Raw genomic sequence first — 72,089 nt, 5'->3', positions numbered from 1 at the left:
ACAATCGTGTAAAACCAGAATTTAAAATGTTTTTGAGGGCGTTCTCCTCAGCAAATGTTATAATATGGCTTTAATATCTCAAATAAGTGCACGACTGGCGATTATGTTTTATATTTCCCGCATTAATGATTGCGTCTACGCCAAATACTATACTTCTTTGTATACGTTGATTGTACAATGATTGGTTGCATGTCAATGACATTTATATGGTCGAGTCCAACCAAAAGTGTCCACGGGGCAAAAATAAAAGTCCGAAATAAAAATGTCTCCACAATTTTTTCCCTTTGCCCATTGATTGATGACATATTGGCCTTATAGGAACCAAAAGTGCCATTACTAATCTTGAAAAATAAATCCAGGACGAGTGATAGTAAATGTGATATCAAAACGCAATGTTACCTACGAATACCACTAGGATGCTTTCACTATCGCAATACTAATCAACCTAAAACATATGGAATATTCCCATTAACGCTTTTTTCGTGTAATGTAGACCACAGGGTGTCAGGAAAATGCTAGCTCAACCAGAAAATATTTGTTTTTATTTTTATAACGCGATCAATATGATTTTTGTCAATTTATGCTAGTTTATTTTTGAAAATGAAGTTTAGGTCAGTTTCTGTATTTTATTTATCAAATGAGTATGAATCAATTTACACATTGTATAAGAACGAGTAGGATATATGTTTTCAAGAATATTAGGAATTATACGCGTACACCTAACGCTTTATACAATGAAAAGGTGAAGAAACCCGGGTATTCGTAGGTAACATGAGCGATTTAACAATATCTATATTGAGTTTAGAGGTTTAAATTTTGCTATTATGGTAATGGATTAATAAAATGGTAGTTTTTAAATCTCTTTCAGATGGTACATCCAAAAGAATAAATGCTATTACCTTAGATCAAAAATTTTGATGCTTTTAGCAATATTTTTAAAACTTCATTTTGATATACAAGTAGTTAATCAGCAATTTTACATAATAAATAATTGTTGAATGACTCCGTATATGGGTAATAATAGTGTCCTGGGGTACCGCTTAAAGTTTTTGACAATTAATTTCCATTGGTAGGGATACTTCATTACACATGTCATGTTTTATGCTGTATTCGTAAGTAACATTTCAGTATTTGTAGGTAAGAATTAGACTTTTGGTGGATATCGCAATCAAAACTTCATTTTATAAAGCACTTTGAATGTATTATTTTCTTTATGTGCGTTTATTGATACTTCAGACCCTATCATGTATTAATAATGTCGGTTCACAGCGGTTGAAAGAGGATTGAAGTAAGAAACAAAGGCACTAAAGTGACTTTAATTTGATTAATTGCACACAAATCGCTTAAAACCGTTATTGCAGACTTGTGAAGTCCATCTTGGAGTCAGTTACGTCTTGTGGCCTTTTGTTTGAGGGCAACTACAATAGCTTTATACCAGGGTCCATCACTGTGTTGTCTAGATCATGAGACAATGAGAACAGTCGTTTTTCCATGGTATTCGTAGGTAACCTTAGCGAAAACGTCAACAGTTACCTTCGAATAAATGAATTTGGACACAAATTACTCAGAAACCAGAAGGTCGGTAAACATTTAAAATGAAGCGCACATGACAGTTGACAAATCTAAGTATTTATCCCCTTCTAATCTGCTTTGAATCTGATTTTTCTTTCAAATGAGCAGACCGTCGTCTATTTCAGTACATATTTTTCAACAATTAAGCCGTATTCAGTTTTGCATGGTGGGCATGTATGTGAATTCGCAACTTTCATTGACATATGATTTGATAGCAAACATACAGGCCTTCGTTATGTACCAATATGGGCACTGGCATGAATGGCGGTGTTTCACAATACTGTCATGATGTCAAATTGTATTCGTAGGTAACATTCGGTTACCGAAATTTACCTACGAATACTTGCTTTTATCGTTGACATCTCAGAAATATTTAAACGCAGGCTATTGAAACTTGGTAGAAATAAAGAGTGTATTACCCTTCACCTATTGCTTAACTATTGTTTACTATTCTCTCAATTTGTGGAAATGACACAGCTTTTAACATGTATTCGGAGGTAATGCATATTTTTTACCAAACCTACCTTTGTGCCATTTAGAATTTCTGGCAGCTAAACACAATAATAAAGATGTTCGAATGCAATGCATTTCAGTATTGGACATATCAAAGCTTGTATCAATTGCGCATTTATTAGTGATTTCCATTTTTAAAGATATATCTAGTGCTGTGAAAAATTGTATTCGTAGGTAATGTAAAAAAATACCACTCAAAAAATTATCCCAAAAATTTCATAATTATGTACAAATATGTGAAAAATTGAACAGGCAATCTTTGAATACACACCTTTAGGAAATCAATTTAGATTCAATCCAATGACTTCTTTTCATAACTGATTTAGATGTTTTTAAAAACACCTTAAGAAATATTTTGAAAAAATGGGTAAAAATAGCATGTTTTGGGGTCCCTGTGTCTAAATTTTTTCACAGAAGGGGTCTTATTATATATGGCGCGAAGCGTATGATCAAGGCGAATAAACACAATATAAAAACGAATGCCAATTGACTAATACTTTTAAGTTATGGCCCTGAACATGCCGTGTACACTTTTGGTTGGATTCGACCATATATCTGTTTTGGTGAGTATGGCTTCTGGTAGAGACCCTTTGTGCATCTTCTGTGCTTTTTCTATGTCGTAGGATCTTTTCCCACAGGCATGTGACAATATGGCGTAACGCCAGAGGTTGATATATTTCTTTAAACCGGAGAAGTGTGTAGTGGGTGGCCGAGCTTTCTAAGGCGGTAATTGTAGCGCTGATGCTCTGATCGTCGCTGGTTCGAAACCTTGTTGTTTTTGTCATCTTTTACTTATACTCTTTTTCTTTTCCAACGTATAGAAACTGATTTATATTTCTTTTTGTATTTATTTATTTATTTATTTATTTATTTATTTATTTATTTATTTATTTATTTATTTATTTATTTATTTAATACCATATTATTTATTTATTTATTTAATACCATATTATTTATTTATTTATTTATTTAATTTTTTAATTAATTAATTTATTTATTTAATGACGTTTTGGGGGCTCGAGCAAACTGACACATTTATTTATCTGTTTATTTATTTATTTGTTTGTTTTATTTACCGGTACCGTACCGGACTTCTATTTGAATGTCATCGTACATTAGTTGCTTTTATTCCATTAATCGCCGACCCAGTGCCTGGCATGCGAGGGATCTCGGGTTCGAATCCCACCCAGAGCAAACAACTTCTTTCTTTCTTTTCTCTCTTTATTCCTTCCTTCTTTCCCTTCCCGTCGCCAAAAACACATGTGGCCCATACACGTTCAATCTTATTGATCAATATCAAAGACCTTAGATACAAGAGTGGATACAAAATCTACCATTGAACACGCATAATGCGGCCCATACACAATCAAAATATTGATCAATATTGGGGACCCTAGATGCAGGACTGGATACAAAATAATATTTCTCTTCGATATTATTGAAGAGATCTAATCTAGTTTGATTTTATTGACGGTTGGACAATAAATTCACTATTATTGTTCGTGATGTGTAAAGCAGGAACTGAGAAAGTAAAGAGAGACGAGGAGACAACGAAGAAGTTGATTGATATTACTTAAAGCCATATTATAACATTGGCTGAGGAAGACGCCCTCACTGAATTTTTTAAATTCCTTTTTTTACACGATTAAATTGTACTTTATTAAACCAATATACCCTGCAAAAATCAAGACTCTAGGTGCTGTAGTTTTGTCAAACTCCGAGATTTTGAATAAAACGCCGGAACCGGCGCTTTATTATTACGATGGAATTATTAGTCGAACGCATACACGATGTTCATAACACACAGTACGTTCACGGCGTGCGGGACGGTGATATACACAACAAAGGGTCGTACCACAACAGGACCGAAGGAGTGGTACGTATTGGCGACATGTACGCTGGTAGTAAATTCCAATTTTCTTTGCTTTGCCGTAGTTCGGCTCAAAAATAAAAGGGGATATATCTGACAGTAAAAGCTAACAGTTTATGGCAAAGAAATGCTAATCTATTTTGTTTGAAAATGTTATAATATGGCTTTAAATGAAACGACGGATCAATATTGATAAGTTAGGGGTTGGTAAAATTGTTCCTAATAAAAGGGTGGTGATGCACTTGCAAATTGCATTCATTTTACGAACCGCGAACGATGAGTGACCGCTAGTATCTGTAAATACGGACCGAACCAGGTCAATACCCCATTGCCATGTTCTGACCTTGTAAAGAGTGACAAATTAGTGAAATCATGACTTTTGACTTCTTTCTCCATAGAAAGTATTTCACACATGTGGTGTTTAAATCCAAATTTGCAACTCTTGAATTTTGGAGTAATATTTTCTTGGTAATAGTACTGAGAGTAGACATACCAAATTATTATTTATCGAGCTACCTCAAGATTTAAGAAAGATACGGCAGTTTTGGCACAGTATGAACGCATTTTTTAGTGTCCTGTACCGTGCTAAGTTGAGCGCTGGAGAGTCGGAGAGGTAAATGAGAAGGTATTTTCAATATGCGTGCTTCACAACTTGCGGTTCCAGGATCGATTCCCAGCTGTGCTTTTTTTCTCAAGACTGGAAAAATGCTGCTATAAGTTTATTTGGCGCGCGACCTTTTCTGTTGGCTGTGTCTGTTACAGACACCCTCCCTCTGGAATCCAAACTACGGTCGTTCTCTTTACAGCCCTTAACCCATTTTTTACAATTTCATAGTATACATTCAATGTAAAGTATAACTAGGGCGGTTCTCGCAACATAGCTGGACAATGAGGCTTGTCGGCAATATCGCGGTATCACATAAGTTTCAGACTCGAAAAATACATTTATTAGGGGTTGCTTGTAAGGAGAAAATATTTTGGGAGGCGCTTGTTGGGGCTTTTATTAGGGCAAAATCTGCTCATTTGCACCTTTAAACCAATATTTCATCATCAATTTTTCCCCAATAGGATTCTGGTAGAGTAATTGACAACTGTGAATAACAGTATAAATCTATTTTGACTTCATGCCAGGTCTATTGTGATATATTATGTGCAAGAGCAAAAGGTGAGTGAGTAAGTAAGTGAGATACACCCTTGTACATACAGTACATAATATATAGACTGGACCATCATCCAGCAAAAAACGAAAAACTAGTAAGTATGTGATATTATGAGAAAATTTCAAATATACATGAAGTGATCCCGATTTATTCGCTATGAATACCTTCAAGAATTTGCCCACGCATCCTGGGCATTATTGGGTGACACAAATGCATTGGAATGGCTGAAGAAACACTATTAACAAACACGGTGATATGCTGAATACACACGAGATATGTGTGTTATATAAAGGAATGCTATTGATCACTTGGACTCGTTTAATTATCTCCAATTAGTTCATGCTAGAGTTCAATTAAGACTAAATGAAAATGACCCAATTAAGATGCCGTGCAATTTCCCCCACTTCCATCTTTTCATTGATTGGTGGTGTTGGAGTAAATCGACGCGGTGATGCAGTTATTACAACATCTCAATGTCCTCTCAGTTCATATAGCTAGTTTCTTGTATACTGTCTATGTTCTGTATCGTATAGTTCACAGTTTTATCATTTAAGCTTAAATATACGATTTTGATAATATTTTAATTTGGTTATTCTTTACCAAATATTATAAAATATTATTAGTAACAACTGTCAGGAAAGTTTCCTGGTCATTTTAAGCCAAACTAATGAGATAAAATGAAAGAAAACTCGTTTACTTCTTAGTCGCTTATTATAACCGTGGTGTTCTAGTATTGGGGATTTAAAGTTATGACTTTTATTCAAAAGAGCTAGGAGGTTACATGGGTGGGGAGAGGGGAGCCCAAGAAAGAGGTATGGGTTGTGCTTTCCGGGGAAAATAAACTAATTCATAATCAAATCGTCTCCATTATCATGCATCGTTTATGTTTCATACAAACAAACAAACAAACAAAAGTTCTAATGACGCTTATACTTCCAGCACCCATGCTGTGTTGTCCTAAAAATACAATGAATTTGACTGAATCCAAGTAGGTGTTAGTTGGGACATTTTGTAAACATTAAAAATATGCCAAAAATCTGTTTTGAAAAGAATTGACCAAACTCGTTTCAAAAGATTTATTAATATGATTATGGCTTTAACTAAGTTAACATATATACACTCCAAGATTCCTATTGGAGCCGCCTGCAAAGGTACACCGTCGGCAAGGTACTTAGCTGCTGTGCAGTACCAGGGAAGTACCAGTGTAGCACCAGTGCAATACCACTGCTGATGTGTCTTGTGCAGAAGCAGCATCAGGGACTGACTTTTGAGGAGAGCGAGAGCAATCACTCTCTACTGCTCTCCTTAAATCTGATATTGGAGAGTGAATTTAAGCTCTCCTTAATTGACCATTCTCTCTTACATTCTATTGTAAATGATCTAATCAGCTCTCCTTGAAGGCTCCAGAAGAGCTATTTAATGCTCTCCTGCATATTTCAAAAGACAGTCCCTGCAGCATTGGTACGCTGTGTGTACCAGTCAGGTACCTTGGCGACGTGTGGTTATCAAGAACCACGACACAGAGGATTGATTGAGTTTGCCACCCAGAAGTTATTGCCCATGACCTATTGAAAACTCCTATATAGTGCCAACTTTTTATATCTCAATGTCACTTGCTTCCAAAATATGAGACTTGGCTCCCTAAGTATTTCATCTGGATGGCCAGCTCCATTGTTGTTGCCCACGCAGTTGAAAAGATCTTAAGTGCTATGTGCATGCCTGTACCGATACCGCTAGTTGCTCCAAGTTCAAGCTATACAATAAAATATTGTGCACAAAACAATATGACTATGGCCCTGTGCTTAATTTCAAACCCAGACATTGTCATAGCTCTCCAAACAAAATAGTGTTCTATTGTAATAATATGTTATTCTATTTAAAATCAGCACCCTCTTGGATTTCCAATCAAGTTATCTCGAATTCTGGTCTTTTAAAGAGACCAGGATTTTTTGCAATGAAAGAAATGCCAATATTACGACCGAACTTCTGAAACTTTTACTTTAAAAAACTAAATGAAATTTCGTGTTTCGGGAGAGTGGAGTATATTCATTTTATTTGACACCGCTAAGGAGGGAGGATTGGCGACAAATGGAATAGTCTATCTGGTTTATCACCCCATGATCACGCCTGGGGTGGGTGGAGTTGTGTCCTATTTTGAACACAAAATTCGGTTATTATTGTTATACACTACGACCAGTCAACATGGCAATGATTGTGCTCTTTTTGGCCCTATTGGGTCTTACCAATGGCCTGAATATCAACATCGGAAGGCGATGCGACAAAATCAATCCCAAAGTCGATCTGTCCGATACCTTTAGCGAGAATATCGCCCATGCTATTCACTCTATGACAGTGCAAGGATTGCGACTGTTTAATCCCAAAGTGACGGAGAAGAATAGTGTACCAACCGTGAACCATAATATGTCTGCACCAGACTTGGTGGTTCCTTATGCACCTGATGAGCCCATTGGTAAGTACGTCGAATAGTATAAACTGGGTCGAGCAATTTCCACATTTTGGAAATCTGAAAATATTTTTGGTCTTGTGAAATGTTGGTTTTATTTGCATGCAGTTGACTTGTCTATCCTACCTGAACTTTGACAGCAACAATCATACTTTCATTTAGAAAGTCGCACTGTACATGCACTGTAAGCTACTGTAATAGGGGTTTAGAGCAACTTTTCAAAAATCACACTAATGTGGCTGTCTACTGAGACGTACAGGCATTGTTATGTAAAAATCCAAAGCAATCGCTATGCTGCTACCCCGGGGATCCCACATGTGAATGCAAGTATTCCAAATGAAGCCGCAATCTGTGCCCCTCGCGGGCTTGGCAAGCGCGAGCCCAGACGGAAGAGTTAAACCGAGCGCAAAGCGGAAGGGTCGGTTGAAGTGACGAAGCTTCGAAGGTGTGAAGATTCAAAATTAGAGTCTTTCGATGAGAGATTTGACGCCACATACACATAGTGCAATTATGTCCTCGGAAAATTCACCGTGACCTTTCCATCCATAAACCCGCTTAGTGAAGATTAAACCCGAGATATGCAGTACTAAACCCATTTAGTAATCGATTGTCCAACGCAAATTTATTACCACGTGATAATATTAAACCAATGAGCGATCGAATTGTCCGCTACGGTCGACTAATCCAATCGATATTGACGCTATTGACATGTACGGGCGGAGCTCCACTGACTGAGTTTTGGGGTATTTTTCACTGGTTTGCTGTCATTTACTCATCAAGGCAGTCCACAGTTATTATAAGGACTATGTTAATGATTTAAAGATTGACATGTAGAGAATAAACCATACTTGATTGACAGAAAGTACTAAGTTTGTACCTATTACGGTTTCGTGACACCCCTCTTGTAAATGTGATATAGATGGTATATTTCTTTCTCATACAAATGTATGGTCCCCCGTTATTAAAGCTTGTACCGTGTTGAAAATTCAGATATGTTGAAAAGAATAAGTAATTGAAACATAGAGAAAGTACAAAAATCATAGCTTTTATACTTTTTCATATATGACGCTAACTAGTTCATCTCCTATATCTACAACACAGCGCTACCAGTAGGGTTCAATTTCCTATTTGTGAGTGCTCCTGTGTTGTGTGCATACATGTAGTTAACAATAACTGCATGATGAGATCAATGGATGAGAAGCCCTAAAAATGGAGATCATAATTCAGTGAGACCTGCACTTTTGTTGAAATACGAAATTTGTCGCATGATTGAATGAAAATGTAGAATGAGTTTAAATGGATAAAACCATGTTAAAGAAAAAAGGGATCATTTGGTGAGAACCAAAATCTACCCCATCAAACTAAAAGTCCTAAAAATTACATTACTTTTGGTAAACATTTCTAATTTTATGCAAACTCCAAAGATCCTGTGCCGTCACTAAACTTCCAACCTATACTGTCTTATATCTTGCATTATTTTCATCATTCCAGGTGATGACTTCAATACCGATGCGATGAACATGATCGACCATATCCTGAGTCACATCGGCAAGGAAAACGATGCGTTGGGAGCATATTGGTCGCCAATTGGGAGAGTGGCACATGCCTTCCATATGTGGGATCTGTGGTACAGAGTCCATGAAGAATTTGAATGTACGATTAGAGACAACCCGCCTAAGCAGGTAAGTGTGATGAAACAACAATATATGTGCATCATCAGCAACATCACCACATAAGTCCATTGTCTTTTTGGTTCCTGTGTATATATACTGCGCCAATAAAGTATCCTTACACTTGGAAAAATAATCACAATTTCAAAACTGAACAATATTGGGGTAATTTTTTTAATAGATGCACTATCTAATCCTGCACATTATGACACCACAATGAATCCAATGTGACCTCCAGAAGTAAAGTTACAAGCAATTGAATAGACGAAAGTCCCGTTTTAAAAGTGACAAACTGGTCTATACAAAAAGATTCCAACAACCGCAATAAAGAGACAACACAGTTTCTTCAATGAAGCGTTATTTAAAGCAGTTTTTATTTCAGTTTTTACTTCTCTGTACTTTTCATAACTTTCATTTTATTTGTCAGTTCTTTTGTTTCAGTTTTCTGTTCCTTTTGTTTTAAATTAAAGCCAAACGCATAAATTAGCCATCTACCACTCTTAAACCAGATGTCTAGTCTGTGGAGTTTTGAATAGGCCAGTTTGTCACTTTTAAAACTGGACCTTCGTCTAATCAAATGCTTGTAACTTTGCTTCTTGAAGTCACATTGGATTCAATGTAGTGTCATAATATGCAAGATTAATAGTGCATCTATTAAGGAAACAACTTTACCTCAATATTGTTCAGTTTGGAAATTGTGATTATTTTTCCAAGTGTAAGGATACTTTATTGGCGCAGTATATATATCTTTAAAGGGCATATCTATTGCAAAAACAAGTTTAACTCCATTCGAAGAGAATAATTATTGACACTCGTTGCAATTTGTTTATTCGTATTTCTCCTGAAAAAAAAAGACAAATTGTGTTGGTAAAATGCTGGCTCGTACCCCCCCCCCGTTCGAAGCGAAATTGATTTCCAATGCAGCAGACTGATGACGTACAATATATGAAAAGTAGTCTCCTCCGCAGCCAGTGTGGTTACGCGTAACCAAACTGGCTGTGTAGGACCCTATAATGTTCACGAGCAGTACATACACATTAGCTCTCGGAGAGCTCTTTTGATGTTCATTGGTGTATGTAATGCGCGACCTTGTATACGAGAAATTGGGAAGGAACAACAAAAGGTTAGTTCCCGGGCCATATAAATTGGTTATTTGCATAATAAATACAATATTGATATGTCATGCTCAAATTCTAAGCTACTACGGTGAAATTGATCAAAACTATTTTTGTTATTTTTTAGTCCAAGTATTACTCATCAAGTTGATATACATATGATTATTGTAATATCACAATCTACTAATTAAAATAAAGGAGCGGCCTGATTTTATCCGTATGTGTAAAAACCATTAAATTTGTAATACTTGATTCAGAGTTTTTTTCTGATAACAAAAGCAGTATACGTTCTGTCCATTGAGAGTGTTGACAGTCCATTCTCTCAAAGCTGGCAATATTCATATCATGACATCACTGTAGTTTCTAGGTCAAATCTGTCTCGTTCGAAGGAACTCGCCGCTTACAGTTGGATTTTGCGGAATATCAATTTTAAACGACTTATTTTCTCAAAAAAGGAGTAATTTTCATTGTCCTCATAATATTAGCTTGCCAATGATATGATGTTGTCCGAGCAATATATATGCCCTTTAAGATCTGTAGTGCAGTGTTTGTGAGAAAAAGGGCGGGTTGTGAGAAAATTTAGGCAAGTCCCTACCCATTTGCATGATTGGAACTTAAAAATCCACCAGGCAGGTAAATAAAGCACTTGAGATCTGTTTAACCAGAGAATATGTAAAGAAAGGAGATAGATCCAGCTATCCTCAAACAAAATATGTGTGTTGCCGCTCATTCAAAAGCAATCACGCTATTTAGGTTTAACAATAAAATACAACAAAAGGGTTCGAACCCATGACGGGTGTGATACACAAGTTGCTGCTTACTAGTTTTAGGGAAAGGTCAGTGTCTGTATACCATCAATACTATGATACTATACTATGTGTACCATCAATACTATGATGGATTTTGTACCATCAATACTATGATGGATTTGTATCATCAATACTATGATGGATTTGTACCATCAATACTATGATGGTAAATCAATACTATGATGATTTTGTATCATCAATACTATGATGGATTTGTACCATCAATACTATGATGGTAAATCCAACTGCATCAATACTATGTGTACCATCAATACTATGCATCAATACTATGCATACCATGCATACCATGCATACTATGATGATTTTGTATCATCAATACTATGATGGATTTGTACCATCAATACTATGATGGTAAATCCAACTGCATCAATACTATGTGTACCATCAATACTATGCATCAATACTATGTGTACCATCAATACTATGCATACCATGCATGCAGATCCTAACATCCAGTTTATTTCAAATAAAATATAACCGAAGTTCCATGGCAAATAATATTTTTGCACGCTTGGTTACGCTTTCAACCTCTACGATTTATGATACAGCCTTTTTTCAATTATCAAAATATCTTTATTAGGTTTGCAGGAAATGACAGGAAAATACATAAAACAATAAAATATAGATGATCAAAAATCATCCCTTTTCTAACAAAATCCTAAAACACTCTCCTAAATAATTAATATATGTTCCAAAATGGGCGGATTTTTTTTGGAATCTTTACAAAACTACATTTCTTTTTTATAGTATCCACGTGTGGCATCCCTTCTGAGCAACATCAGGTACTTAACACACACGTGTCATACTTTCAAGGGATTCTCTATAGAAACATTGGATATGGTTTCAATTCTGGAGTGAAAATTAATCAACCGTAGTCGGCAACCCACATCACATCAAAGGCTACTTTCAAGTAGATGTGTAACAACTTGAGAATAAAGGACTATGAATAGGTGCGACAGGATTGCCTACGGGATTATCTCAAGGATATAATTCCGTTCTCCCTCCTTCTTTTTCAACTTTCCTGGTTTAACCATGGAGGTATATAAATAAATGGAGAATGATCCAGCCAAGCCTCTTTTGTACTACGTTGGTTATGACCAATTATTGTTGAATAGGCAATTTCAGGTTTATATTGATTATGCTAAGCTGATTACATTGTGAAGTCTGTTTCACTGGCCATTGATTTCAATGGGGTAAAATGAAGTTTATACTTATTGGAAAGTGCTCATGTTTCATAAAATTTTGATATCAAAATCTCATTTTCGCCAAAAATTGAGTGCTTAAATTCTGAGACTAGTATGCCTAGGTTTAGGTATACTAGTCTCAGTTAAATTGCATCAAGAAATCAGTCTTTTTGAAAAAAGAAACACCTTATCTGTTGTCATCTTGTGACTTCCTACATTTTGGTCATGAAAAATTGAATTAGGCCTATGCCTTTTTTTCCCCAAAAAGTTATGACCCCCCGTATATTTGGACCCCTCCTCCAAAGAAAATGATAGCCCCTAATAATATTAATATAATCATTTAGGCCTAAATACTGATAATTATTTATTATAAAATGAGAAGTTTAATGATGATGATTTAGGCGGCCTATACGATTTCATGACAATACAGAATTAAAAGTTTAAAAACAATAACATGACATATCCGTCATGGCATTCAATCAATTTGACCCGAAGCTTCAACTAAAATCACGGTTATCATACACTAAACTATGAGAAACTGTTTAAACAAAGTATGTAGGGCCTATACATTCCGTATATCAATTTCTCTCTAGAAAAGATTGTCTCGTCATCACTTTTGCTTGAATTCCGAAGTACTTCCGGTAAATTTTGCTCGCTCGTAACTCAAATGGCCCAAATTGGCCCAACATAATTTTTTCACAATCGGAAGGTTAAAACGTTTTGCTTTCATTTGCACTATATTTGAACTCCCTCAGACCCCCTTAAAAGCTTAATATATGAACATGAAAACTAAGTATATTTGTCAAGTTACGGCACAACTAGTGTAGAAAACAGTTTCATAACTTGAGAACAGAACATCCGAATTTCTTCGGGTTTTCGCACGATCATACATTGAAACTATAAGCTATCAAAACTGGTGACTTTGAACATCTGATTGACTAGCTGACGTCATAATACAGTCTCTTTTACAAGGCTTCCGGTACGGGTCAATGTAGGGTCAATTCCTATGAGGAAATTTTGGGAGTGATAATCAATGAACCATGGTAGAGGCTCATAACCATCGTGGAGATCAATAGCTTGGCTGAAGTGGCTGGTCAATTCAAGTTTGGTGACTCATTGAATAGAGGTAACGGGATAATCTCCACTTAGGAGATTAGAATTCTGGCGATCATTCTCCATTTATTTATATACCTCCATGGTTTAACTGTGTGGGGAAGAACAATGGCGTTGTCCACATAGATGAAAAGAATTTCACTTGCTATTTACCTCCTTGAATCCACCTGAACATTGCCGAAAACCACCGGAAAACCGCCACTATACTCGGACATGTTTGGGTGCCTCTCCTCATGCACATAACACATGTTCCATGCGCGTATTTGGGGGGGGGGGCCTTTGGGGGCGTAAAAGCAGGGGGTGGCCAAAACGAAGGGGCGGCGGAAGAAGAAGGGGCGGCAAACGAAGGGGCGGCGGAAAAAGAAGGGGCGGCAAAAAGAATTAGTAAAGAAAAAAGGGCGGAAAAATTTGAAAAAACCAAGTATAAACATTTTTTTTTTTTTTTGCTCTTCACTTTTTGAAAAAAAAATGGTCAACCTTTTTGGGCTGTTGAGGAAGGGGCGACAAAATTGAATTTACTTCAGCCCCCGGGGTTGGGGCGGCCACGGTACGCCACTGATGTCACCCTATTCAAGCTATTCATGTTATTTGGCTGTTCCATTTAAAATTCACACTACCTCTGTGGAATATTTAGCTAAACTCTTCTATAGTGGAATTATGAGTTTCAAATAGAATTTACTATATCTTCCATTTGAAATACTCCAGTTAGTGCAGTATATAGGAAAAGTCATAATGCAGTATGGGTTACAAAATGATTAACTCAGATCAATTACATTTGAAAAACATACTCCCCTTTGAAATATATTTTCAAAATCTTCCACAGGGTGTGGAATTTAACTGAAATAGCCCATTACACCATAGGGACGACGATGGCACAGTTAATAAGGGAGTATTTCGTGATCTATACTCTTTTTATGACATTTTTCAGTAGATATTTACGAAAAAAGGTTTACTTCCAAAATTTTAGTTGATTGTGCGTTTGCGAGTTATTCATGATTATAAGTGTTCTGGTGTACACAGTCGTAATTCAAATTTCACGATATTTTTGCCAGGAAAGTTGAAAAAGAAGGAGGAAGAACGGAATTATATCCTTGAGATAATCCCGTAGGTTATCCTGTCGCACCTATTCATAGTCCTTTATTCTCAAGTAGTTACACATCTACTTGAAAGTAGCCTTTGATGTGATGTGCCTTGCCGACTACGGTTGATCAATTTTCACTCCAGAATTGAAACCATATCCAATGTTTCTATAGATAATTCCTTGAAAGTATGACACGTGTGTGTTAAGAACCTGATGTTGCTCTGCAGGGATACCGCACGTGGATACTATAAGAAAGAAATGTAGTTTTGTAAAGATTCCAAAAAAATCCGCCCATTTTGGAATATATATTAATTATTTAGGAGAGTGTTTTAGGATTTTGTTAGAAACGGGATGATTTTTGATCATCTATATTTTATTGTTTTAATGTATTTTCCTGTCATTTCCTGCAAACCTAATAAAGATATTTTGATAATTGAAAATAGTCTGTATCATAAATCGTAGAGGTTGAAAGCGTAACCAAGCGTGCAAAATTATTATTTGCCATGGAACTTCGGTCATATTTTATTTGAAATAAACTGGATGTTAGGATCTGCATGCATGGTATGCATGGTATTGATGGTATACAGACACTGACCTTTCCCTAAAACTAGTAAGCAGCAACTTGTGTATCACACCCGTCATGGGTTCGAACCCTTTTGTTGTATTTTATTGTTAAACCTAAATAGCGTGATTGCTTTTGAATGAGCGGCAACACACATATTTTGTTTGAGGATAGCTGGATCTATCTCCTTCTTTTACATCTTCTCTGATTTTTGCTAAACGAATTAATCTGCAAGAAGTTTTTTGTACATAAACATTATGTAGCCAGGGGTTTCCAGTGATATAAAAATCTCAACTTTTTTGGAGAAAAGTAGGGGGGATGATGCTGTTGATCACGAAATGCCCTTTTAACAATGCAGCTAATAACGCCAATAAATACGCCGTAAAAGTGACGTCATAATCGGATTAACTACCATAGCAATAGATGAATACAATTTTTGAATAGACCGCCCGGCACTACAAACAGATTGCACTAATCACCTGTGTATGTCAGCAAACATAGATTGAATACAATACCGCTCTTTTCAAAGATACTTATTTAACAGGTACGAGTGATCAGGCTTTCTTTGACATCTATGGTTCAATGCATCGGTACCGCGTGAACATTGTAGTGCAGGGCGGCATAGTCAAAATTGTATTCATCTGTTGCTATGGTAGTTAATCCGATTAACTACGTCGCTTCTACTGCGTATACAGGGTGAAAACATGATGTTGACGACGACAGACAAAAACCTAGAAAGAAAGTACACAAAAGTTTTATTTTTCATTTCGTTACCATTTCTTTTAGGATGTGTGTGACTGCTTGATGGACACCGAACATAACGGAATCCGCGCTGCCGTCCAGTGGGTCGGCGAGCACTATAAATCGGGTAGTCCTGTCGCCATTCCCAAGCTGACGGATGCTGATTCCTGGCAGGTCTGGAAAGATCGTGTGTTGAACTATTTTCATGAGTTTGACAACAACGCAGCACATGACGCAGCACTCTACCTGTACTGCGCAACAAAAGACTTCTAAAATAAGTCTTACTGTTGAATTATACTTCAATCGCTACCAAAAAGCGAGATAGTTCTGGACCATGGCCCCAATTGCGTGTCACATACGGATTGTCAAATAAAATAATTAATTTTCGCCATGGATCTTTTTTTTAATAGACCCTATTCGCTACTTGCACGGTTCCGCCATTATGCACTATGTGCGGGAGAGCCTCGAACTGGCAGCATACATGAAAGGAAGAATTATGTAACCTTACACAGAACGTTATGACTAGTTCAATTCCCATTCATGTATGCTGCCAGTTCGAGGCTCTCCCCACATAGTGCATAATGGCGGAACCGTGCAAGTAGCGAATAGCTACACAGAGTGTGTTTTACTAGTGTATTTTATAGATTAGGTAAAATAAACGTTCACAAAAAATTTAAAGTTTAGAAAATTAAATCAAAGTTTATCATTACAGCTACCACGTTTAAAATACTTTAATATTGATGTTGGATTTTAGAAAATGAGCATTTCAAATGAGTATAAGTATGCTATTTCTTCTTAAATTTATAAAATAGAAACACAACTACAAACACAACTACACAAACTACGATACGAGGTTTCTATTGCAAAATCAGCTATCTTCGACTATATTTCTAAATACGTATTTATAAATACGCACGTTACCCATGGGCACGACATACCAAGACCAGCAACAAGTGTGACCAAATCACCATACCATTGAAAAAAAAATTTAGATAAATATCATCAAATTTTTTAATTTGAAAATGAGCATTCAAATGAGTATAAGTATTCAGAACCCCCCATGTGTAATACTTAAAAGTATTAATTGAATAGCAAAATTATTACACATGGGGCTGAATTTGTAATGTTATCAAAACAAATTTTTTAAAGTATTCTCCGACGGAAAAAAATATTTATCGACGGAAACGATTACAATATAATCACAAAGTTGAACAAAATAGACAATTTTTTCTGCACAGTAATCTCGTGTTGTTTACCGCCTTCGCATTCAAATGTACAGGAAGACCACCAGCTATGTAGAAGGTCACTTCGAGACTTACTGTCTACAAGCAGTTATGGCAGCGCAGCGGTGGCCACGTGCGTACTTATGCGTATTTGTAAATGTAGTCGAAGCATTCTGACTATATTAATTGAAAAGATGCAAGAAAAGTGATACCATTATTATTACAAACTTTACAAGATAACAAATGTCATTCATTTTTATCCACCATCACCATAGAATGTTATTTAGTTTGTTTTTATTAATTTCAGTTATGTGTTAACTATATTCAATTTACGGAAACTATGAATTGGTGCAGGGTATAAGCTATTTAGTTATCGTTGAATAAGTTCATCAGGTTTGTTGGTTAAATAAAATAACTGACATTATGCTTGACAAAACCAAGTGAAATTTTAACTCACTACAATATTTCGTCCTACGCATCGGAGGACTTCATCAGGTATGACTGATCTGGTCATCTGATCCACTTGAGACTGGTTTCCGGTGTTGTTTAACCTCTTTTCCAGTCTTTAAAAGTGGGTCGTAAACGTGGCTTAGGAAGTACTTTTTTTTCCATTTCATCAAGAATTACAGCATGTACTCGTTGCAGTTTCGTTGTCGATTTCAATGTTCTAAGTTCCTCTTTTATCTCTTTGATATCTCGTCGACTCTCATCCAGTTTAGTCATAATTTCTTGTTTCATTTGGGAAATTAGCTGCTTCAATTCAGAGTTACTTAGATCCGAATTTCCCCCATGGTCACTGTGTAGGTATATTACAATGTACAGTACGTGATTACACTTCAATACGCTGGCGAAGTTACGTAATAAATCGGATTAACTACCATAGCAATAGGTGAAAACAATTTCGAATATATCGCGCTGCACTACAAGCAGGTTGAACTCATCACCTGATGATGTCTGCAATCTTAGATTGAATACAATACCGGTCTTTTCAAAGATACTAATCTTACAGGTGGGAGTTTCAGCATGACATGGTTCAATGCAGAGGTACCGCGTGAAAGTACCAGTGCAGCGCGGTATATTCAAAAATTGTTTTCACCTATTGCTATGATAGTTAATCCGATTATTACATAACTTCGCCAGCGTATAGAGTCAATGACGAATGATGAAACGAACGATGCTGTCGATCGATTTCCTTTGTCCTATATACTACTACACACTGTACAGAAAGTGGCGGTCGGATGAATTTTCTAGCTCAAAATCACGGTTTTTATGGAAAAATATAGCCACATCACAAGGCTCAGATAGATCTGTAAATATTTATCATCAGTTTATGAGTAAAGAAATGCTGCAAAGTATGTTAAAATCCATCCATTTATATACAAACGGATCCATATAGATTATCCGTTGCAAACCTGCCCGTGAAGAAGAACCGTTTGTTTACAAACGCCTGAAACACTCGAGCCAAACCAATAGTTCACAAACACTTAAAAAAAAATCAAATGGTTCAGCCATTTGTATACAGACGGGTCCACCGTTTGCTGCTTGATATTTAAAAATAGATTATCCGTTTCAAAACTGCATCCATGAAAAAGAACCGTTTGTTTTCAAACACCTGAAAACCCCCAACCAATAGTTCACAAACACTTTTTTCAAATCAATTGGTTCAGCCATTTGTATACAAACGGATCCATAGTTTTGCTGCTTGATATTAAAGGAGTATTTCGTGATCCTAGCATCCTCTTTTTATGACATTTTTCAGTACATATCCACGAAAAAAGCCTATTCCCAAAATTTCAGTTGATTCCGATTTTGCGTTTGCGAGTTATGCATGATTATGTGTATTACACTGCTCCATAGACAATGCGTTGTAATTTCGTTCAGGTGCACCAGAACGAAATTCAAATTTCACGATATCTTTGCAAAACGAATTAATTTGCAAGAAATATTTTGTACATAAACATTATGTAGCCAGAGGTTTCCAGTGATATAAAAATCTCAACTTTTTTTGAGAAAAGTGGGGGGATGAGGCTGTGGATCACGAAATGCCCCTTTAAATAGATTATCCGTTGCAAACCTGCATCCGTGAAGAAGAACCGTTTGTTTACAAACACCTCAAACACTTGAGGCCATTTGTATACAAACGGGTCAACCGTTGCAAAATTTGCAGTGTAGATGTCTATTTAAGACAGATCATCACCATATGATAATTAAGGTCAGGGGTTACGGGGGTTAGGGTTAGGGTATAAGGGTTAGTAACCCCTGACCCCAATTAGCATATGGTGATGGTTTGTCATCTACCCTAATCATTCATAACCATATAAATAGAATCCGAACGTGAACCCCCCAAAACTATAACTTGACAGCATAACTCTAAGCCTAACATTTACACTAACCGTGACCTAACCATTATCGTATAATACTAATAATAGGTAGCCAATGCTTTTTTCAGTGATACCAACAATTTTCTTTAATATGTAGCCAATGCTATCTTCAGTAGATAGCGAAGATTTCTTTAATAAATAGCCAATGCTATCTTCAGTAGATAACAAAAGCTTTCTTTAATAGGTAGCCAATGCTATCTTCAGTAGATAGCAAAATCTCTCCTTAATACAGTGTGTCCCAAAAAAACAGAACTTCGTTGGGCCCAATTTTCCTCCTCAGGAAAGTTGATCCAATATATTTTGGTATATAAAGAAATCTTTATTCGTTAGCTTTAATAAACTGAAAAAAATATTTCAATTGGCCCACAACTTTGGAAGATATGCTCTTTTAAAGAAATGTACCCGTTTTTCACTCTGTCCAGGGAGGAGGTTTGGCTACTTCAAAGTTAGAAAAGGTGTACACGTACCATGCATGAATATCAAGCATTCCTCAATGAAACTTTATAAAATAACAACTTTATTTAGGGATTGGGCTACCTTGTATCCCAAAAGAGGATTGACTTCCTTTGCTATCTACTGAAGATAGCATTGGCTATGAAAGAAAGCTTCGCTAGCTACTGAAGATAACATTGGCTACCTAGTATTAAAGAAAGCTTGGCTATCTACTGAAGATAGCATTGGATACCTATTAAAGAAGGCTTTTGCTATCTACTGAAGATAGCATTGGATACCTATTAAAGAAGGCTTTTGCTATCTACTGAAGATATCATTGGATATCTATTAAAGACAGCTTCGCTATCTACTAAAGATAGTATTGGCTACCTAGCATTACAGAAACCGTTTACTATCTACTGAAGATAGCATTCGCTACCTATTAAAGAAAGCCGATACTATCTACTGAAGATAGCATTCGCTACCTATTAAAGAAAGATTTTGCTATCTACTGAAGATAGCATTGGCTACCTATTATCTCTCATATTTTATGCCGGTTCGTACTAGGATATACACCTTAAACTTCGCGATTAGGAAATATTTAAAAGACAAATATTTTGGCATCATATCGTGTAGATATTGCTTATCTCGATCTCTCTCTCCCTCCCTCTCCCTCTCGATCTCTCTCTTGACTTGCTTGACATAATACTTGTAATATAGAATTTGACTAGAATACCAATATCAAGTATCTGTATTTTCTTCAATATTTTCATTAAATAGTTAAATAAAATAAAATAAATAAAAGTTCTCTCATCCAAGTGCATAGTGATGAAATAAGTTTAATAAGATAACCTAATTGCGACGTAATTTAATAACAAGAATGATAGACCATGGATAACTTAATTTGTCACTGAACTACTTAAAATGCAAAGCATGGCTGATTCTACAAGGACATCTCTATATAGCGATCATGATACTCCACAGAAATGTTTCCGTTTTTTTGCTATATTATCTAAGAAAATAAGTCGGCATAAAGTACATTCACTTAGGGTAATACCGTCGAGGAGGGAGAGAAAGAGATGGGGATGTTATAAGAATATTTCATATCACTGGGATCTTCTCATCGATCATGACACAGTTCTTTAACCCCAATATGTGTGAACACTCATAAAGTGACCTTTAAATATTTGGGTATGAAAATTCATACTCCGCAACTTGAGGTCAAATTTGAGAGCTGTTGTTGTTAAATAAGTGTGAATGAACTCTGTCATGGATGTGAGGCTGTTATGGCTAATGGTGTATCCGGAGGGCATGGATAAAGTCTATGTTCCTGACTCATAGCAAATACTTCTACACAACTTATCGTTATTCCGCTAACCTTTAATCCAATCTTGAAGACAACAGGGACAGAGCAAAATGGATGCCGCATCGTTGCCTTAGCGAATGGCAAAACATACTGGGTGCTTTTAAAAGAGAATAGTGTAAGACCATGATATTTTATATATTAGTTTAGTGTGAAAAGCGTTGATGTTATACTGTTAGACCTATAGAGAGTAAACAGTTAGTGTGTTGTTTCGTTCTTTGCTAAACTGAATGAACAGCCCTCTTCCCCAGTTAAAGTGGCATAATTGTGATTTTACTCCTTCGTTGTTAAACTAAACATATCTCTAGACTAAAACAAGCAAATTGAACAGAACAAACGGCATTTCAAAACTAAGACTGCGCCCTTGACGTTGATGTTACAAGCATCATGTCACAACAGTATTTTCTAAGTACCAAAGAGGGCGCTTTTACTTGCACAATTTTTTGAGATAGTTCGATAATCTTGCCTAAAAGCAATGAAGGAAAATAAAAAAGAATAGTACTTCATACACGCTTTTGCATTGCCAAATACGTATGTATGCGTTTAACCTCGGGTTCTATTATTAAGCGAGAATATTGGACTCTTGACATTTTATATTATTAATATAATGTGCAAAGAGTAGATGATACGCTTGGAGCAAATGGAGCTACCCATTCCAGTTCCCTGACTGATTACATGTGTCTGGTCAAGCTGATTTTGTTATGCATCCATGACCATGCGTGCAATGTTGTCATACAACTAATACTACTTGAATAATCTAATGGATGGCCATAGTTATCAACCTGAAAAATCTAATAAAATCATTCACTTTTTATTATTTCATTCCCAAATTGAGTATGGTTTTGTATCATAAATACCTTAGGGATAGATTCCACCACATGTTAAACGCGGTTCGTTGCCAGAAAGCGGCGACTTTCTTCAGTAACACGGTCACGATTACTAACATTTGAATAAAGCAATAGATTATATTGCGTGTTTTTAGTAGCATCACGGCTTAGCGCATATGTAATGCTATAAGGCTTGCGGCATCTCTCTGACAGGGTATTGAAGCCACTAATGACACTTTTCTTTAATATGCATTTGATCACTCACGGATTAGGTAAAGAATTAAGGTCGCATGAATCTTTATGGATCTGTAAGATACTCCACCTTCCCTTCCAGAAAAGATAATATACGGTAGTACATCTTTTGCCGACTAGACGAAGGATGGATACGGTAATAGCATTGGACCCCGCATTGGACACAGGAAGTTATTGGTTAAGGTGAGTAAGGTGTGTGTAATAAAAGGTGTTATAGCAAAATGGTTGCAAAAGATTGCAAAATGGTATAGTATAGGTAACTGGACATCATTTATCAAGTTAGATTGTGCTCTCTTCGACTACAATTGATGTATCATACTTGAGGCAGTCAGATACACTTATTAATGTGACAAGTTCCATTCCAGTGAACGGGGTTTGCAGTTCTTGAGATATCTAACACACGCACCCCCACCCCCACACATCTGTATAGCTTGTGAGAGCCCTGCAAGAAACTTCATATCCATAACGTACATGCACTTTTAAAACACACGCAGAGGTAGTATACATAACATTGTTTTTCCTGGTCCAAGTGCACCATTGATGAACACACTTAAACCTCACAATGAACTTGTTTGTTGAAATTTCCATATTGATTAGCCAGCCTGAAGGACGCCTCCAAAAATATATCATAGTTCGACAATCTAGCCTAAATAAAACATTCACGATATAATGGAGGAAAGTCGAAAAGAATGGTACTTCATACACGCTTTTGCATTGCCAAATACGTATGTATGCGTTTAACCTCAGGTTCTATTATTAAGCGAGAATATTGGACTCTTGACATTTTATATTATTAATATAATGTGCAAAGAGTAGTTGATACGCTTGGAGCAAAGTGAGCTCCCATTCCAGTTCCCTGACTGATTACACGTGTCTGGTCAAGCTGATTTTGTTATGCATCCATGACCATGCGTGCAATGTTGTCATACAGCTAATACTACTTGAATAATCTAATGGATGGCCATAGTTATCAACCTGAAAAATCTAATAAAATCATTCACTATTTATGATTTCATCCCCAAATTGAGTATGGTTTTGTATAATAAATACCTTAGGGATAGATTCCACCACATGTTAAACGCAGTTCGTTGCCACAAAGCGGTGACTTTCTTCAGTCACGACACGGTCACGATTAATACCATTTGAATAAAGCAATAGATTACATTGCGTGTTTTTAGTAGCATCACGGCTTAGCGCATATGTAATGCTATAAGGCTTGCGGCATCTCTCTGACAGGGTATTGAAGCCACTAATGACACTTTTCTCTAATATGCATTTGATCACTCACGGATTAGGTAAAGAATTAAGGTCGCATGAATCTTTATGGATTTGTAAGATACTTCCCCCTTCCAGAAAGGATAATATACGGTAGTACATCCTTTTGCCGACTAGCCGAAGGATGGCTACGGTAATAGCATTGGACGCAGGAAGTTATTGATTAAGGTGGGTAAGGTGTGTGTAATAAAAGGTGTTATAGCAAAATGGTTGCAAAAGATTGCAAAATGGTATAGTATGGGTAACTGACATCATTTATCAAGTTAGATTGTGCTCTCTTCGACTACAATTGATGTATCATACTTGAGGCAGTCAGATACACTTATTAATGTGACAAGTTCGATTCCAGTGAACTATGGGTTTGCAGTTCTTGAGATATCTAACACACGCACCCCCACCCCTACACATGTATAGCTTGTGAGAGCCCTGCAAGAAACTTCATATCCATAACGTACATGCACTTAACACACGCAGAGGTAGTATACATAACATTGTTTTTCCTGGTCCAAGTGCACCATTGATGAACACACTTAAACCTCACAATGTACTTGTTTGTTGAAATTTCCATATTGATTAGCCAGCCTGAAGGACGCCTTCAAAATTATATCATAGTTCGACAATCTAGCCTAAATAAAGCATTCACTATAATGAAGGAAAGTCGAAAAGAATGGTACTTCATACACGCTTTTGCAGTGACAAATACGTATGTATGCATTTAACCTCAGGTTCTGTTATTAAGCGAGAATATTGGACTCTTGACATTTTATATTATTAATATAATGTGCAAAGAGTAGATGATACGCTTGGAGCAAAGGGAGCAACCCATTCCAGTTCCCTGACTGATTACACGTGTCTGGTGGTCAAGCTGATTTCGTTATGCATCCATGACCATGCGTGCAATGTTGTCATACAGCTAATACTACTTGAATAATCTAATGGATGGCCATAGTTATCAACCTGAAAAATCTAATAAAATCATTCATTATTTATTATTTCATTCCCAAATTGAGTATGGTTTTGTATCATAAATACCTTAGGGATAAATTCCACCACATGTTAAACGCAGTTCGTTGCCACAAAGCGGTGACTTTCTTCAGTCACGACACGGTCACGATTAATACCATTTGAATAAAGCAAGAGATTACATTGTGTGTTTTTAGTAGCATCACGGCTTAGCGCATATGTAATGCTATAAGGCTTGCGGCATCTCTCTGACAGGGTATATTGAAGCCACTAATGACACTTTTTTCTAATATGCATTTGATCACTCACGGATTAGGCAAAGAATTAAGGTCGCATGAATCTTTATGGATTTGTAAGATACTTCCCCTCCCTTCCAGAAAAGATATAGTACATCTTTTGCCGATAGAAGAAGGATAGCTACGGTATTAAATAGCATTGGACGCAGGAAGTTATTGATTAAGGTGGGTAAGGTGTGTGTAATAAAAGATGTTATAGCAAAATGGTTGCAAAAAGATTGCAAAATGGTATAGTATGGCTAACCATAACTGACATCATTTATGTCAAGTTAGATTATGCTCCCTTCGATTATAGTGCATCATACTTGAGGCAGTCAGATACACTTATTAATGTGACAAGTTCCATTCCAGTGAACTATGGGTTTGCAGTTCTTAAGATATCTAACACACGCACCCCCACCCCACCCCCACACATCTGTATAGCTTGTGAGAGCCCTGCAAGAAACTTCATATCCATAACGTACATGCACTTAACACACGCAGAGGTAGTATACATAACGTTGTTCTTCCTGGTCCAAGTGCACCATTGATGAACGCACTTAAACCACACAATGAACTAGTTTGTTGAAATTTCCATATTGATTAGCTAGCCTGAAGGACACCTCCAAAATTATATCATAGTTCGACAATCTAGCCTAAATAAAGTATTCACGATATAATGAAGGATAGTCGAAAGAATGGTACTTCATACACACTTTTGCATTGCCAAATACGTATGTATGCGTTTAACCTCAGGTTCTACTATAAAGCGAGAATATTGGACTCTTGACATTTTATATTATTAATATAATGTGCAAAGAGTAGTTGATACGCTTGGAGCAAAGTGAGCTCCCATTCCAGTTCCCTGACTGATTACACGTGTCTGGTCAAGCTGATTTCGTTATGCATCCATGACCATGCGAGCAATGTTGTCATACAGCTAATACTACTTGAATAATCTAATGGATGGCCATAGTTATCAACCTGAAAAATCTAATAAAATCATTCATTATTTATTATTTCATTCCCAAATTGAGTATGGTTTTGTATCATAAATACCTTAGGGATAAATTCCACCACATGTTAAACGCGGTTCGTTGCCACAAAGCGGTGACTTTCTTCAGTCACGACACGGTCACGATTAATACCATTTGAATAAAGCAAGATATTATATTGCGTGTTTTTAGTAGCATCACAGCTTAGCGCATATGTAATGCTATAAGGCTTGCGGCATCTCTCTGACAGGGTATATTGAAGCCACTAATGACACTTTTCTCTAATATGCATTTGATCACTCACGGATTAGGTAAAGAATTAAGGTCGCATGAATCTTTATGGATTTGTAAGATACTTCCCCTCCCTTCCAGAAAAGATAATATATTACATCTTTGCCGATAGAAGAAGGATAGCCATGGTCATAGCATTGGACGCAGGAAGTTATTGATTAAGGTGGGTAAGGTGTGTGTAATAAAAGGTGTTATAGCAAAATGGTTGCAAAAGATTGCAAAATGGTATAGTATAGACCACTTGACATCATTTATGTCAAGTTAGCTTGTGCTCCTTTCGACTATTATAGTGCATCATACTTGAGGCAGTCAGATACACTTATTGATGTAACAAGCCCCATTTTTTTTATGTCGAGCATATCTAGGCATTAACAGCTGAAATCTAGGAGATAACGCTGACGAAACTTCGGCCAGACACAAGTGACCTGGTGAACGAAGGGAGTCACCGTAGATAGCGGGTCGGGGAATTTTTACAGGACAGTCAAGTGTAGCCAACAATCGGGCTTATCACCCTGATCGGAACCGATTGTAACGAGGTCTTTTTGTCATGGGTCATCTGCCCCGCCATTGCCAGATGAGCCACGGGGAGAGCGGATTTTTTTGGTTCTGCGGGGAATTGAACCCGGGACCTCTTGCACCAAAGGCCTTAACCAGTGTGCCACGCTGCTCCCATTCCAGTGAATTACGGGTTTACAGTTCTTGAGATATCTAACACACGCACCCCCACCCCCACCCACACATCCATATAGCTTGTGAGAGCCCTGCAAGAAACTTCATATCCATAACGTACATCTACGCACTTAAAACACACATGGGTATACATAACGTTGTTTTTCCCGGTCCAAGTGCACCATTGATGAACACACTTAAACCTCACAATGAACTTGTTTGTTGAAATTTCCATATTGATTAGCTAGCTTGAAGGACACCTCCAAAATTATATCATAGTTCCACAATCTAGCCTAAATAAAGCATTCACGATATAATGGAGGAAAGTCGAAAAGAATGGTACTTCATACACGCTTTTGCATTGCCAAATACGTATGTATGCGTTTAACCTCAGGTTCTATTATTAAGCGAGAATATTGGACTCTTGACATTTTATATTATTAATATAATGTGCAAAGAGTAGATGATACGCTTGGAGCAAAGTGAGCTCCCATTCCAGTTCCCTGACTGATTACACGTGTCTGGTCAAGCTGATTTTGTTATGCATCCATGACCATGCGTGCAATGTTGTCATACAGCTAATACTACTTGAATAATCTAATGAATGACCATAGTTATCAACCTGAAAAATCTAATAAAATCATTCACTTTTTATGATTTCATTCCCAAATTGAGTATGGTTTTGTATCATAAATACCTTAGGGATAAATTCCACCACATGTTAAACGCAGTTCGTTGCCACAAAGCGGTGACTTTCTTCAGTCACGACACGGTCACGATTAATACCATTTGAATAAAGCAAGAGATTACATTGTGTGTTTTTAGTAGCATCACAGCTTAGCGCATATGTAATGCTATAAGGCTTGCGGCATCTCTCTGACAGGGTATTGAAGCCACTAATGACACTTTTCTCTAATATGCATTTGATCACTCATGGATTAGGCAAAGAATTAAGGTCGCATGAATCTTTATGGATTTGTAAGATACTCCCATCCCTTCCAGAAAAGATAATATATTACATCTTTGCCGATAGAAGAAGGATAGCCATGGTCATAGCATTGGACGCAGGAAGTTATTGATTAAGGTGGGTAAGGTGTGTGTAATAAAAGGTGTTATAGCAAAATGGTTGCAAAAGATTGCAAAATGGTATAGTATGGGTAACTGACATCATTTATCAAGTTAGATTGTGCTCTCTTCGACTACAATTGATGTATCATACTTGAGGCAGTCAGATACACTTATTAATGTGACAAGTTTGATTCCAGTGAACTATGGGTTTGCAGTTCTTGAGATATCTAACACACGCACCCCCACCCCTACACATCTGTATAGCTTGTGAGAGCCCTGCAAGAAACTTCATATCCATAACGTACATGCACTTAACACACGCAGAGGTAGTATACATAACATTGTTTTTCCTGGTCCAAGTGCACCATTGATGAACACACTTAATCCTCACAATGAACTTGTTCAAATTTCCATATTGATTAGCCAGCCTGAAGGACACCTCCAAAATTATATCATAGTTCGACAATCTAGCCTAAATAAAGTATTCACGATATAATGAAGGAAAGTCGAAAGAATGGTACTTCGTACACGATTTTGCATTGCCAAATACGTATGTATGCGTTTAACCTCAGGTTCTATTATTAAGCGAGAATATTGGACCCTTGACATTTTATATTATTAATATAATGTGCAAAGAGTAGATGATACGCTTGGAGCAAAGGGAGCAACCCATTCCAGTTCCCTGACTGATTACACGTGTCTGGTCAAGCTGATTTTGTTATGCATCCATGACCATGCGTGTAATGTTGTCATACAACTAATACTACTTGAATAATCTAATGGATGGCCATAGTTATCAACCTGGAAAATCTAATAAAATCATTCATTATTTATTATTTCACCCGCAAATTGAGTATGGTTTTGTATCATAAAAACCTTTGGGATAGATTCCGCCACATGTTAAACGCGGTTCGTTGCCACAAAGCGGTGACTTTCTTCAGTCACGACACGGTCAGTGGCGGCGCCAGGAAATTTTTTTCGGGGGGGCATTAGGGGGGAAAAGTGAATTTCAGGGGGGGACAAAATCAACAAAGTTTGCGCAAAATTACCGTAAAAAGTGGAAATTTTCGTAATTTTGGGTTTTTCTGGGGGGCAACAGGGGGGGCAAGAGTTCTGACTGGCCGCCACTGGACACGGTCACGATTACTAAACATTTGAATAAAGCAAGAGATTACATTGTGTGTTTTTAGTAGCATCACGGCTTAGCGCATATGTAATGCTATAAGGCTTGCGGCATCTCTCTGACAGGGTATTGAAGCCACTAATGACACTTTTCTCTAATATGCATTTGATCACTCATGGATTAGGCAAAGAATTAAGGTCGCGTGAATCTTTATGGATTTGTAAGATACTCCCATCCCTTCCAGAAAAGATAATATATTACATCTTTGCCGATAGAAGAAGGATAGCCATGGTCATAGCATTGGACGCAGGAAGTTATTGATTAAGGTGGGTAAGGTGTGTGTAATAAAAGGTGTTATAGCAAAATGGTTGCAAAAGATTGCAAAATGGTATAGTATGGGTAACTGACATCATTTATCAAGTTAGATTGTGCTCTCTTCGACTACAATTGATGTAACATACTTGAGGCAGTCAGATACACTTATTAATGTGACAAGTTTGATTCCAGTGAACTATGGGTTTGCAGTTCTTGAGATATCTAACACACGCACCCCCACCCCTACACATCTGTATAGCTTGTGAGAGCCCTGCAAGAAACTTCATATCCATAACGTACATGCACTTAACACACGCAGAGGTAGTATACATAACGTTGTTCTTCCTGGTCCAAGTGCACCATTGATGAACGCACTTAAACCACACAATGAACTAGTTTGTTGAAATTTCCATATTGATTAGCTAGCCTGAAGGACACCTCCAAAATTATATCATAGTTCGACAATCTAGCCTAAATAAAGTATTCACGATATAATGAAGGATAGTCGAAAGAATGGTACTTCATACACACTTTGCATTGCCAAATACGTATGTATGCGTTTAACCTCAGGTTCTACTATAAAGCGAGAATATTGGACTCTTGACATTTTATATTATTAATATAATGTGCAAAGAGTAGTTGATACGCTTGGAGCAAAGTGAGCTCCCATTCCAGTTCCCTGACTGATTACACGTGTCTGGTCAAGCTGATTTCGTTATGCATCCATGACCATGCGAGCAATGTTGTCATACAGCTAATACTACTTGAATAATCTAATGGATGGCCATAGTTATCAACCTGAAAAATCTAATAAAATCATTCACTATTTATTATTTCATCCCCAAATTGAGTATGGTTTTGTATCATAAATACCTTAGGGATAGATTCCACCACATGTTAAACGCGGTTCGTTGCCACAAAGCGATGACTTTCTTCAGTCACGACACGGTCACGATTACTAACATTTGAATAAAGCAAGATATTTTATTGCGTGTTTTTAGTAGCATCACGGCTTAGCGCATATGTAATGCTATAAGGCTTGCGGCATCTCTCTGACAGGGTATTGAAGCCACTAATGACACTTTTCTCTAATATGCATTTGATCACTCACGGATTAGGCAAAGAATTAAGGTCGCATGAATCTTTATGGATTTGTAAGATACTCCCCTTCCCTTCCAGAAAGGATAATATATTACATTGCCGATAGAAGAAGGATAGCCATGGTAATAGCATTGGACGCAGGAAGTTATTCATTGAGGTGGATAAGATATGTGTGTAATAAAAGGTGTTATATAGCAAATGGTTGCAAAAGATTGCAAAATGGTATAGTATGGGTAACTGACATCATTTATCAAGTTAGATTGTGCTATCTTCGACTACAATTGATGTATCATACTTGAGGCAGTCAGATACACTTATTAATGTGACAAGTTCGATTCCAGTGAACTATGGGTTTGCAGTTCTTGAGATATCTAACACACGCACCCCCACCCCCACACATCTGTATAGCTTGTGAGAGCCCTGCAAGAAACTTCATATCCATAACGTACATGCACTTAACACACGCAGAGGTAGTATACATAACGTTGTTCTTCCTGGTCCAAGTGCACCATTGATGAACACACTTAAACCTCACAATGAACTTGTTTGTTGAAATTTCCATATTGATTAGCCAGCCTGAAGGACGCCTCCAAAAATATATCATAGTTCGACAATCTAGCCTAAATAAAACATTCACGATATAATGGAGGAAAGTCGAAAAGAATGGTACTTCATACACGCTTTTGCATTGCCAAATACGTATGTATGCGTTTAACCTCAGGTTCTATTATTAAGCGAGAATATTGGACTCTTGACATTTTATATTATTAATATAATGTGCAAAGAGTAGATGATACGCTTGGAGCAAAGTGAGCTCCCATTCCAGTTCCCTGACTGATTACACGTGTCTGGTCAAGCTGATTTTGTTATGCATCCATGACCATGCGTGCAATGTTGTCATACAGCTAATACTACTTGAATAATCTAATGAATGACCATAGTTATCAACCTGAAAAATCTAATAAAATCATTCACTTTTTATTATTTCATTCCCAAATTGAGTATGGTTTTGTATCATAAATACCTTAGGGATAAATTCCACCACATGTTAAACGCAGTTCGTTGCCAGAAAGCGGTGACTTTCTTCAGTCACGACACGGTCACGATTACTAACATTTGAATAAAGCAAGATATTATATTGCGTGTTTTTAGTAGCATCACGGCTTAGCGCATATGTAATGCTATAAGGCTTGCGGCATCTCTCTGACAGGGTATTGAAGCCACTAATGACACTTTTCTCTAATATGCATTTGATCACTCACGGATTAGGCAAAGAATTAAGTTCTATAAAATGGTATAGCTATTATGTCCAGTTAGTCCTTCACTGCAAAAACAGCAGAGCAACTCTTAATAAACACTTTGACACTTTATAAACACTTGTTTGTACAGTAAACACCAAAACACGTCTAGAAATATGAAGATCTTTATGTTTTTTAACACAAGATAGTGTTTAAAATATGTACTTTAAAACTTTATAGCGAGGCGAAGCCGAGACCCGCTACTCGGCTTTCGGCCTCGCTACTCGGCCTTCGGCCTCGTTGTTCGGCTTGGAATGTCAAGTTGGCTCTCTTCTTCGACTACATCACTCTTCAAACGATCTACTCATGACAGACATTTGTCAAATGTGACAAGGGAAACTATTCAGATGGGGATAACAGATTTTGTTTCAAAATGACTCGGATATTCTCATCAAAATGACAAGAAAACTCATCAAATTTGATAAGATGGACTTGTCAAATGATGAGTTGAAGATCTTGTCAACAATTTGAATAGTTACTAATCCATTTTGATAAGATCGTCGGTTCAATGTGATAATAGTCAAAATGAACAGCATTCATACTGCAGTTACTGTCCGTTTTCCTATACACAATACACAGTGCTCTCACCATTGACGCGCGACCTTTACAAATAGTGTATGTTAGAAGTATATTGCATTTGCCTAGTTAACATCACTGTGTGAAAAATAACCGGCCAATATTTAAACTATTCTCCAAACTTCTAGCAAATATATTTCTCTAACATGACCTAAAATTACAGCTAGGTTAGATGTTCAGAAATAGTCGCACTTTCGTAGAATATGAGTGAGGGCAAAGCATAGCTAGCTCATAGCAAGCAAGCCAACTCCCCGTGTTAATTGAATGGAGATTTGATCGAAAATATTGAGCTATATTGGTAACGGACCGCTCCGTTCTGAAGGATGCCACAAAAAATCGGTACAAGCTACATTTAAACTATTCTATGAAATTCTAGAAAATATAGTTTTGTAACATGTCCTAAATTGTTAGCTAATTTAGGTGTTTGGAAATAGTCGCACTTTTGTGTTTTAGGAAGGATATGTAAACGACAGATAACACCAAAAATATGAAGAAATTAAATTTCCAAACCGTGTTAAGTCAACAATCATTATGCTGCTCATTTTCAAGAATGCTGGTTAACAAAAAGCAGGCCATTGTCTCATTTCGTGAACAAAGGTCCACATACCATTGTTTCCTTGCGTTTCCTTTATAATCAGTTACCCAACTGAAGCTGTATTATAGCACCTCATAGCGATATCGCACATATAAAACAGACACATGTGCACAACCAGAGAAGATCCGATTTAATCAGTTGAGCTGTTTCAATGAGTGTTATCTTGGTTTAATAGCTTTTAATGGGGTTTAAGTCCTGCAAAGGTCGAGATGAATTCTATTGTAGACATGACTGCATCATGCGTGTAAACCAGTGATAATGTCGTTTTACCAGGTCCACGTGCGCCATCAATTGATGATTGCTTGTCTCCCAATATGCTCATGAACAAGCTACAAAAATCGCGCACACACCCCCGAAGGGCCTACTTGTAAAACGTGTACATCGGGGATATCATCCAACTGCGACTTCGATATGTCGCTATGTACATGTGTGGAAATGTCCCCACTTTGCCGGGAAAATTCACATGTGTGTATCCCCAGTTAGATAGCATAGAGTCAGATTGGGCGTATTCGTCTGATTCTGTACTATCCAATAGGGGAGCTCACCCCCTATGCCTAACTAATGCATTTAACACCCTCTAGGGGGTTATATAGCCCCACTTGCTTAGTAAGAAAATCGGGGATATCCCCGTTTGCAGGTGTATCCCCAGTTTATCGGAATTGTACGTGAATGTATCCCCGTTTCACACCTTTTACAAACGTACCCCACCCATTACTAGTGTACACACACGATCGTTATACTCATGTGAATAAAAAAAAACACATCCTATAAATAGGGAATTCCCTTTAGACCCCACGGGGACATCAGTAATATCATAACACATTTGCAAACAAGAAGCGTATAAGTTTTTAAATAATACCTAAATGCGCACAAAATGTCTAGCTCTATTAAACACCTTCTCGCTGCTTCTTTAAGGTGGTACAACCTTTTTTGCGACTAATTTTGCATTTTTCTTGAAAAATAACAACACACTGGTAACAAAATGTATATTACAGGGGCAAGGAATTCAATTACTTCACTGACATTTCAGTGATTCAAGACAAGTGGTCCATTATATATGTTACGAAATGAGGTACATTCTAGCAGTACCGTACCTCTTTTCTTATCTTAAATAACGTACCATTTGTCTTGAGTCACTGAAATTCCAGTGTAGTAACTGGATTCCTTGCCCCTATAAATAATATACATTACTTTTGTTACCATTTTGTTATTATTTTTTTGAAAAATTTTCAAAAATAGTCACAAATTTATCAAGGGGTGTAGTGCCACCTTAAGACATGAACAAGAAGTTCACCATTAAAAGCCACCTGACAAATTCACACGCAAACATAGTGTGAGCGAAAGCAAGCTGTATTTTTATGAACATTTACGATACGAAGTGACTGCTGTTTATACCATTTTGTGAAGTATGATACTTGATAGGTTTTCGTCAAAGACACTACGATCACTTCTCTTGATGATGCCTCGGCATAGTGGTATAACATGTACATTATATTTTGCTATTATGGCAATACTACTCGCTATGCTGCTCATATTAAATGGGTGTGTTTCATCGTAATGTTTTTCAGTCAGTGATATATCTGTTAACATAATATCCATTAATATTTTTTTCTCTAATACGTGGAAAGATGTGCTTTTATTTGTAAAATACAATTGTTATAGGATAAAAAAAATTGTAAGGGGGGGGGTACTCAGTACAAATTTCTAATTTAAAATTTCGCAAATATAGGACTCAATGTCTCATAATATCATTTTCCATGTTTTCGGGCCTAGGGTATAATAATGGTCCCCATTTTGGTCAATTCTGGTATTAATTTGGATAATATTTTCAACTGAAGCCAAAATTTGTTTTTGAAATTTTGTAATAATTTTGCAAAATTGTGTTAGAGTCCTAAATTTGGGAGAAAAATTTGTGCCTTAAATGGGTCCAATTTTTTAATTTGTGGTGCATAAAAATGGGTCAAATTTTCTTGGAAAATCGGTATTAGAATAGGCCCACTTTCAGATTCTCAGAATCACCCAAACCAATCTTAAGTAGGTCTCCCCCCCCGAAATGTTTGCGATCAACAATCCGATTAAATATAGGTCTATTTATAGGTTAATCATGTGTTCATGTCTCACAAGATCACATTAGAGAATGAATTTGGAGAAAACCTGACGATAATTACGAACACTCGCTGAGCAGCAAGACCTTCCCTCTAAGCTGATTATCTATTTGTTTTCATGAATTGGAAGACATTCTTTGATGTGTTACTGAGCTCAATCATCTGAAATTACTGGAGCGTGAGCCACCCAGGCTGGTGGCTCAGCATAGTATTTTATTAACAGAAGGTTTTCTCCAAATTCGTTTCCTAATGAATTCCAATTGAAATCCATACACCCCCTAAATGAAAGACATGACCGTAAATATTTTCCCCGGGTATCTTCCACACACGGAGTGTGAAGGTACCTGAATGTGTGAATCCATTTAGAATCTACACCCCCTGCGTTAGACACATACTACACCCCCTATGATAAAAATGTTTTATCATAGGGGGTGTGGTTTTCAACAGGAATAATTCAATGTCAAAGTCTTTACTCCCTTTTGTGGTATTTCACCTGTATTATGTACGGTACGTTATAATAAATCAATCATTTGTCAGTATTAGTAAACAATAATAATAAAAAAATGATTGTTTCAACCCCTATCAATCAAAATATTAAAGCTAACAGTGGCACACCCACCCCTCATCCATCCCATATGGTACTGGTGGACATATTGCTGGTCTCCTCAGTACCCAGTTTGAGGGACAGCGCAGCCAGTTTGGTTTCACTCAAACTGGCTGCGGAGGAGACTAACATCTTACTAGTACCGTATAATTATGATTTTTTTTTATTCCGGTACATACGGTAACCGATCACGTGATATGAATACAGCCTGACAATAAAAAAAAATGATGCAAGTAAAAATGTGTAATTGTTGCTACTGTAACAAAATTTGGGCCGAGTAATTAAGACAAAATACGGTATTTTTCCGCACGGAATTTTGACGGTTAATTTAGATAACGAATTAAAGGAACTGTATGAGTGTGACTGCAGTATCATTTTTAAAGAGGACTAGCCTGTGTTTAGGGAGAAGTATGCTCCGCCAATCATTAAACTTGGTCATTTTCTGTGTGGTTTGCCTGAAAAATCTTATGATCTCTTCCCGCAAAATTAATAGGGCTGCTAAAGGACATGTCTTGAGCTTTCCAAATTTTCTTGTTTATTTATCTTTTCGCATGGTGTCAAATCCACCATTTCTGCAATCATGTAAAACCCTGCATTGTTAACGATCAGCTGTTTCTTGATGTGTATTATTTTTATGTTATTATAGTGTTATGTGCCCTGAAAAGTTTTTGGTAGTATGCGCCCTTAGTGCAAATTCGTACATTGTAAGGTCATCAACTTTGGTCACTAATTAATATTATTTTGTTTGGCTGAAAGGTTTATGATTGTTTTTGGTTGAGGATCATTAAAATATTGATCTAATTGTGTACACAACCAATTTATTTAATTAATAGCAATCAGCAGAATTTGATTATGCCTTGTTTTGTTTTGATATTTTGAAAGTTTATTAGTTTTGTTGTTTGGATATGTCATTTTAAAAGACATGATTATGGTAGGGCTTAAAAATGTTCTACAAAGTGACAACATTTCTAAATTTATAAACTTTTTATTAAGGTCATCACCTGATCTTAATTTATCTATTATTTTGTGTCATCTTATTAATTAAGGTATACTTCCTCATAAAAATGTGTTGGAAGTGACAAATGTTGTTTTCATTTTGGAAGTTTACTTGTATTGCAAATTATTTGTGTTTCTTTCCTCAAAAATGCATGAGTTGTTCCAAGTTCAGTCAAGGTTTGTTTACATCAATTTTACCCCAGTCATGCTTTTAAGACATGTGCCTATCTCATGTTCTCTGCCTGGAAACTGATTATGTAATGGGAGTTGACCTTTCCACTTTCTAGTCTCATGTTGCTCTTATTTGCATAGGTCACCCATCTCTTTAACAAGGTCAATGCCACCCAGTGCCTATGGTTATTATATGTTTTGGTGATAATAACATTTGTAGTAGAGATTTAATAATTAGCATAATGCTCCCTTTGTTTTTGACCTGGGATGTTTTGTCAGTCTAGCTCTGGTCTCCAACATGCCAGTTCCTTGCTAGACCACCTCCACCATTTTGCTTTAGGACTTTTCATATAAAATAAATATATTGTTGCAACAAATATCTCTGTGTCATCATCTGTTTTATCCTTCATTTTGTCTCAAGTCATCAGTTTATATCGATATATCGTCATTGGTTTTTACAATGGAGACTTTATTACAGAGATTACAGCAACTGGAAAGCAAAGTTAAAGAACTGGAAAATCAACTTGTGCATCATCGGCCTTGTAAATGCAGGAATGCAAAGATAGTGCATGATATTGTGACTCCTATTATTTCTATGCCATCTGATAATACACCAGTACCAACTGCAAGAAATGTTGAAGGAGCTGTGAAATGGTATAATGTCACCAAAGGCTATGGATTCATTACCAGGACAGATAATGGACAAGATGTGTTTATACACAAATCGGGAATTTCTAAACCGAACCCAAAACACCAACGTGCTAGTGTCGGACAGGGAGAAATAGTCATGTTTGATATTGTCAATATTTTGGGACGGACTCCGGAAGCAGTGAATGTAACTGGTCTTGATGGCCAACATGTACATGGTTGTAAACGACCCGCTAAAACTGTTTCACCAAATGATTCATCAATGTGCAATACAAAACTTTCAATATCTAATTCAACAGTTGAACTTGAAGCTCCAATCACTTCATCCACCACAGCTGTTGACAAGTGTACAGGTAGGACCATGGAATCATCACTACCACTGAGTTTGGACATTTCAACTCCACCATCTGGGATGCCCATCTCCTCTCGTTCTCCGTGCAAGATTTCTTCTGCAAATGACTATCATCGTGAACGTGAACCACCACGTGTATCATCAGAATCTAAAAACTCTATTCCGGTCTGGAGGACATTTGTTTCACGATTTTCATCTTCTCCACTATAAATATATGCCAGAGAACAATTAATAACATGCTAACTAAATACTGAACTATATTTCTATACTGACTTTTGACTGAAAAATCGGACTATCAATTGCTTTTATTTGTGATATGAACTTGTGATATACTTTTGTCTTGTTTGTGGAAAGAAAAGGTTTGTTTTGTTTGTTTATCTTAATGTCTGTTCAAAATAGTTTTGCAGCTTTGAAGTGATCCAAATTTTACTTCAGATATGACCCTGTTTACATTTTGGATTTATCTTTGTTTATTTGTCTATGTGCACGAAAATGTTTTGGTGTAAAACCACGCTAAAACTAGCCAATTTATAGAGTGCGAATATTTGCACTGTTTATTTATTTTTATTAATATCCAGAGGGACTTAAAAATCCCGGCCCACGCCTCCTCATTTTCGGAACCCCATACTTTTACAAAATGGTGTCAGGAGTGGGATGAGGTTTTTTGGGATGGTATTGTTTTGTTGTGTGGGATGGGTTGGCAAAATGTGTAAAGTGACATTGTTTTCATCGTTTTTATACCTTTGGAAATATGTAGAAATTTATATGCTCATTTATTATTGTGTACTGCCTGGTACTGTTATCATTATTATTATGTCATAACACTGATTGTTAACTCTTGTTTTGTTTAACCCATTTTTTAAAGTTACATGATGTGTAGCAGCCCAAATTTTGTTCCTTTTTGTTGGTGTCAGCCTTTTATGCCGGGGCGGCATCGTCTTCGGTGGGGGCTCTGTAACAAAATTTGGGCCGAGTAATTAAGACAAAATACGGTATTTTTCCGCACGGAATTTTGACGGCTAATTTAGATAACGAATTAAAGGAACTGTATGAGTGTGACTGCAGTATCATTTTTAAAGAGGACTAGCCTGTGTTTAGGGAGAAGTATGCTCCGCCAATCATTAAACTTGGTCATTTTCTGTGTGGTTTGCCTGAAAAATCTTATGATCTCTTCCCGCAAAATTAATAGGGCTGCTAAAGGACATGTCTTGAGCTTTCCAAATTTTCTTGTTTATTTATCTTTTCGCATGGTGTCAAATCCACCATTTCTGTAATCATGTAAAACCCTGCATTGTTAACGATCAGCTGTTTCTTGATGTGTATTATTTTTATGTTATTATAGTGTTATGTGCCCTGAAAAGTTTTTGGTAGTATGCGCCCTTAGTGCAAATTCGTACATTGTAAGGTCATCAACTTTGGTCACTAATTAATATTATTTTGTTTGGCTGAAAGGTTTATGATTGTTTTTGGTTGAGGATCATTAAAATATTGATCTAATTGTGTACACAACCAATTTATTTAATTAATAGCAATCAGCAGAATTTGATTATGCCTTGTTTTGTTTTGATATTTTGAAAGTTTATTAGTTTTGTTGTTTGGATATGTCATTTTAAAAGACATGATTATGGTAGGGCTTAAAAATGTTCTACAAAGTGACAACATTTCTAAATTTATAAACTTTTTATTAAGGTCATCACCTGATCTTAATTTATCTATTATTTTGTGTCATCTTATTAATTAAGGTATACTTCCTCATAAAAATGTGTTGGAAGTGACAAATGTTGTTTTCATTTTGGAAGTTTACTTGTATTGCAAATTATTTGTGTTTCTTTCCTCAAAAATGCATGAGTTGTTCCAAGTTCAGTCAAGGTTTGTTTACATCAATTTTACCCCAGTCATGCTTTAAGACATGTGCCTATCTCATGTTCTCTGCCTGGAAACTGATTATGTAATGGGAGTTGACCTTTCCACTTTCTAGTCTCATGTTGCTCTTATTTGCATAGGTCACCCATCTCTTTAACAAGGTCAATGCCACCCAGTGCCTATGGTTATTATATGTTTTGGTGATAATAACATTTGTAGTAGAGATTTAATAATTAGCATAATGCTCCCTTTGTTTTTGACCTGGGATGTTTTGTCAGTCTAGCTCTGGTCTCCAACATGCCAGTTCCTTGCTAGACCACCTCCACCATTTTGCTTTAGGACTTTTCATATAAAATAAATATATTGTTGCAACAAATATCTCTGTGTCATCATCTGTTTTATCCTTCATTTTGTCTCAAGTCATCAGTTTATATCGATATATCGTCATTGGTTTTTACAATGGAGACTTTATTACAGAGATTACAGCAACTGGAAAGCAAAGTTAAAGAACTGGAAAATCAACTTGTGCATCATCGGCCTTGTAAATGCAGGAATGCAAAGATAGTGCATGATATTGTGACTCCTATTATTTCTATGCCATCTGATAATACACCAGTACCAACTGCAAGAAATGTTGAAGGAGCTGTGAAATGGTATAATGTCACCAAAGGCTATGGATTCATTACCAGGACAGATAATGGACAAGATGTGTTTATACACAAATCGGGAATTTCTAAACCGAACCCAAAACACCAACGTGCTAGTGTCGGACAGGGAGAAATAGTCATGTTTGATATTGTCAATATTTTGGGACGGACTCCGGAAGCAGTGAATGTAACTGGTCTTGATGGCAAACATGTAAATGGTTGTAAACGACCCGCTAAAACTGTTTCACCAAATGATCCATCAATGTGCAATACAAAACTTTCAATATCTAATTCAACAGTTGAACTTGAAGCTCCAATCACTTCATCCACCACAGCTGTTGACAAGTGTACAGGTAGGACCATGGAATCATCACTACCACTGAGTTTGGACATTTCAACTCCACCATCTGGGATGCCCATCTCCTCTCGTTCTCCGTGCAAGATTTCTTCTGCAAATGACTATCATCGTGAACGTGAACCACCACGTGTATCATCAGAATCTAAAAACTCTATTCCGGTCTGGAGGACATTTGTTTCACGATTTTCATCTTCTCCACTATAAATATATGCCAGAGAACAATTAATAACATGCTAACTAAATACTGAACTATATTTCTATACTGACTTTTGACTGAAAAATCGGACTATCAATTGCTTTTATTTGTGATATGAACTTGTGATATACTTTTGTCTTGTTTGTGGAAAGAAAAGGTTTGTTTTGTTTGTTTATCTTAATGTCTGTTCAAAATAGTTTTGCAGCTTTGAAGTGATCCAAATTTTACTTCAGATATGACCCTGTTTACATTTTGGATTTATCTTTGTTTATTTGTCTATGTGCACGAAAATGTTTTGGTGTAAAACCACGCTAAAACTAGCCAATTTATAGAGTGCGAATATTTGCACTGTTTATTTATTTTTATTAATATCCAGAGGGACTTAAAAATCCCGGCCCACGCCTGCTCATTTTCGGAACCCCCATACTTTTACACTACATTGGGCATTAACTAAAACACTACCGGTACTGTAATATAAATTTCTAACAGAGACAATTATCCATATACTAGTATAATATATATCATGTTTTAAAATGACCTTACTTGCAGCTGGTGATAATTCGCAATATTTAACACGAGATAATTATTAAGCCTATTTAATATCTCATATTAGTGGACAGATGTATATTAATATAAAAGCCTACATAATCCTTCATGTTTCGTGGTACAAATATGCATATGGAAAAACATGTCCTCCACATTTACCCTTCCTAGAAATTATTGGATATCTTAATATTGTGAATATTGCTGGTTTATGATTGCACTGGGTCATTTACTGCCTGCCGCGTCTATTATGCTAATTGCTTGCGATGTACATGTCAACAGCTTGTAGTTGTACATACACAAAGGTTAAGGTTCAGCGAACATACATGCACAAATTGCACATGTACTATAGTAAACTCGGACATTTAATGGAAAACCTAATGGCAATGCTTTTTTTTCACGTGCATTCAGTGTTAAAGGCGTTGGTCTGCTGGCTCATGTATACAAAATTAAGAGATATAGGCCTACACATATGCGGACAAGTTAAATAAACGACACAGAAACACAGCTAGAGAGACGCAACCAGTGACATACCACACCATACAATACGCGTACATAATGTTGTTTTTCCAAGTCCCGATGCACCATTGATTAAATTAAGGGATCTGGAATGAGCGTTTAGAGGGTTTTGACAGTGTTTTTTTTATGGGACATGAGAGCACCACAGACGTATCGAATTGCATTCTGAATACGAATAATGTCTTTCTGATATCAAATAATTTACATTTTTTGAAAATCACAATATAATACAAATTTTATGACAAATTATAAAAAAATTGATATTTTTCAAATTTTTTGATATATAACAGTCCTCGAAGTACATTTTATAAATCTAATGATATATTCTTAAAGTGTATGTAGCTTGAAAAAGCCGACGATCAATTGAAAATTTTGACCTTTCGTATTGAAGATATGGATTTTTCCCCAAAAAGACCAAATTTTTGGTGTTTTGGGAAAAAATCCATATCTTCAATCCGAAAGGTCAAAATTTTCAATTGATCGTCGGCATTTCATCGCACCTATACATACACTTCAAGTATAAATCATCAGATTTATAAAGTTTACTTCGAGTACTGTTAATTATCAAAATATCAGTTTTAATGATTTGCCATAAAATGTGTATTACATTGCGAATTTCAAAAAATCAAAATTATTTGATATCAGAAGGACATTCTTCGTATTCAGAATGCAATTCGATATGTCTGATGTGCTCTAATGTCCCACAATAAATACTGTCCAAACGTTCATACCCCTTCCCTTAATGCGATCAAGCAAAATGAGTCTGATGTCGATCAAATTCAAAATTTAGTTTTCAATTTCATTAGCCTACATGAGCCATTATTAAAGCTTTAGTCTGCTGAAAACTCCATCATAATTATTTACATTTATGGTTCCAGAGATATGGCCATTTTAATATTGCTCAGAACAATAAAATACAAAGGAAGTTGAATACTGTTATTGGCTATATCAAAACCAATATTCCTGACATCCGACTCATTTTGCTTGAACACATCACCATTGAGGGCACTCTTTCTAGCAATGTATGAACATACACAGCTACAAAATTTTACCCATGTACATATCCCCACACACCCCTCAATAAAAATCCAACACATCCAACACACAACCCCACCACAAACACACTAATTAATGCACACATTTGGGTGTAGCTATAGCTTGTATACCCTATGAACAAAATCCTAATATCCTTGCGCAAGCGCACACTGTTAAGTTGTGGACGTTAAGAGAACTTTGAAATTAAAATATAGGCCCTTATACATTCTCAGAATGCAACATAAATTACACAAAATGTATAATATCACAGTTATACATAAGCTATCATTAAGTATCAAAATGATTGGTACCCATCAGTTTTTGGTTTACATTGAAAAGCCTGCTTCTTCCAAATTTATGCAAAATTGTATTGACCACTGGAAACATATGGGCACCAATCATTTTGATACAGCCTGTATATGAATACATTAAACTGCAATGTGTGAAGTACAAGAAAACAATTCATTTTACTAACGACTCTGTACGTGTGTATATTTGTAACTTGATCGCATAGGGAAATTATAGAAACATTGTATGAGATAATGCTGCTAAAATAACAGCATGTAACACTGTTTACATTAGGCATGTGTGTAAATAACGACATTAGTAATTAATCTGGTTGAATATAATTTTGTAATATCAAATTTGGTACATACTAGTATTATATAATAGCTTACTGTTAAACAGATGATATACATATACAAAATATTACCAATAAGTTACATATACACAGAAAGATATATCTACATAATGTTAACATAGATCCATTTCCAATAATTTTGGAATATTGAATGGAGGTTCCCCGGGAGAGATTCTCGTCTGTATGATGTCCGTTTACCATCTCCAATAATATCACTATTATAATAATCTGTGTTATCATGGTTATCACCACGTATTGCACAGTATCAATGTGAAGAAACTCCTGGTCATCCTCATCATGCAGCAAGGCAGCGAATATCGATGAAATGTGTTCTCCATAAGCCCTTATCAGTTCTCCGTCCAGCAGTGCTTTCAAATTTGACCAGCTGGCCGTGAGAATGATAAGGAATAATGAACAACAGACTGGTCCCATCAGGACCCAAGCGTATATCCACACGGAGCGACCGTTTAGGTCCCATCAGGACCCAAGCGTGTCTCCACACGGAGCGACCGTTCAAACAAACAAACAAACACTGAAATGAAAAAATAAAACAAAATAAAATACAAAATCCGTCAGCCGGATACACGCATCTGCTATCCATTCACTCCATCCAATACCTGAAGGAAGATGATGATGATGATGAAGATGATGATGAGACCGATGATGCGAGCTGGTAGTGGAATCACAAAAACTGGTATATAATTCTCCACAAGCTGTGACACCGTGGAAATATACATGTACAACTGTATAAACCCACGTGGCGGGTTGTTTGCTAAATTCTGTCTAGTACAAGTAGCATGGCTTAGTCGTTCTATGGCATTTTGGTATAAGCTATGGCAGATAAGTGCTAATAAAATCAGCCATCTTCTTCCACAGGATGAGTGTTCATAGCATCGTTATCCAATCTTTTCCCATTAAACTGGAACTCCTCCCGGTCTTGCAACCACATGGATGCATAATTACCTCTCTCGTCATAATATCCTAATGTAGAATCTGAAAATACAAGAGTACATGTAGAGATAAAATAAATAATATTGCATATACATTGGTGTTTATATCTACTAGTACTACTATTACCATTCCAAGTTTAAAACGATGCATAGCAGCTCACCATTGTTTATACAACACTGACAATATAAGCAGAATAAATTATACAAACATTTTAGTCAATTATCGTAGATATTAAAGCATGTAGCACATTATGCATCATAAATGGTTGTTGTATCTAAATATTGAGGCGTAGAGAATATATTTTACCACCAATGGTTGGTAAGCAAATGTATATTCTAACAGAGCACACTACTACTATTACAAAGTAAAATTTACAAACCATATGGTATCGTGGAAATAATATAAAATTACAAGCAAACTACATGCAGGCCTTATATGCGTGTACGTATAAGCAATAAACACGAACACGTGTGCATTAAAGTCGCTATTGCTCCGAGTAAATTATGCACACATATAATTTGAAAACACGTAGTGAGATACGGTATCTAATGTAATTGAATATTATGAAGACAGTGTCCCTTTAATATAGCATATCTCAAAGGCACGTGATGGCAAATCACATACCCCTATGTGGATACAAAACTGGAATTAATTGAAATGAATCGGCATTGGTGACAGTTAAAATTAATTTAGCCTTATTCTACTACTATGGATGGAATTAAAATCGCTGCACGTCGATATGCGGAAGCAATATGTGCGGTCAAGTGGGTTTGGCGTATGGTGAGATATGAGGCTTGCCCGGTTGACCTTTTCGGTTACCTACTAGTCTTATTTCCAGTCGTTTTAGAGCTTGGATTCTTGTAGCTTTGGGCGGTCACGCTTTTGATAAACCAAACCGGCTTGTCCGTCCTTACTATAAGGTATTATGCTGAACACAAAAGCCGGGACAAAAGCTTACCGTGTGATTTGGGTTTTAATAAAAAAAAAGATGATCATTGAATTGGTTAATATGAAAAGGAGCTACGTAAATATAAATTCTTATGTAAATATTTTAAAGGTTTTATTTCGACTAGGGCGTTCAGAAAATCATAAATGAAAATGATGTAGGATATACATGTACGGTATATACCAGCACTAAAAATATAAAATGGCATTTCGTGTACACTGTATAGTGGTGCTGGTTCATGTAACACATACAGTATATTTATATACCATCGTTTTCATCGGCAAGTATTATTAAAATATGGAGCAAAATATTATTGCTCTCGTTCAATGTTGAAGGTAAATAATCAATATGCTATGGAAATGTTAAAGGTCATACAATGATTCAGAAGACATTGATGAAATCATATCCAGAAGCCTACAATTCCTTTTTGATAATACGTGCAAATTTACACCATTTTGTGTAAAATTCCTCGGATGTAGGAGCCTATTAATAACATCCCTGCTGTAATTTTTTTTATGTAATACATATATACGAAATCGTGATAAAGAGCTGTACGTGAAAAATAGACGTTTGATGCTATTACTGTACAATTCAATCCAATATTTTTCCATATATAGTTCTATACATCTAGTTGATATTACGAGAACATAACACTATAAGAGAAAGATATGAAGGTAGATGATAGACAAAAAGTAATCTCCTACGCATGCTACAACATTACAGACAACTTATCACGCAATGTGAAGTCTGTGTGAGGAGACTAAAGCGTGAGTATGAAACCAATATGGGAGCATGGCTTGCCATATGTCGTGTATTATCAGTATTGTGTTATGTTTCCCCGGGGCTTTCTACGCTTCATAAGAGAAGGGACTAATTAGTCGCTTAATGAGCCTCATCTATAGATTCAGCATTGCCCCGACATACAAATTGTATTTTAAACAGAAGTTGATAAAAAACGAGGGATAAATTTGCTAAGAATGAGGCATTCCTAAATCCACCTAGTCCCCCTTATCGTATCAACGTGGGAATTCAGTGCGGATTTTTATGCAATTAGAAATGCTTTACAGATTCGGGTTTACCGATTGACAGCCTCGTCTCAAGCAACATCATCCCTCCATCGCTGAGTCCTATGTCCCTTGAGTAGTGAATCTATGGGTCATTAACACACAAATAAGTATATAGGTGACTAAAAGTAGGCTACACAATATTCACTTCACAAATCAAAACGATATCAAGGATCAACAATTCCGAACATTCACTAGGATCTATCAGGGCACAGTTCTTTAACCCCATTACATTTGTACATTCATTGAATGAGCTTTAAATATTTGTACAAAAACTGATACTCTGCAACTTGAGGTCAAATTTTGCACTCCCGAGTGTTTAATTGAGGTTATTGAACTATGCCATTGGGATGAGGCCATTGTGGTCCATAGTGATTTTGCAAAGATCGTTTACAACTAATTACCGTACAAATGGAACGAGCTCCATAATGCTCCAAGCTCCGTCAATCGCCCCTATTAGTGGTGGTTCAGAGACGTGCACTCATTTTCTTACATGAAATTGACCTCTGCTTTCTGGGCATGAGTTCTAATACCTGAAAATGGTGAGGAAGGATTCAAGACACTGTAGTCCACAATGGCCTCAACCCAATGGCATAGTTCAATAACCCCAATTAAACAATCATAGTGCAAAATTTGACCTCAAGTTGCAGAGTACGAGTTTTTGTACCCAAATTTTCAAAGGTCATTAATAATGAATGTATAAATATATTGGGGTTAAAGAACTGTGCCTGATAGATGAGCATGTTGTGGATCCTAGTGAGACACACACGTAATAACAGATACATCTTTTCCTATATTCAGTATAGTGGACCTCCTAAATGCATCGTGTTAAAATCTAGTTCGGATGTTTAAGGGGGTACTACACCCATGTGGTAAATTTGTGACTATTTTTGCATTTTCTCAAAAATAATACACACTGGTAACAAAAGTTATGTATATATTGGGGCAAGGAATCCAATTACTACACTGAAATTTCAGTGACGCAAGACAAGCCGTTCAGTATATATGATAGGAAACGAGGTACATCCTAGCGGTACCTTATTTCTGATCATAAATAACAAACCCCTTGTCTTGGGTCACTGAAATTCCGGTGTAGTAATTGGATTCCTTGCCCCTATAATATACATAACTTTTGTTACCACTGTATTATTAGTTTTGAGAAAAATGCAAAAATAGACACAAATTTATCGAGGGGTGTAGTACCCCCTTAAAATAACACATTTTACTGCATCACATGACATTAACGAATGTATCCATGGGAATTACTGCATTCGTGATCATGAAATTTATTTTGCTCATGAATCGATTCAATTTGTTCACTGTTCCTTGATACAGGCCTGGCAGTCATTTAATTTGAGTTCACGTTTATATGACACATTTTCATTAGGGACGACGAGAAATTTAAATAATTTGAGAGTTAGGTTTGTTGTCGGATGGAAAATATAAAAAATGCATCGGAATTATAATGAGTATACCGTAAAACCTCGTCTACAAGCATATAGCGTGCTTCTGATGAAAGCTAAATTAATCCAGGCGCCATTATGGAGTTTGAGGAAATAAATTACAGATCCAAGCATATACAAAGAAGTATCATTGTAAGACCAATCTATCGTATTGGCCGTTCACGCTTGTTTCATATTAATTGAGCTTTCATCAAAAACGCTATATGCTTGTAGACGAGGTTTTACGGTATACTGTACTCGCCGTCGTCGTCGCCATAATCGTTACAGGCGTTTACATCGTCGTCGTCATCATCATCATGGTCATCACCATCATTCATCTTCATTATGTATCATACTTCATATCATGTGATGCGATCAAGCAAAATCAGTCGGAACTCGGAAATATTAAATTTTCAGTTTCTTATAGGATAGTAAAAAGCATTTACAAAGCTGCATTTTGCAGAGAACCCCATTGAAATTGAACAACCAGTTCCAACGATATGAGCAATTAAAGAGTTTCCAAAACAATAGGAAATAAAAGGAAATATTTCCTTTGTTTGGCTTTTTCTCAAAATCAATATTTCCGAGTTCCGACTGATTTTGCATCGCATCACATATATTTAGGATAACAACAATCTAAGAAGACCCCCTGCCATTCCAATTCAAACAGCCCACTATTATGATTATATTCAGCATTATATGTGAGACAATAGTCCTTGTCAATCATGAAAAGATGCGCTATAGTGAATCTGATATGATGATATGATAGTGTAATCTCACGAACCTGGCATTTACGTTCGACCATATTTGCTGTGACACACCAATTGTGAATACGATGCCGACAATACCTGTCGCGTAAATTCTGCAAGGAGTAAGCTCTATGGTTTACAAATACATGTATAAGTTATTGAAATCGTGTTTATCACTATACCTTCTCTAAACTTTGGTAGAAATAAAAATAAGCCAATATAAAATAAGCAGAGTTAGTTGTAAATACTAGCTGTGCTATTCATTATCTGGGCCGCATTAAAGAGGAACCCGCGGCCAGAGCAGCTCTTCTGGGGTGAACCTAACCTGCCTGGTTATCAAATTAATCAGTGACAAGGTTATCTCCGAATTTGACAGGTGCTAATTGATGCAATAACATTAAAGCATCAATTAGCACTTGCCAAATTCAGAGATAACTTTGTCACCGATTAATTTGATAACCAGGCAGGTTTGGTTCACCCCAGAAGAACTGCTATGGCGGGCCTTCCTCTTTAACCCCTGGTTTAAAACTTCTCTTTAAAAATGCAATATTTTGGGTTAATTATTTTGAGCTAGATATAAAAATATACGAATAAGCATGATGGGCACTTTTAGGAATCTTCAACTCAATTTTTATCGTAAAAATCACTACACCAGAGCACTTACAACTCCTTTAATAATAATAATAGGCCTACTTGTAAAATTTTCACCTTTATTCTACGCCCGAGTACATTTTAATTTTTATCTTTTTAAAATCGCGCGCTTTTTAGATTTACAGGCACGGTCAATTTCAATACAGAGTTAATAATTATCTGTTCGAGGATAGAGGTCATGTTAATTCAAATATTATTTATTTGTCTTTTGATCAAAGGACGCTCGTTCACGATTAATTCATATTCCAATCGCTATTGCTGAGCGACCGCTTTTTAGCCAATGATATCAGTCGTATATTTTAGTAAAAGAAGTAACGATGCATCTGATAGGTCAGTTACCAGTCTCTCTAATGCCAATGGCGACTAAACCATGATATGAGTTTAAGGTCGGAATGTTTGTTATCTCTACCCACGTTTGAAATTTAATTTTCGTAATTATTTAGTTATGTCTTTTGTATGTCATACAAATGAATAGGCATCTCTATTCTACGGTTCTATCAAATAATATATGGCGAGGTATGCTCATTAGTTTGTGAATCGGTTTAAATTTCACTAAACGTGCTTCGTTTTATTTATTTGTTTGGTTAGTTGGTATGGTTATCCAATATAACATCTTAAAATGTAACAGTTTATAAATGTAAAAATATTCTTTTAAAATGAACACTGGAACATTGCTTCTACCAGCAGAATAATTGAATTTGAAGTGTCAAATTAATCTTATTTATAATTTGATTTCGGGACTCCTTAATGAAAATCGACGTGCCTCTACGTGTCTCATGATGATAAGTGCACGACCTATTAATAAAAATCTCCATCCTCCAAAGTCAATTATTTTTAGAGGGATATCATCCCTAATAAATTATTCATAGGATTAATTCATTATTCATGTCTAGAGAAAAAAAACCCGGCATGTATGTGTTAAAATAAATGTCGACAGGGCCATGGTGATCAATTATATTGGAAGTGGCAGTGATATATGAGGGACATGGTGTTGCATATTATTACTTTCCTTATACTGAACCCAAGGCCACGTATAGCTATAAGATAGAAGAGACGATTTGTCATCACTCGCTGCATAACAAAATAATCATCATTTTATGAAACAATATTCATTTTGTATATACACGCGGTACATTTTTTTTCATCCAATTTAAGGGCTCTGGTATGAGCGTTTTGACAGTTTTTTTGTGGGACATGAGAGCACACCAGACACATCGAATTGCATTCTGAATACGAAGAATGTCCTTCTGATATCAAATAATTTTGATTTTTTGAAAATCGCGATATAATACAAATTTTATGACAAATTATCAAAATTTGATATTTTCAAATATTTTGATATAATAACAGGCTACAGCCCTCGAAGAAAACTTAATAATCTAATAATAAATGTACTTAAATGTAGCTGGGAGAAAAAGCCTATGATCAATTGAAAATTTTGACCTTTCATATTGAAGATAGAGGCTAATTAGCCCCCCCCCCAAAAAAAAAATATCTTCAACACGAAACGGTCATCCTCACTCAAACCTAATCCTAATTTTGACATGATTGAAAAAAATAATTTCATTGAAATTCAGAAATGTGGAATTCCAGTTGTAGAGTGAATTCTGAATTCCAGTTGTTCTTTCCTTACATATGTCCATCTCTAAGGTCACATATATCCTACATGTTCTATATAAACTACGTCCTCCACCATTCATGATGTAGGCTATATACATGCCTTTCCTACTGATGTCACTAGAGCACACTGAATTGTCCATGTTTTTTGCTACAAAACTAGTTACCATCCAGAAATTCCAGTAATCGAATTTCACAAGTGAGCTTGCTTTCGTACTAATCGAATTTCACGACTAACACATGTATGCTGGCTATAGGGCAAAATGTTTCCCTTCAAATCGAGTGCTGCATTTGGTACCTATTAAAGAATTTGCAATGCATAATGGACTATAATATTAAAGAGCAAGCTTAATTCTAAAACTAAAAATAATCATTCCACAACGTGTCAGTCAAGTTGTTCATCACTTGCTGCTCCATTTTTTTTTAAAGCAATATCTAGGACAAGAGGACATCGGCATTGATTTTGGACATAATTTCTTGAACTTAGCCTGATTCTAGTAAATCGTAGTCTACTTTAGTAGACAATTTTAATTTATCATCCTTCTACTCCCCCGACCATAGAAAGGCTATACCAATCCTGTTCTGATCCAACAGCTATCCGAGCGGTCACTGGGGATGTGTTGTTTTATGCATGGAATGGTATGAATTGTTTATCAAAAAGGGAATGCTAAGCAGTCTAAGTAAATCGAAGTGCTCTTTGGTTTGTGTATGGTTGATATTGTCGCGTCGACACTATGTCGACACTCTGTCGATATCAGGAACACTATTGCCCTCAAAACTAATGATGTCAACGCAACTATAGGCTATTGTTTGACATCTACGAATTTCATGTATACGTTTTTAGTAATATTGCCATTTCGAAATAACTTTCCATGTTTTGTTCCTCTAACGCTTCAAAAATTCCAACTCAATGCAAAATAAACAGTTCTTTTGGGTTTACCAATTAATGTAATTAGAATTTGAAAAAAAGTACATTCATTATTGTGAACCGAATTCATCTATATAAAAATGAGAGACATTATTAGGAATGTATTCAGTAAATAATGCCGTTTTTGTAAGGAGCAGTTTGCAAGACTCTTTTAAAATTGTCCAATTCATCATTAATTCATTAAAGCAATGTATAGTTAAGTAATGTTGCTCTATGAAAAAGGACATACAATCTAAGCCACCTATACAAACTGGAGATATACGTACTAAAATAAAAATTGTGACAAAATGGGACTATTTCATTTTATACATTGCACTTGCAGTCATTTTTAATAGCATACTTTAGTACATTGGTATGCGCTAAATGTACACACAAGTACACTCGTCCAATATTCTTAAGTAGGGATGGGCAAATTTGTCAATTATTCTAAAAGGCACATATCAAATAAAATTGACCGCAGTGATAGGCTTGTGGCGTGTAAGGTAAACATCAACCCATGCGGCAAGACGAGTAAAGCAAATAACAGTGATCATCGTTATTGTAAATTATTGGGATTCAAAAATAATTGTCCTATTACAAATGTAATTGTTGTTGTAATTCCAAAAATAGATTTAATAGTCTAAATCAGCAATTGACGCAAACAAATTGCTACATATATGATTTATATCATCTGAATTCTAAGATATCATATCTTGTATATATTGTTTTGTAGAAGAATAAATATAGGGTCTACGACACAAATCTGCCAGTCTTGTTACTTCAAAAACCTACTTGGAAATATAATCATGCTTTTACCTTTTTTGATTAAGAAAAAACTTCCAACATTCCACGCATTATTACGACATCCCTGAATGATTTTTGTCACAACTTACAAAGCATGCAATTGATTTTACATACTTGAGAAATGAAATGTATGAACATACCAACAAACAAACCCACAAAAGGTCACTTTATATCATCACTAATTAGCGTTTGAAGTTGTAAAGTGTTAATTGTTCTTCGATCCTTTTTTCGGATACTAAAATGCTGTAAACGTAAACAGTCCATTTCCGTTAGCAAAATAATTTCCTTTCGCCAAATAAATTGTTAATTTAGACTAGAAACTTGATTGCTTTTGCACCAATTTGGTGGCGAATAGTTTGACCTCTATCTTTATCAAATAAAAAACACCTTCTATTTGTTCAGTCCATAGAAGCGCAAACTATACCTATTGATAAAAATACCATGGGAAATTTTCAGTTCATTGAACATTTTAGGTATACCTGCACACCAAACACGGCCATTAACTATGGACCACAATAGCCTCATCCCAATGGCGTAGTTCAATAAACTCAACTAAACAATCATAGTACAAAATTTGACCTCAAGTTGCAGAGTATGAGTTTTTATACCCAAATTGTCAAAGGTCATTCAATGAATGTGCAAATGTATTGGGGTTAAATAACTGTGCCCTGATGGATGGGGATGTTGTAGATCCTAGTGATTGTGTAATCTGAAAATTCAGGCTAGATAAAAAGAAGAAACTGTTCAAATATGTACAGTTTTCTTACAAACCTTTTGGTAAAAATTGTGCAATCTGTTCAAATTTTACAATGAATTTCATTACATAGAAACTATAACGTGATGAAAATGGTTATTGTGAATATTCCCATTATCTAATACTATTGCTTGTATTGAATAATTGTATTCCACTATCATCTGGTCCCGTACAACAATATGGTATTGTTTTATATCCACATTTTTTAATTCAATTTTTGATTCAATCTTATTATCTATTTATTATTTAATTTGTCATTTTTTGCTCTTAAATTTCTTTTTACAATTATGTTCAGGGAAACCAGTGCTTTAGATTTGGAGGTTGTTGGAATGTGGTGTCATGGAGATATAGGCATGCCATGTTTTAATGGTGCAATTTTTTTAAAGGCAACATTAGCATATTCAGTAAAGTGCCAAGCTTTTTTTCTAAATAGGGTAGATTATATTCATCCCTCAGCTATTTAAGTTCCATTCCACCTTGAAATGTAATGGTATGTCCCTAAATAAAGCTATATACAATGGTCATTCTGCAAATGTGAACTTTGCATAAATAAGTCCTGTTTGTTAAGTTTCCAATAGAATTGGCGCGACTTAACTTACCGTAAAAGATCTCGGGTCACTCGGTCTGCATACATGAGGTGCCCTTGTTGCAATTTATTTGCACGGTTTGCTTGCCACATACCTATGTGGAAAAAAGGTTTTGTAGAATAAAATGAAAGATAAATAAATGAAATATAGAAATGACATTCGTGAGGGTTACTTCATGTAGAAAACAATTTTACGGTGATATGCTGCGTTCAATCATCTAGTCATTCACGCTATCACGGTAATTATCAAACCATTAAACCATTAACCATTTTAACCATGCACTACATGTACAGCTGTCGTTCAAATGGACTCATTAGGTGAAACTTGCAGTAAATCACACGAAAAACACTTCTAAATCCAATATGGCGTCGTCTGAGGTTGCCCTGGCTTTACTTTTAGTCCTTTCGCCAGCTACATCAGTGCACATGGTCAAAATGTTGGGGGAATTACAAAGGTCTCTATGCAATAGCTGCCCTTATAATTATCTGACATTTTCTGCATTCTATATTATAGTACGCAATCTACAAATATGACACCCGGCAGCTATACTGTAGATAGAGCTTTCTTGCTCTAAACCCTCGACGTGCATGTATCTGCCTTTATGAGACAGCTAAGTAATATTGCTAAAATGTACTTAAAATAACGCTGACGTAAAATTACATAAAGAATTGTTTTGTGAAGCTTTGGAAGCTGTTTTTTTTATATATCTAAACTGCATGCACAAACCTAGGCTCATAGTTCAGTGTACATCTGTTATGAGAGGAAATTCTACGATTGACCTTTGACCTTGACATGAACCGACAACACGTTTTTCCCAAATCCTTCGTTTGACAAGACAAGATTCATATCTACTTAGCCTTGCCTTTCCAAAATGGCGGATAGTGAGTGACCTTGGAAATTTTGGATGATCCATTTATTATCGTCCGGTAACACATTTGGTCTCCGATTCAACCCACTTTTGGCTCATGATAAGCACATTTTAAATATGTATGTTCAAATGCTCATTTTGGGGCAAACGTGGATGGAAAATGCACGTGCTTTGCGATTAATTTTTCTTTCAAAGAACCACATATCTTTGAAAGCAGCCAAGAATTGAAAAACAAAACCCATCTCAACAATCACACCGAAAAGACTTGAATGATATAACTCACCTAGACCTCATCACCGACACCAACACGACATCTGAACTGGATTATCAATTAGATGGTTAGACTCATAAAATAAACTAGTATTCGGCTTCAATATAATACGAGAAGGACGCTATTGCAAATGCAATCTACGAGTTTCTCCTTTCAAAATGACCTTATAATATGCTTTCAATTTCCCCCCATCATGCCCATGGCCAATCTCGTCCCATTTCTATAGTCAATATACGAAGAGTTTACCCCACGCCTACTATAATGACCACACCAGCCACGGAAATAAAAAGAAGACCTGTGTCGAAATGTCGTACAGCTTTAGCACACAATTTCTATTTGCATTCATTTCCATAAGGCCAAATAAAAAAATAAACATGTTTCACGTCCCCTCCCGCTTCCTTTTTTGAGGTTTCCTCAAATATATTTTTATTTTTTGAAATTCAGTCATAACTTTTCAAAAAATAAGTCTAGGAAGTTGGGATGCTTTCTATAGCCTTGTTAAGATACAGGAAACATTTTAGGAAGGTTTTGTGATCATTAGAGGGGGTGTAACTCTCAGAACAGCAAATAAAAAGGGCCTCCTCCTTTTTCCAGGTATTTTGTATACGCTAAAACAGCTCTAAGTATGGGTATTTACACCAATTTTGCAATAAAAAATAGAAAATAAAAAGCCCCCTCTTCCTCCTTTTTTTCGAAAACCCGGACGTGAAACATGTTTTATTTTTTACTTGGCCTAATAATTTACAATGGCTTCATGGAACGTGTTTAAATGTCAGCTTTTTTCCCTCTGTCCAGGTTTTTATTTATGAAACCTTCAATGCTGCAAAGATGAAACGGTGCCACTTGACACAAGGATAAAACAATTACTGTAGCTAAAGAATTTCGTCTGTGAGAACAGTATTTTTTCAATTTATTGTTGGAAAAATCTTTCATAATGTCCACATTTATAAGTGTATAACAATCAGCGAACGTAATCACTCAGAACCGGATATCACAAAGATATTAACACTTTGCGCCAAATTCTGCAGTTCTGCGTGTCCTTATTTTCATCGATCAGTGTAAATTGAAGTGACCACGTGTATAGAGCTACGATTTGAATGACAATGGTTTTGGTTGGTGGCAAAGGTCATATTTACATCTCGCTTTGCCTGCACGTGAGCTTCGAAAAATATAACAATACATGGTCCAAACACAGATATCGGTGGTCCAAATAACGCGAGGTCAATATGTTTGAAGGTATGTGTTAAAAACATACTTATCCAAGGATATTTAGGTTAATGTTTCCCAAAAGGATTTAATCCGTTCCCAATGGCTACTTTATCCTGCACAAATTGGCAAAGAAAAATGGTGACATGAAAGTACATGTATGCCATTTTCTGTTTGGCTCTAAAAATACCATGTTGCAGTGACATTTTGACATTACATTTTCATTTGACACGTGTGCGTTTTCACATGTGAAAGAGCATCTTCTGTATAGATATACAAAATTAGTAGTAGGGGGTTGTGTGTGACAAGTACGTAGAGCATTCATTATATATTTGGGTGTGTTTGGGGTGGTTGTGTGGTAAATGGAGGGTGTATAGGTATTTATTATACTAGTATGTGATTTGTAGGGGAGATGCGCTTGTATTGTAAGACAGTGAGCAGGGCTGCGCGTTTAGGCTATACCGTACGTTTATGTAAGCTTATACGCTTTGGCCCTTATACTAAAACCATAATACCCGGAACTACATACATGTACATTGATGCGACTAGATACTATAACAGGTGGTTTTCCTATAGTATATCGTGGCGTATTTCGTTCTCCCGTGTGTGTAACAGATAGGAGATAATTAGTAGCGCAGGATACTAAAAACCCACCCTGCCCTACATATATGATAAGGAACACCAACCAGGATCTGTATATAAATTATAATGTCAGCTTGTATGATGAGCACTCATAGTTTCTATAGTTTGCATAGTTTAAGATGGAACATGACCTTTCCCAAAATGCATGGATCGAATACACTATTTGGACAAAGGTCATATTGCCAACGTATGGAACATGACTTTAAAGTGTATGAGCTATAGTATTAACAAAGGTTAATGGATGAGGTCATATTCCACCTATACACTGAACAGACTATAGCTCTCTACCTTTTCTGATGTGCAGTCACTGTATATTGTTGCTAACTAATATTGATATCAATATTTAATCATATTTGTAATTAAAATTGAAAGCTGTTTCAGTCATCAAATCAATACATTAATAATATGGCCATGCACAACTCGTTAGCATACTGACGGCCCTTGTCAAGCTTGTAACCATTAAAAACCCACTTGCTCATACATGTACATTACCATTAACGGTTCAAACCATCTATGCATTTACCATGCCTACGTATATCCAATATATCATCTGCATGCACTATGGACCACAATCGCCTCATCCTAATGGCATAGTTCAATAACGTCAATAAACAATCATACTAGTGCAAAATTTGACCTCAAGTTACAGGGTATGAGTTTTTGTACCCAAATTGTCAAAGTTCATTTAATGAATGTACAAATGTATTGGGGTTAAAAAACTGTGCCTGATAGACGAGCATGTTGTGGATCCTAGTGATGCATCGCTGGGAAAAAGGGTGGTCGTTGGAAGAAGGTGGCATCTACGTAGAACATGCACAGTATACTTCTCTAGCTCTTGTTAGTCATGTTAGTGTGAACATACCTTATTAAGTATAGCTCCCTGTATACAGTATGATCAAACAGACCTTCGAAAGGCGAAAACACACGAAGGTAATAACATGGTCACATTTCCTTGAACTTGTTATCATGATTAGTATTATGATCAATAAACGAAAATTGGCCGGAGAACTGATAAAGTGTACAGTAAAAACATAATATCGTAATAAATCTTGCAAAACTGCACACACCTCTGATACCAACACAAACACACCCACCATACATTTTTTCACTGAAAGCGCACTAACACACTAACCATATAAAGCTACCATACATGCTCATGACCATCATAATATTGCTTTGGTGTAAAAGCGGAGTGTGAGCGGCAGGGATTTCTTAATTGAAAGCCATACGCCGCATGTTTTTCAATATAAATGTGCTTCTTCACAGTGTTCACATCCATCCACGCTATACCATGTGGTGTGGTGCCATCAAAAATATCCTCATCTGCTAGAGGCGAGTATAAGAGAGCCTTTCGCTATAGATGAGAATGATCTTGGTATATCCCTTAGCATGCTAAAATGTGAAATAAAATAGCCTTACCGTGTAGTAACCCCATATAATACAATACCGAGTAGGCATAGTAGCGAGAGAGGCTGCTAGCACACATCACATTTCACCAAACGATAATTCCGATTTGGCGCGAAACAGCCACTACACAATTCCCACTCACAATTTTTTTTGCCGGAAGTTGAATAGAAAAGGCGTGTCCTTCACCCAAAAATAGCCGTACCGTGAAGTGAGCAAATTTATTTCGGATGGTTGGGTCTTTAGTATTGGAAATGTAAGGGTATATTTCTGTTAAATAGTGTACAGTTGTCTATACGCCATATTTATTTCTCAGGAGAGAGAAAAAAAAGAACAATATACGTGACACGACGTACTATCGTAACGTTAACTTCACGCATGGGTGATTTTCTTTAATACACGCACAAAAAAGAATGAAAATATATGAATGGCGGTTAAGTGAGGCACGACTGCTTGGTCAGATAATTATTTGCCTTTGGCTCTCATGTTAGCAATTTGCTCGCAGTTTTTCCAGCCTGAATCAAGTTTAGTGAAATGGTTGGATTGTGTTCGTTCGCATTTCGGGAAATTATGGCGCTTTTCACATGCACATAATATGGACAAAATAAGCCACATTGTCTGTGATTAGTCAGATACTACATAGGCCTATAGGCTATTTTACTATTTAAAAGCGTAGATATTGTATTAGCGATCTATAGTGCCTACAGTGTATACACCAATCCGAGAAGCGTTTACTGTATTTGGCCCTCTATTGACGGCAACACAGATGTACCAGAGCGGGAGATATAATTCGTAATTCAATACTCATGATAGTGTATTGAATATCACTGTTGTGTACAATTCCCGGGTACAATTCTGTATAGCACACAATAAATAATGGATAGAACCCCCGACCTCGGGACACCGCAGTTTTACATCGGGGACACCGCAGTAATGGCGAAGTCGGATAGGTGTATATGTTTAATTTGTACGTAACAGTCAATATAAATCACTAAAGAACCGCAAGGTGCTGGGAACTTAGTGAAATCTGGTGCTAGAGGTTTAAGAAGCAAAATGGAACCGGTGCATGTTTCAGACACAGACGATTAGACTTTATAATCAATAATACTACCTTTATGAATGAAATGCATATTTTGAATTCTTTCGTCATATTTTAAAATCCTACTCTATACCGTACGTATCGGGATTTAAACACTTACATAATTTTAACGGTTCACCAGTATTGAACATGTACTTTTTGTCAAAAATAACCCAAATTGAGTGAGATTGAACAGATAAACAATTAGCCTTTGGCATATACCATTTCCTCTAACACCTAATCACTCCGTGCACGACCTTTGTAATGGCCGCAAACAAGGCCAAATTGAAAAGGTTGACCCTATACAAATTCAATAAATAATATGCTAGTATTTACACTTCGGCCATGTTCAAACACAAACGTGCCTTTAACAATTAACCTTTAAAATGTATACACAAAAATCTTATGTTGTACTTGACACAGGAAGAGCTTTGCCAGTGATAATTCACTATTTGCAAAACTTGTGAGGTCAGATCGATAATGTAACACGTGTTCAAATACAAAATTATGAAAAGGTGAAATGCTATTAGTAATGCTGTGTAAAGTTTATTCATATCCACCACTAAACATACACAAGGCAATACATTAGTCTGGGTTTTAGGGTAAGCTGCTATATGTAAAGCACATTATTGTATGTCAAATTTACATAAGTTAGTTAAATCCGATGGTTAAACAAATTTGCGCCCCAGTCAAGATTGCGTGAAAGATGTCTGTAAATTCTGCAGTGAATTGTCTCTTGGACCACAATATTGTATGTGTGTTGTTTGCGCCAGGTGTGTGTTTGTGTGGTGTGGTGTTAGGGGTGGGGATCGTGGGGTGTGTGTGTGTAGGGGTAAGGTAGGACATATCACATTATTTTGTCTCAAGTGTTTGTTTGGCAATAATACTCTGAGATAATACATCGTATACGGCTATCTGTAAGTCATGTACTTTCCTGTGAGATTTATATAATGAATGCCTGCTTACCATCTCCCGTTCTAAAACAGAAACCTACGGTACTAAAAATAGGCCAATACCATGAATCCATGAATGATAATGGTTATCCTAGCCTCATTTGTGTTCTCTCTATACATAAAATCAGAAACCTGATCGAATAGTGACCAGTTCATTATAACTTAATTGGAATGGGAAGTGTCAATCTGGAGAAGCTAGATACCTTCTTGGTACATGTACTGTACTGTTCAACTACTAGTAAATCACCTGCATTAAGGTCGTATATGTATTTAACCATGATGGCCACCCCCATAAACAGGTTTTATACTAATACAGTATTTCAGATATGCTTAGGAACAATATGTGTGGATGAATACTATAACAATGAATGGTAGGATATCTGACTAGTAGTTAATAAACCTAAATATAGATCCTAATACTGAAAATAAACAGATTTCAAGTCTTTCTGATATTGAAATTCAGGTATGTTAAGATTATTCACAATTTGCGATGAATTTTATAGGCAGGCATGCAGCAATGCCAGTAAATCTCTTCAGTATGAGCAACCATGCGTTGGTAACGTGCATTAATACAGAACGGGCCAGGCCCAAAATTGCAATAGGATTACATTGCTAGCTCGACTCGTATAACTATAATCCTAGGTTTAGCCTTGTTAGCATAGTTTATATATTTTAAAGGAAAGTAAAATGTATAGGTAATGTAATGCTATGCATATGTGACCTCGGGATTAAGCGTATAGTGTAAAAGATAAGCCGGAAGGGGAAGTATATAGCTGTGTATGTGTGTACATGTCAATATCATGTGTAATGCCGTAACATGTACCCGTTTATACTCTATATACGCAAAAAAAAAAGCGCCGGTTGCAGCAACATTGATAGAGATATTTACATGGATAAGGATAAGAAACGAATAACATTGAACTTTGATAACACAACACAGTGACACAAAATACTTTTGTACGCATTTAATACGAATAATTCTATACTTACATAAGCACTCAACCATTGGCTTACCACAATTACCAGGCGTTTGCAGGTTCTCGGAAAACATGTGCATATCACAATGCAATATGCTAGTAACATACGGTATATATTTATATGTATGTGGTGCCACGCCATGGCGTAAAAATATGCTCTTCAACACACCAGTATAGCTGCAGAGAGGATGCCAAATTTCAACCTCAGAAACGTACATGTTGTTACGAAGAAATTTCAATTATGCTTTTCGCTCGTTGTTTTTCTGGGTGTAGAAGGTTTGGAAGTAAAAATGTCCCTGAGTCCATAGTCCAGCAGATGTCGCCTCGTGGCCGGTCGACGATCACAAGCCATTCGTTAAAAAATGTGGTTATTTCTTCCACCGCGGTGTAAGTAAAGTATAGAGAGCAATACATATACTGATACCTTATATAAGGTCATGGTATAGTTCGCATGGTTGGTATTCTCATTTAATATCAAATCTTACGACTTACGAGCGCAACTATTTCTCCACCCAAACCGCCCAGTGTGGTAGTACACCTCACCGCACGCAAAAGGAGCTACAGCCGTATGTTCGGGTCACGGTTGCCGTACAGTGCATAAGTAGTGTATTTCCCATTAACTATTAGTCTCCACTTGAATATTTGCCAACCATTTCCTGCATACTTTATCACGATGCCCTCCTTTTTGCGAACCCAGTCAGTGATAAAGGTTAACTGATTTGGTTCATTTACATTTTTTGCGCATGCACAGTTAATTACTGCCGAATTCGTCATGCATGCAATTTTAGTTCCATTACCGATTTTGACGTGTATAAAGGAGATTACAATATTCTTGGGACCTAATGGCATATGTTAATAGCATGATGAGCAGCATGAAAAGTCTTATGAAATAGATTTTACGTAAATTAATTAAATGAATCGTTCCAGGATAATTAAAATGTCCACCAATGCCCGGCACCAATGTCCAAAATTTCGTATCAAACGTGATTGGCGCTATTTTTAGTTTACGCTATCTGAATAAGCTGATGATTCCAAATTATCAGCCTTGGCAAATCCCGGGTGCCAAATAAGAGCTCAAATATGCATAAGTACAGGCAGGGTGTTCAAGCATATTTAAAATATCCTGAAAAGAAAATGGTTCAACCCCGATTCAACTTTGTAAAACACCGAGATGAAACAACAGCCTGAAAAAAGTTTGGCCAACACAATGAAACAATGAAACAAATTTGAAAACAAGCGTTTTAAGCATGATTTTTTGCCCATTTGTCAATATAAAAATCAATTTTTAGGATCTTTTGTCAAATGCTACCTTGAAAGTGCCCCCAACATGCCTCTGATCATGCTCTGGGGGGGGGGGGGGTGCGGATTTTTGAAAAAGTGGACCTTTGTTCCAAGGAGGGATCGATTTTGTGGAAAGTGGACCTTCTCCCCAAACTTTTGACCTCTTTTGACCAAAAAACTTGATTTTATAAGACGGTGCAAAGTTAATTAGGCCTACGTGTACCCCGGTGTGGTGAATTCGCAAACTCATGAAATGGTCCGAACTTCCATACAAAAAACAAACAAACAAACAAACAAAAACACACGCTTGCCCAATCCCCCTGTTCACGGTGCCCACAAACAGTGGTGGCGTTACGGATGGGGGGGGGGGGCAAGGGAGGCATTTGCCCCACAAAAGTGACAAACTAGCCTATTCAAAACCCCACAGATCACAAATCTGGTTTGAGAGTGGTGAATGGCTAATTTATGCGTTTGACTTTAATTTTTTTTAAAGGAACAAAAGCCAAACTAAAACAAAAGAACTGACAAATAAAATGAAAGTTATGAAAAGTACAGAGAAGTAAAAATGAAATAAAACTGCTTTAAATAACGCTTCATTGAAGAAACTGTGTTGTCTCTTTGTTGCGCTTGTTGGAATCTTTTTGCGCCCAGTTTGTCACTTTTAAAACTGGACCTTCGTCTATTCAATTGCTTGTAACTTTACTTCTTGAGGTCGCATTGGATTCAATGTGGTGTCATAATGTGCAGGTTTAGATAGTGCATCTATTAAAAACAAATTTACCCCAATATTGTTCAGTTTTGAAATTGTGATTATTTTTCCAAGTGTAAGGATACTTTATTGGCGCAGTATACATACAACATAGTGCAATTAATCCATGGAAGTGGCTGTTTAAACTTCTTTTTCTTAGTAAATCAGTGGAAAGGGTACCGGGTACCTTTTTATGGTAGGTCAGTGAAAAGGGTGCCCAAATAATCTGGTCAGTGAAAAGGGTCCCCATTTCACAAGCTGTTCAGTGATTAGGGTTGGTATTTTCACCAGCTCCAGGTCAGTGTTTAGGGTGTGAAATTTGAGGGCTTGCTTGATGATGACAACACATAAAAGCATATTTGGCCCCGGCACCCCCCCCCCGCCTTTGAACAAAAAAAACCAAAAAATTTAATTTCCACTTTTTGCGACAATTTTACGCAAAATTGGTCGATTTTGCCCCCCTGAAATCCACTTTACCCCCCCACCAAAAAAATCCTGGTGCCACCACTGCCCATAAATATAATGTAGATTATATAACATTAAATAAACCAGATAGGAGAGCTATTATAAAAAAAAATAAACAAGTTGGTATATAGATTGATTGAGTTTTCGTCAACACACAGTGCTCCAGGAGCACTATAACTTTGTTGCTGGTAGTTAGGGCTTAGTGGTGTGTTGGTATTAATATTTTGAGTGAAGGAAAATGTGGTTTTAGCTCTAATTATTTACCCAGTGATGGAACCGAGACTGTGGGACAGTCTAATTTGAACGTGTTATACCTTTTTAAGGGAGTACCTAATATCGAAACGCACAGTGTCGCCGATGGGGGGGTATCCGGGTGCGTTAGTTACCCCGAGGCCCGGGGTCCTAAGGGCCCATAATAAGGAGTGAATAAAAAATATTTGTGCCAAAAATCGATTGCACCCTGCCAAAAGTGTATGCTCCTTGTCAAAAAATCTTTGTCTCCCCTGTCTAATTGAAAAACAACAACAAAATAAAAACAGAAAAAATACAAGGTCCCGCCGAGACTTGAACTCGGATCGCTGGATTCAAAGTCCAAAGTGCTAACCATTACACCACGGGACCGCTATGTGTGCGTGAAGTAAAATCCTTTACATAATCTGCGGACCATTAGGACGATGTTTGTTTATTTATTTTTGTTTATTTTTATTTATTTATTTATTAAATTTATTTATTTATTTATTTATTTATTTATTTATTTATTTATTTATTTATTTATTTATTTATTTATTTATTTATTTATTTATTTATTTATTTATAAATTATTTATATACTTATTTACTTATTGTTTATTTATTAAATAAAACAACAACAAAATAAAAACAGAAAATATACAAGGTCCCGCCGAGACTTGAACTCGGATCGCTGGATTCAAAGTCCAAAGTGCTAACCATTACACCACGGGACCGCTGTATGTGCTAGAAGTAAAATCCTTTACATAATCTGCGGACCATTAGGACGATGTTTATTTATTTATTTTTGTTTATATTTATTTATTTATTTATTTATTTATTTATTTATTTATTTATTTATTTATTTATTTATTTATTTATTTATTTATTTATTTATTTATTTGTTTATTTATTTTAAAATTATTTATATACTTATTTACTTATTGTTTATTTATTTAATTATCTAATCATCTAATTGAAAAAACAACAACAAAATAAAAACAGAATAAATACAAGGTCCCGCCGAGACTTGAACTCGGATCGCTGGATTCAAAGTCCAAAGTGCTAACCATTACACCACGGGACCGCTGTATGTGCGTGAAGTAAAATCCTTTACATAATCTGCGGACCATTAGGACGATGTTTGTTTATTTATTTGTGTTTATTTTTATTTATTTATTTATTTATTTATTTATTTATTTATTTATTTATTTATTTATTTATTTAAAATTTGAAATAACAAGGTAAAGTGAAAGTAACCCCATTTTGGCCATTTAACACGCATGCAGTTCTATGGGAGGACATATTATCATAATTTTTTAATTATGATAATATGTTGAACTTTGCTCTGTTGACCTACAAAGACAACACATTTGGCCGAATCCATTTAGGTGCAAGTTGGGACATGTGTAAACATTACAAATATGCAAAAAAGTCAGATTTGAAAAAAATTAACCAATTTCATATTATAAGATCGTACATCATGGCTTTAATTCCAAAGTACAAAAGCGTACAAATCTGTAAATTAAACATGTCACCAGGATTGGTGTCTGTGTAAAAACTAAAAAGGAAAAATCTTCGTTTCCATGGTAACTGATAACTGTTGTGGCAGGCGGTATTGAGTCAATTTGTTTAGTAGCGAGAGCCAGCTTAAACACAAGGCGTATTCACATGAGCTAGATACCTTAAGACGACCTATTCTTGTCCAATCACATTAAACATCAGGTTTCGACTGGCTTAAGGAACACTCCGGCAATCACAACATTATGCCTTATAAGTTATATATGTTAGGAAAACAATTATCAAGCACGAATCACATGGTTTTATTTAAAACACTCATATAGACCTTAAAAACGAATAAAAACAGCCGTCTCTCACCACGCGATATTCAAATTTCCCGGGCACCGAAATTGTCTGTGGCAATGACGTCCCAGTAACACAATGAAGACTGACGACAATTGAGCACAGATAACTATGACGTCATTGCCACAGGCAATTTCGGCGAGGGAATTTTGAATATCGCGTGTTGAGAGCCGGATGTTTGTATTCGTTTTAATGGTCAATATGAGTTTGTTTTAAATAAAACCGTGTGAGTCATGCTTGATAATTGTTTTTCTAACATATAAGGCATAATGTTGTGATTGCCGGAGTATTCCTTTAAAAATTATGCCGAATGGCAATGAATGGTAGACATGGTAGAGGCTGTTAAATGGCTGGTTAATTTGTCCCCATCTCGGCATGTCTTCGACATGATCAGTCTTCCCCTTATCACTTCAGCCGTCCTCCTCTAATTTGAGGGAAAAAAACTCACTACCCCTACCTCTTTGATTTGGATATTCCAAAGCTCAAATGATCATGAATATAGGTGATCCGAACGCTATTTTTTGCGTAATAAAGGTCTACCCAACCCACAACCCAACAATATTAATGTGTGCTCGATTGCTTTGTTAATATCATCCTCATTTGGGTCTGTCAAATTTTGCTTGCATTTTCATTCACCTTTGTGACTGTTAGTCGAAAAAATGTCAGACATTTTTTCGACTAAACATGATTGTGGGAGTCGATGTATGTAAGTCCAACTCCAATCGTAGTGATTCGCCCGTCTTATGATGTCGCATCAGTGTGCACACACTGGTCGCTTTCGTATGTCAACTGTGCATTTTATCGACCAGTGCATGCAAGGGTATAATTTGTAACACGGACTTTAAAACGGTCAGCATGCTTTTTCTTGGCAATGGACTTTATAATTGACCAGTGTTTTTTTTTTTAAAGATTTCATTTCCAGTTGAAAATGTATTGGACGTTTTGAAAATCGTGTTGTTCATCACCATTGTTATTATTATCATCGTCATTGTCATTGTCATCGTCGTCATTATCGTCATCATCATCATCATCATCATCATCATCATCATCATCATCATCAGCAGCAGCAGCAGCAGCAGCAGCAGCAGCAGCAGCAGCAGTAGCATCAACAACAGCAGCACCACCAGCAGCATCATCATCATCGTCATCATCATCATCATCATCATCATCATCATCATCAGCAGCAGCAGCAGCAGCAGCATCATCATCAGCAGCACCAGCAGCATCATCATCAGCAGCAGCACCAGCAGCAGCACCAGCAGCAGCACCAGCAAAGATACTGTTTTAGTATAAGCAGTACATGTAACCAGGGGCGTAGCCAGCTTTCTTGGTCAGGGGGGGCAAAATAAAATTTTGGGAAAACAAAAAAAAAAAATTACAGTTGCATCATACAATACATAGAGACTGTATGTCTTCGAGCTTCCCGAAAAGGGCCTTATTGGGATGATGTGCGCGCGTAGCGCGAAAAAAATGGTATTTTACACTATTTTCGCCCATTATCCGGCTAAAAAAGGGCTTTATTGTTACAATTTGCGCGCGTAGCGCGGAAAATTTTTGTATTTTACACTATTTTGGCCCTGAATTTTGCTAGAAAAGGGCTCCTTGCCCTTTTCTTTTCCTTTGCCCTCCTGATTTTCTCTCTCATTTTTTTTCTTTTTTTCACTTTTTCTTTCATTTTTTGTCAGGGGGGGCACTCTGCCCCACCTGCCCCCCCGCTGGCTACGCTACTGCATGTAACCCCGAGCAGCAACAGCACTTTCGTTCACAAGGGTATTCCAAAATCAGGAAAAACAACATTGTGCTCTCAATTGCTTTGCGACAGACTAACTACATGTAATTCAATGCAATTCCCGAGTTTATAGCGTACGCATCGCTTGAGAAGGCACATGAATTTTGAACAAAAAAGTTTGGCCAACCATCACGATCACATGGAGTAGAGATATGCAAAATATTTTGTTTTGTATGTTGCTTTTTGTTTGATTTAGTTTTAAGATGGCATAGAATACATTGTGTGCATGCAATTAATCTGTCGCAAAGCAATTAAGAGCACAATGTTGTTTTTCCTGATTTTGGAATACCCTTGTGAACGAAAGTGCTGTTGCGCTGCTCGGGGTTATATACATGTACTGCGTACTACAGTCCAGTTAAATAATGGTCAAACCCCCGACTAATGGGCTATTCCAGAAAATAGCTAGGTGCACACCCCCTATAGAGGAGTAAATTTTCAATCAAAGAAATGTCCGGATTTCCAAGTCAGCTTTCTGAAAACGACTGGATTTGCAGTTGCCAATGTTACTGGAAAAAGCTTGGAAATCCAATCAAATGGAGGAAAAATCACGGAAATGTTGAAAATGAGCTCTCAAATTGAGGATTTTTGATTTTGAACAATTTTTCTGCCGGATTTTTTTGCCTTTGGGCACTTTAAAAGTCTGGATTTCCAACAGTCACGACTGGATAAAAAGTCCGGATATCCGAAGTATAGGGGGTGTGCATCTATTATCTGGAATAGCCCAATTGCAACAGACCTTTTCACTGTTTTTTTAGAGATGTCCCTTGAACATCATACCAAAACCTAAATTATAGTTGGTGGAAAGGTAGTTTTTGCCGGTAAAAGGTCATACAGAGGTCAAATTTAAAAATTGCTTCAATCTTTTTAAAAACCATGCCAAAGTATTCCTCCAGTCATAAGGATTCAGAAAAAGTATAGTTTGTCATATCTGTAGTCTGACATATCATCCTCGTTGGGAAAAGTGCGAGGTGAAATTATGAGCTAACAGCGACTAATGTAGGTTATCGACATATGCCATTAAAGTGAGAGTATTTTCGCTCATCACGTGGATGATAGGATTAAAGCTATCTAATACCGCGTGTTCTCTTCCTGATGGTAAAAGCTATCGAAATCTGTATTTCGCTGTTAACAGAATAGTTGACGCCCTAAAGATGGATAATTCAGTTGCAAGCACGTTGCCTATTATAACCAATTTTATAATTCATCCATAAAACAAATCATCCATCTTTACAAATCAAAAGAAGAGCCGCCGCCTAATGCTTAAATGAGCAATATTAGATTTTTTTTCTAATAGGTAAAATTTGTAATAATTTAGATCAACAAGCTGAAAATGCTATTGCCCATCAGTCGTTATTACAGTGGTGAATTACCTCGGTATATCGATGGAATATTATATGAGCAATCTTTATAAATGACCTGGATACAATTTGTAAGAGTCATAATGACCTTGAAAAAATTATGGCCATAAAACCTCAAGTTAATTAATTGTACCGGGTCTCAATCTATATAGCTCTCTGAGCTGAGTGCATTATTAAAAAATGGTCGGTTGTTAATTTTAAGGGATCGGATAGCAACGGTTGCACAGTATTTTGTGTGGTACTTGATATGAGAGCACATCAGCCATATCAAATTGTATTCTCAATACGAGGAATGTCCTGATATCAAATAATTTTAATATCTTGAAATTCGCAAAATGGCAAATTATTAAAAATTTATATTTTTGACATTAAACTTTATAAATATGATGTGTACTTGAAATGTATGTACCTGGGAGGAAAAGCCGACCATCATTTGAAAATGTTGACACATTTTTGGGGATGTATATCTTCAACCTATGGATGGTCAAAATGTTCAAATGATGGACGGCTTTTCCTCCCAGCTACATACAATTTAAGTACATATTATATCATTAGATTGATAAAGTTTACTTCGAGGACTGTTAAATATCAAAAATATCATTTTTTAATAATTTGCCATAAAATTTGTATTATATCGCGAATTTCATAAAATTGAAATTATTCGATATCAGAAGGACATTCCTCGTATTTAGAATGAAATTTGGTGTATCTGATGTCTTCTTTGTCCATTGACTATGGAGGTGCAAGGTACAGTGCAGGGATTGACCAAATTAGGTTTGATCAAGGGAACGGATAGCAACGTTTGCACAATATTTTTGTGGGACATGAGAGCACATCGGACATATCGAATTGCATTCTGAATACAAGGAATGATTGTCCTTCTCATTTTTAAATATTGTAGGCCTTTTGGGAAAAAATGTGCATTAATCGTATTCAGAATGCAATTCGATATCTCTATGTGCTCTCAGGTCCCACAAACGTTACTATCCGATCCCTTAACGGTCCCGTCGTGTGATAGATGAAAAATTGTAAAATTGAGAGAACACTCACTTGACACACGTATTGAAGGTGAGATATGGGCTGAGAAAACTTGGGAGCTCAGATCAATAGTGTAATATAATGGTCTCATGCACATGATGCATGAATTCACACAATGAAATATGAACAAAATATTCGTGCAAGGTGTTGCCGGGTCTGGAAAAACAACGTTAAGAATATCTTTATGCTTCTTTATTCATAGGAGGATAGGAAAGTAGGGATAGAAAATGCTACTCACTCAATTGTTAGTTTTCACTTATTTTTTTAATCAAAACCACACAACATAATTAAAAGCTCTATTTTATAATATAGTATAAACCTTATGAAGTTGAATACTGTATTTTAACGGTGTTGCAGAATCTGATATCATCACTATGGCACTATACTCGCAAAATCGAGTATAATGCCATAGTGATGATACCACATTCTGCAACATTATGTAGTTCAGGTTTTTGATGGTATAAAACTCTCAATGTTGCCGGAGTAAGTTGTTGGAGAAGGCTGTGGATAACGAAGCACCAAATAACAACCAAGAAAGAGTGTTACAGATGCTTGCTGCATCTATGATAAGAAATGGCAAAATTATTTTACAGAGGCGTTTCGGGGTTATGAAAACCGACACTTTGCTAATACGTGCATGTATGTAAAGTACTATATTCAAAGAACTCTTTTCCAAATCAATCATCAGTTTGTCGATCCATTTGTGATTATTAACACATGAGTACATTAGGCAATTTTATTTAAAATCCACACTCCCCCTGTGGAAGATTTTTGAAATATCTTCCACAGAAGGTGAATGAATTTTAAATGGAATTAGACCATGGTTTGGTAAGTAGCTCCATTTGAATTCCATACACCATCTGTGAATGATTCAACCTGAACCTTCCACAGAGGGAGGGCGAGTTTCAAACAGAGTTTGTTAATGTGCTAATTCCATTTGAAATTCATACTCCCTCTGTGTAAGTTGTTTCCAAACAGGTGGAGTATGGATTTGAAATGGAATAGCCCATATTACGAAGTTACAATATTGTTTTACTAAGTCATTACAGGGTCTGGAAACATGACATTTAATGTAGATCTTGTTGCAAGGCATAATCTTGGGGAGACTAAAGGAAGCGATTCCACCTTCATAATCAATCGTTTATCTTTTCCTTAATAGAGATTAAAGGTACCGAGTAACGACAACAAGGAAACACCATATCAAACATGCTATCTTCTTTTTTTGCATTTCAGCGTTTTGAATACCATGCACATCGGTGGAGCATGATGAAAAACATCCATAGTCCAAATTTGGTGGAAATCGGATCATGAGGGCCCGAGATATGGCCGCATGAATACCTAATTAGCCCCATTGAAATCAGTGTAAATTGGCCTGGTTCCAAACAGTTATGAACCAGGCTAATTTACACTGATTTCAATGGGGCTAATTAGGTATTCATGCGGCCATATCTCGGGCCCTCATGATTCGATTCCCACCAAATTTGGACTATGGATGTTTTTCATCATGTTCTACTGAAATATGGTCAGGAAAATGCTGAAATGCAAAAAAAGAAAATTTTATGACGTCACACTTCGGCAATCTATGGCACACCGGGCTTAACCATTATGATAGACCTACTTAGCCATATTTCTGTAATACGCACTACGAAGGGGTTGGGGTTGTCGTAAACCCCTAATTTTCAATTATAAACGACATATACATGTCGTTATGACGTCATAATGTGAGGGCGCCCTTGCAAAATTGGGAAATACTGGTTATTTCAAATTTTCAAGTAAAAAGTCAATATCTCTTTGAAAACTTTTACAAGAGCGAAAGCGAAATGAACATCATGGATTTCACTGTAGACACCTCCCCCCATCTTTATGGTCACTTTT

At 36.3% G+C, this 72,089-nt stretch overlaps 1 protein-coding gene, 1 long non-coding RNA gene and 3 other non-coding genes across 5 annotated transcripts; 1 reads left to right on the top strand and 4 right to left on the bottom strand.

Annotated features, from left to right (window-relative positions):
* Nucleotides 1–7,273: 7,273 nt before the first annotated feature.
* On the top strand, nt 7,274–16,309 carry LOC140142886 (uncharacterized). The gene is made up of 3 exons (XM_072164902.1): nt 7,274–7,585; nt 9,071–9,261; nt 15,921–16,309. The coding sequence occupies exons 1-3, from the start codon at nt 7,318–7,320 to the stop codon at nt 16,146–16,148; spliced, it is 687 nt and encodes a 228-aa protein (XP_072021003.1). The 5' UTR covers nt 7,274–7,317; the 3' UTR covers nt 16,149–16,309.
* A 27,767-nt stretch (nt 16,310–44,076) lies between these two features.
* Nucleotides 44,077–58,534, bottom strand: LOC140141994 (uncharacterized). Its single transcript, XR_011857501.1, has 3 exons — nt 58,453–58,534; nt 54,059–54,140; nt 44,077–44,567 (listed from the first exon to the last, which is right to left on the bottom strand). It is a non-coding gene; the product is annotated as an uncharacterized lncRNA (long non-coding RNA).
* Nucleotides 58,535–64,488: 5,954 nt separating this feature from the next.
* On the bottom strand, nt 64,489–64,560 carry Trnaq-uug (transfer RNA glutamine (anticodon UUG)). Its single transcript has one exon. It is a non-coding gene; the product is annotated as a tRNA-Gln (tRNA).
* Nucleotides 64,561–64,831: 271 nt separating this feature from the next.
* Nucleotides 64,832–64,903, bottom strand: Trnaq-uug (transfer RNA glutamine (anticodon UUG)). Its single transcript has one exon. It is a non-coding gene; the product is annotated as a tRNA-Gln (tRNA).
* A 278-nt stretch (nt 64,904–65,181) lies between these two features.
* On the bottom strand, nt 65,182–65,253 carry Trnaq-uug (transfer RNA glutamine (anticodon UUG)). The gene has a single exon. It is a non-coding gene; the product is annotated as a tRNA-Gln (tRNA).
* Between the last annotated feature and the right edge of the window lie 6,836 nt (nt 65,254–72,089).

The sequence above is a fragment of the Amphiura filiformis genome, chromosome 20, assembly GCF_039555335.1.
Source record: "Amphiura filiformis chromosome 20, Afil_fr2py, whole genome shotgun sequence".
Taxonomy (NCBI): Eukaryota; Metazoa; Echinodermata; class Ophiuroidea; order Amphilepidida; family Amphiuridae; genus Amphiura; species Amphiura filiformis.
The sequence above is the reverse complement of the archived record's forward strand: the minus strand, read 5'-3'. Positions and strand labels throughout refer to the sequence as shown.

Coding starts and splice junctions, on each gene's coding strand:
- LOC140142886 (XM_072164902.1), top strand. CDS start 7,318: ATGGCAATGATTGTGCTCTTTTTGGCCCTATTGGGTCTTACCAATGGC. Junction 7,586..9,070: donor TGCACCTGATGAGCCCATTG/GTAAGTACGTCG, acceptor TCATCATTCCAG/GTGATGACTTCAATACCGAT. Junction 9,262..15,920: donor GAGACAACCCGCCTAAGCAG/GTAAGTGTGATG, acceptor CATTTCTTTTAG/GATGTGTGTGACTGCTTGAT.